The sequence below is a fragment of the Zalophus californianus genome, chromosome 16, assembly GCF_009762305.2.
Source record: "Zalophus californianus isolate mZalCal1 chromosome 16, mZalCal1.pri.v2, whole genome shotgun sequence".
NCBI classification, from domain to species: domain Eukaryota; kingdom Metazoa; phylum Chordata; class Mammalia; order Carnivora; family Otariidae; genus Zalophus; species Zalophus californianus.
Genome location: NC_045610.1, coordinates 22375940 through 22445422, shown reverse-complemented (window position 1 = coordinate 22445422; position 69483 = coordinate 22375940). Strand labels below are relative to the sequence as shown.

General features: G+C 57.3%; 1 protein-coding gene and 1 long non-coding RNA gene across 2 annotated transcripts; one reads left to right on the top strand and one right to left on the bottom strand.

Annotated features, from left to right (window-relative positions):
* Positions 1-13508: 13508 nt before the first annotated feature.
* Positions 13509-67225, bottom strand: TMEM132E (transmembrane protein 132E). Its single transcript, XM_027624624.2, has 10 exons — positions 67148-67225; positions 66703-67039; positions 25350-26280; positions 23781-23927; positions 23320-23512; positions 22290-22433; positions 19778-19983; positions 17636-17924; positions 16498-16689; positions 13509-15636 (listed from the first exon to the last, which is right to left on the bottom strand). The coding sequence occupies exons 1-10, from the start codon at positions 67223-67225 to the stop codon at positions 14581-14583; spliced, it is 3573 nt and encodes a 1190-aa protein (XP_027480425.2). The 3' UTR covers positions 13509-14580.
* On the top strand, positions 27243-28066 carry LOC113939034. The gene is made up of 3 exons (XR_003525108.1): positions 27243-27359; positions 27453-27529; positions 27793-28066. It is a non-coding gene; the product is annotated as an uncharacterized LOC113939034 (long non-coding RNA).
* Positions 67226-69483: the final 2258 nt, after the last annotated feature.

Sequence of the window (69483 nt, the reverse complement as noted above, 5' to 3'; positions counted from 1 at the left end):
TCGAATGAGAAGGGCCTGTTTGAGCTTAGAACTCAGGACCCCTCGCTCTGCCCCTCCCTTCACCTCTATCCCACCCACCCTGAGCTTTCCAGCCCTTCCTCCTTTGTAAGGGATTTCTCCTCTGGGGCTGAGTCACACCACCCAGCTGGGCTCCTGAGCTACGGGGTAGAGGCTCATGCTTCGGCCCCTCTTCTCTCCCTCCTCGGCCCACCCATGCCTGCCATCTGTGGAGCCCTGGGCAACAGTGCAAAGGGAGGCCCACATACCACACGTCTAAATACCTAAATGTCATCGAGACAGCCATCCAACTGGCAAACATACCTTCGTAATGACAAAACTGCAAAGAATGTATGAGGCTACGGTGGTAAAATATCAAACAATTTAATGATGACTATGCATGTCCCGGAGTCCTGTTGGTGGGTTGCTGTCTGGATGAGTAATAAAATAAAAACATATAGAAGAAGCTGGACACCAAAAAGTAGATGATACAGGATTCTGTTCATGTGAGGTTCAAGAACAGTCAGAATGCATCTGTGGTGACGGAAATCAGAACATCAATTGCTTCTGGGAGGCGGGTTTCAGGGAGAAGGAATATGAGAGACCTGTCTGGGGTCTGGGGTTGTCTTCTATCTAGATGCGGGCGTTGGGAGAATGGGAATATACACCGACCCAAACTCATCCAACTGGACACTTAAAATGAGGGCGTGGCACCATAGGTCAATTATACCTCAAACACAGTAACAAAACCCAGTAACATCAGACTCATGAGAAAGTTAGAACAACTCAGGATTAAAAATCACACAAAAATAGCTGTGCACAATGCTTAAACTGTCACATAGTTACTCCACAAAATTTATTTCTCCTGCCATCATGTCAGCAAATCACCAATTTTGCAATCAGGATTTTTATATAATTTGTGTTCTGTTTACAGGAATGGTCTAAGGCAACCTTTTCTGGTAGAAATAACATGAGTCAAAGATGCGAGTCACATTTATAATTTTCTAGCAGCCACATTTTAAAAAAAGAAAATAAACTGGTGAAATTCATTTTAATAATGTATGTTATTCAATCCAAGGAATCCAAAATGTTTATTTCAACAAGTAATCGATATAAAAACTTATTGACATAGTTTGTGTTCTTCTTTTTCTTACTGGTCTCTCTCTGGAATTTGGTGTGTATTTTACACTTAAAGTACATCTCAATTCAAACTGGTCACAGTTTAGGGGTGCCCGGGAGGCTCAGTGGGTTAAGTATCTGCCTTCCAGTCAGATTGTGATCTCCCAACCCTAGGACGCTCAGCAGGGAAGCTTCCCTCTCTCCCTCTGCCCCTCCCCACCACTCATTCTCTTGCTCTCAAATAAATAAATAAAATCTTAAAAAAAAAAAACTGGCCACATTTCAAGTGTTCAGTTATTATATATGGAGTGGCTACTGTCTAGGACAGCTCAGCTAAAGGATGAAAAAAATAGCAATCTTACTCCAATCTTACTCAAATGTACAAAATTCGAATATATTTTCGTTAAACTCTTAAGTTCAACTGATAGAAAAAAATTCAAAAATTAAATTTTTTCATGTTTTTTAAAAAGCATGCAAAATGATTGATTAAAACCAAAAGATGTAATTACCTATTGTAACTATATATTACAATTAATGAATATCAAAAATTTAAATAAAAATTACATAATAAGGAAATTTTATTTTAATTTTTTGGAAAAGATATTTATCATTCAATATTTTTGTAAAAAATTTTATAAGAAAATAGCATTAACTGTTCACTTTTTTGTTATTGTAATGAATCAGTATCATGCTTTTTACATCTCGACCTGCCTATAGACCGTATGATTAATGTGAATTGCTCAGCGTAACAAACTGTTCCTTAGTTGCTGTTGAACTGTAGCAAATACTACACGTAACAACTGTAGCAAATACTACAGGTAATAACTTGGTAATTGTGAGTACTTCCAGAACCATTGATTGGAGCAGTCAGATATAGCTAGAAAAGGACACTTGGCGTTACTTGGAAGCGATATTTGTTTTTCAAGAATCTATTGCATTCATGCCATCTAAGAGCAAGGATATTTGAAAAGCTAATGAATTCTTCTTCTTGGTTTCCTAAGGGCTTCCACGGCTCTATGCTTTTCCACGTTCCCCATTCCATCAAGTGGAGCATGATGTCAGCGGCAGCAGGTCCCAGAAAGCTTCTCAGATATCTGACTGTTGTTGTTCATTTTGCAAACCTGGAGCAAACGATGTGGGTGGGGAGATGCATGTTCCTGGGGCCCTCACTGGGCAATCACGAGGGCGGGTTTTAGGATTATGGGCCATCTGATGCCGGCACTGAGCATAAAGTTCCTGAGTGACAAAAGGTGCCCTTGTGTTCTTTATGGGGGTGTGTATGTAGTGAGTTCCAGCAGCTAGCGGCCTGGTTTTATAAATAAAATTGTACCACAGTCACCCCAATTTGCTCAGGGATTGTCTGGGGCCGCTTTCTAGCTATAAGGGAGAGACCACACTGTGTGGCTTGCAGCCCTGAAATAGTTGCTATCTGGGGCTTTAAGATAATTTGTTGACCCAGGGCACGGTCTTGCCTGGGTCTGAGTGGTTCTTCTCCTTGGGGTTTCTTGAGCTGAGACCTCACATGCAGTCCAGATTCATACCAGCCTTCCGCTGTGATTGTGAGCCTCTTAAAGGAGGCGATCTAGGGGACCAGGGAGGTCACCCAAAGCAGGTCCTCCAAATTCAATTCTGAGGGCCTCAGGTCTTTTCTACAGTGAATTTGCTCCCTGCATGGCATTTGGGATCATATTCTCTCCTTAGTGAGGCCAAAGTAAGCAAGGGGTTGGGGCTGACCAAGATAATGGTTCTTTTCCTTCCCCGCTTCTGTCAGCCCCTCTCCATCCCTTATAAGAAGGGCCGTGATGGAATTTCCCACAATTCACTCTCCTCTGAATGAGCCGAGCTGATACTAAGCTCTGTCTCCTGGCCCCAGTGTCCTGGACAAGGGATGCTGGTGAGCTGCGCCCTTGCCTGCCTGGGGAAGCCCGATTCAGCTCCAGAGGATGTGCCAGTGTGGCCAGAGATGCGGGGTGAGTAGATAAATGGCAAAGTGTTGGAGTGGGGGCTGCTCACCCCTATTGCAGCAATGGTCACAGTAGCATTTTGTTTGATTCCATACCCATCTCCTCTAGTAGATGCATCGTTCTTGGTCAGCCCCGTTGGGCCCACACAGCACCCGGCACGTGGCAGGTCCCCAATCAGTGCCCGCGGTCAGCCATCTTGGCATGTTGTTCAACGCCAGGCTTATAGGTATGGGTTACAAAGATGAATCCAATGGGGTTGTGCCCTCAAGTAGCTCACTGTCCAGTGGGGGAGACAGAGAGACTAGCAGCTTGGGTCCTCAGTTTGAGGGCAGAAGCCTCAAGGAAGAACTCGCTCTGAGAGCTCCAAGTAGGACGCCATAATTCAGCTTGCAGGGATGGGAAGCCTTGGGCAAAAGGTGACAAATTAGATGACTTTTTGAATGAATGCGTGAGCAAATGAGAGATGAGGGCCTAATGCTGGGTCTGTGAACTTCAAAAACGTGGGAGGGGATTGTTTCTGAAGTTTTTTAAATTGAATCCGTTTAAAATGTTCCTGGGCTGAAAGAGGGGAAGGGAGGCGAGGCCTGGAGGGAGGGGCTGAACTGGGAGTGGCTGCCGGGAGCAGGACGACCAAGGCCAAGGGGATGGGCTCCTGGGCCTCCTGCCCAGACTCACCGGGCAATCCCCACAGAGCCGCCAGCCCAGGAAAGTTGTCGCTGCGGGTCGGGGAGAGAGATGAGCTGTCGCAGCGGCTGGAGAACAAATCTCTTTTAATTTTGTTCTTTGGAAGTAGGGGTGGGGTAAGGCCAGTGTCGGAGTGAGAGATTGGCTGCGTGAGTAATGGCCATGCCATCTCCACTAACACCCCTGCTGAGGGATGAGGAGAGAGAGAGGCCCCCTCCCCTCGCCTTTCCCAGGGCTTTCCACCAGGGCACAGGGAGGGACTTCTGTCCCCCTGGCCTCCACCTGGGCAGGCAGAGGCCGGCCATCTCAGAGAGCTGAAACTGGAAAGGTCCTTAGGAACCATTTTCCAAGAGCTTCTGAAGTGGCCTCCGTGGAGTTTTAAGGAGGAGTCCATGGGAGCGTCCTCTGGGGTCCTCCACTCCCACTGAGAAGCAGGTGAAATTTTGTATGTGTAGGAATTTGTTTTAGAAAAGTGGTGGGGGTACATTCGTAGTTTTCCTTGGCTTCTCTGAAGTGTTCATACTTCTCACCCCAAGTTAAGATTCTGCCCTCTTGCTTAGCAGATGGGGAAGGAGAGCGGCTTGTTCCGTGTCCCACGGCAGATGTGTGGATCCTGGGGGCTGGGGCTGTATTCATCTTCATCTCCCCATGATCTCTGCTAAAGGGAGGTACCGAATGAGAGAATCCCGGTCTCCCCATCTTCCCTTCACGGCCTTTCTCCTTGTGAACCACGGGGTGGAAGGGCTGGGGGCGGTGAGAGGCAGGGGTGAGACCAGGGGGTGCTAGCAAAGCCTGTTAATGTGTGGTGTGTGCATGAGCTGCCCCACCTGCTTCCGCAGAGGTTAAGAGGGGTGGCGAGGGGGCTTTGGTGCTCCAGGAGGCAGACTGAAAGCACCTGCAAGGACCCCTCAGCTGGGGCAGCCTATCTCTGTACCCCCCCAAAAGACACCTGTGTGGGGCAGGGGGAGGGGCGTAGGGCAGCCTCACTGAGGGGTGAGGCGACCACAGGTTGCGGTGGAGGCCAGGTAGGAGGATGTTGTAGAGGTCCTGGTGAGAAGTAGGAGGAGGGAGGACAGAGAGAAAGAGCAATGGAGTGGTCGCCGTCCCCGGTGGTGACAGAGGGGGGTAGGGGCGACTTCATGCTGGTGCTGGGAAATTTGAAAATGTGGAAAGGGATTGCTCCTGAGGGTTCAGACTATATCTAGCCCTAGTCCCTGCTTTGGCTTCTTGTCACTCTAGGCAAGACTGGTCTATGGGTTGGCCTCAGTTTTCTCGTCTGTCAAATGGGAAATAACCATAGTAGCCTCCCTTCTGAGCAAACAGGGCCAGAAGGCAGGCGGCGGGGCATGAAAGCACTTTGAGGCCTACGGAGAACAGATGTGGGGTTGTTGACAAGCCTTCCAGAAAGGCTGCGTGGGAAGAAGCGATAGGGCTGGGGGGGACGGGTCGGGGCCGGGCGGGCCAGAGGAGGAAGCACCCAGCTCCGCGCACGGTGTCTACTCTACCTGCCTTGCCCAGAGCACAGGCTACTTGACAAGAGCATCTGGCAGAGCCTGACAAGAGGCGGCCTTCGACCGGGGAGGGAAATGGTGAACTCTGATTTTCTGCATGTTCTAGCCCAGTCCCCGACTGCCCTGGAATACAGATAACTCACCACAGGGGAAGATGGGAGGAACGAAGTCCAGAAATAATAACGGCTGCGGGAAGCAGAAGCGGGATAAGAATTATTCCAATGTTGAAAGCCAAATTGCTCGTTAAGATCCATACTCAGAGCAGTGGGAGAAAGGGAAATAAAGCTGGGAGGATCTGGGAAGGCTCCCCGGAGGAAGTGGCTTGTGTGCTAGCTCTAGGTAGGATCCCGGGAGGGACAAGGGCAGAGGCACAGCCCAATGCAGGGGACCACACAGGCAAAAGCAGGGCATCAGGAACAAGGGGGCGGGGGCCCAGCCGTTTTTTTTTTTTTTTTTTTCCTGGATCCATCTCGGAGGCGAGAGAGGTCACGAGGTGGGCTCATGGTCCAGCTGACTTCCTAACTTTTGCTTCTTGAGGGTGCGTGTGACTCCACCGAGGGTCCCACCCCGTGGGCGCCCACAACTGGGAAACGCGTCCCAGTGCTTTCTGTCAGCCTACCAGCCCCTGCGGGAGGCCCGCTGAGCTGGGCTCCGCTCCAGGCTGTTCTCCGAGAAGCTCGCCTGTTTACCACTTCGCTGCAGAGCAGATGGATGACGTGGAGGCCACATTTTTCTCCCCGAGCAGCGGGGAAAATGAATCTCACCAAGTGCTGCCGACACCATCCTACCAGGTTCCACATCCATCTCGGACCGGGGCCGCTGACAGAGCACCGGCCTGTCCCCCAGCCGTGTTCTGGGGCCCAGGAGAGAGAGTAAGACAGAGGAACATTCCTCCCTGTGGCTCCTTCTCTCCCCACACTGGGCCTCCGACCTGGATGGCCCTTGGAAGCAGACGCGGCTCCAGGACAGAGGGAAGACGGGCTGTGGTCGGGGGAGAGGAGATGGAAGGCTTTGCATTCAGGCCTGATAGCCTTACACAGTCTTAAAGCGTGACGCAGGGCTGTCAGTTCACTGAAACCCCAAAGGTTAAGGCCTCCGGGGATGAGGCAGCTGGCTAGATGGGACAGTGGTCTGCAGACCCCGATCTGAATCCCGGCCCCTTCCGTGAAGTTCTGGGACTTGGGGCAAACCACTCTACTGCTCTGGGTCTCGTTTTCTTCCCAGATTGGAAGGGATTCCTCCCAATGTTTGTGAGTGATGACGCACTGGGGATTGAAAGATATGATACGGATTGTCCTACCATTTATCGAGCACTTACTGTGTGCTTTAGACTCTATGGAAAAAGAGGGCTGATCTTCACAGGAACCTTGGGTCGAGGCCAACTTCAGCCCCATTTTACACTTGGTGTAACTGAGATGCTGATTCGAAGTGACTTTCGAGAAGGAAACGGCAGCCCCAAGACTCAAACCCAGCCCTGTCATCTCTACAGTCTTTTCTTCTTACTCGATGTTGTGCCCATCCCAGGGCGCAGGGACTCTTGGGGGCCTGGAACTTGGGGAATCTCACGGAGAAATACATAATTGAAAGGAGGGATTTGAGAGTCTTGAGAGAGCCCTTGGGGAAAGCATTCCCATTCCGGGACTCAGGTAGCACCTCGCGTAGCTCTCTCTCTCAGTGGGCCCCAGGCCCCCGCCGCCCTCTTTCCAAGAGCTGATCTTCTGGGGCCACTCTCTCAGTCCCCATGGGTGCACACTGGCCCCAGGAGAGAGCCCACACTCCTAGTTCGGCCCCGCCTGCCTCCCCAGTTTGCCTGCTGAGTTCCGGGGTGGGGAGAAGCCTTATGCCGTCTCCCCAATCCCCGGGCCCTTCTCTTACTTCTCTGTCTCTCTGGAGTCGGGGTTTCCTTCCTTATGCTGTTTCTAGAAGAAAGTTTTGACCTTCCTGGGGCCTTTTCTATTTGGCCATTGGACTTTGTTCGACCTCCTTCCCTAGCCCTCGGGAAACCCTCCAGGCAAAAAGGTAGAGCCTATTTTTACAGGAGACTGAGGCACAGGCAGGGGTGAGCCTGAGCACTCGAGGGTAAGGCTTCTTCCAGTCTGGTCTTTGAGCGCAGCTCCGGCCATGCCTGCCTAGGGCCTATGGGTTGTGGGTGGGCCAGGGAAGGCAGGCACCGCCCACCGTGTCACTGGGGACCGGCTGGGGCAGCCTCTCTGCCTGTGGGCCCTGGTGGGTGAGAAACAAGGTCGATGCACATTCATTGCCTTCCAGCAGAGGGGCCTGGAGGACAGAGTAGCCCAAATAGAATCACACACCCTATCCCGGTGCACAGTCTCATGGGGGGACTGAGCTTCAGGCCTCGGAAGGGGAGGGGAATGGGGAATGGAGTGGGGAGCCCTGGCGGCAGGCCCCCCAGCCTGTGAGCACAGTCCAGAGAAAGGCCAGTGTGAGATAAGCTCCCTGCCGTTAGGCTGGGCCTTATCTCCAACCTGCAGATCTCTATCTCTGCCCGGCTGCATGCTTATGGCCCACAGTGGTCCTCTGAGCCCTGTACCAGGTTGAGGAGTGGGAGCAGGGTCTGTGTGGCCTGGCAGGCTGCTCCCTGGCCTGCCTTAGCTGAGGGCCTGCTTCTCCGAGCTGAGTGTCCCTGGCCTTGGTTCCAGGGGCCCGCTCTCTCCAAGCATTCCTATCCCTTATGATGTCACCTGGACCAAGATTAAGTCACTCCACCCCTCTCCTCCTTGCACACACAAAAGAGTCAGTTCAGACCTCCTAGTTTTAGAATAGCTCCAAGGAATATCAGTAAAGGGTCTGTCCTGAAGATGATTTTAAATGTAGGTATTATGACACCAGCCTGTATTCAGATCTCTTTTGGGTTGTCAGACCAATTGATTGAACCCTTCCTGCCCCCAGATTAGCAAAACATCAATATCTTTCTTTTAGGGACTCCAAGCTTCTCCTCCAAATTGTTGAAATACCCCAGAGAGGTGGCTCAGTCTAAGAGGGAAGTCCCACATCTAAACACCAAGCTGAAAAAAAAATGGGAGTATCATATGGAGAGTCAGATCATGTGTCATATCACTTTAGAAAATTCATCTTTCCCTGGAAAATGATAAAATAATAGCTAGCATTTACTAAGGTGAACCGCGGGCCGGACACTTTCTGTTCTTCACATGCAAGAACTCATTTCATCTTCTCCAGAACCCTGTGAGGTGAGTGCTGTCTTGTCCCCATTTCACAGACAGGGAACTGAGCTCAGGGAGGAATCGATTTTGCTGCTTTCCATGGCAAAGCCAGATTGGCTGGGGTAACCCCCAAGTCACTTGGGGTCCCTTCCTGTCCAGCCAGCCTCAGCGGGACTCCTTCCATCCACAGGAGAGGTCTTAATCTCTCCAAATCTCTGTCCCCTTTTCCCACAGGAGTCTTCATGACTTCTGTGCAAAGAATATCAGCCCAGAGAACGAGGGAGCACCCCACCCCCCATGAGGCTTCTGGTCCTAGGTTCTACCTCACTAGGCACCAGTCCAAAATAAATCATTTCATTAGAGTTAATAACATAGTCCCTTTAACTGCAAAGTGTTTCCAAATAGAGGGCCCTCCAGTCTGCTTTAATGAACAGATAAGAATCTTTGTAATTAACTCAGTGATGGCTTGCGTGTAAATGGGAATGCTTCTGAGTGCCAGGAGACTATTTACTCATTGTTTTAAGTATGGGGTAAATATGGCAGGGCAAAATATGCTCCTGACCAGCCCTCCCTCCAACAACAAAATATGCTCCTGACCAGCCCTCCCTCCAACAAAATATGCTCCTGACCAGCCCTCCCTCCAACAACTGACTATGCAGTCAACCAACACCACCTCCACCTCCCCACCCCCCCGCCAAGGTTATTTCTGCGGATGGGCAGCAACGCCTCTTTGCAGAGACCCCCTGGGTACACGAGAGCCCAGAGTGCTGCCTGTCTTCATTCCAGCCCCTCTTCATTAGGCCCACCGTCCTTCCCTCTGCAACTCTGGGCCTCCTTTTCCTCCCTGAGGGGCAGAAAGGGTTGGGGCCTCTCCCACGCCTGGACAGCGGCGCTTTCCCCAGCAGCCTGGGGCTTCTCCAGGGTCACCTGAGGGAGGGTCACTTCCTCCCCTCCTCACACCCGTTCCTCTTCGTTGGGTTCCCGTAGAGCTCCCTCCGTTCAGCCAGGAGAAATCCATCCCACCTCCCAAGCCCCTGAGCGCTGGGTCCTGACTTCCCAGCCATCTGGTAGAAACTACCTCATGCCTCCCCTCAGAGCCACCGACAACCCTGCTCCAGGCTGCCTCTCTGGATTCGTGCCTGCCTTCCACGTGTACTTCATTCCCTCTGCTCTGTGGGCTAAGTGCATGCATCAAGTACTTTGGGCTTACTTGCACCTGTTTGTATGTCTCTCTGAATACACGATGTCTTTTCTTCAGGGTGTGACCAGTCTCCCTCATCAGACGGGGTGTTTGTCAAGGGCAGGTGGCTTGTTCTCCCCCTCAGATTGGGAGCTGCTGTAGGACAGGGCGTGTTCCTCTTCTCTAAGACTGGGAGCTCCCATGGAACAGAATCTGGTCTCTCCCCTCAGACTGGGAGCTCCCTGAGGGCAGGGGACAATTCAAGCTCTGTCCTAGCCCCGCGACTCACTGCCCCTCTGGCACGCGCAGGATAGTCACCATTCCCACCCCCGCTTTGCTCCTCCACTATGCTCTTCCCACCCCAACACGGCAAATGCAAACCCATAGTGGCATCAGGTAGAGGATGGCAGAGCTGACAAAGCTTTGAGGATAGCCGAAGACCACGGAAGCCTGTGACCCTCCCTCCTTCCCCACAGTAGCTCTATCTCTATGGAGGGGGAGGTGTGACGTGGCAGGGCTGGGTGGTGCCCAGGGCTTCACACCTAAAGACACACAAACCATCAAGATTGAAGGCACTCGAGGGGCCATCTGGCCCCTGGATTTTAGCTGAGGGTCCTGGCTTATTCCACACATGGGGCTCAGTCCGTGGCTGAGGGAGAACCCGCACCAAACCCCTGGGCTCCCAGCCCGGTGTTCTTACGTCTGCATCGGAACGATCCTCTGAACTCCAGGTCCCCGAGAGGTGGGCATTGTGGGGCAGTGGGAAGATCTGGAACTTGGAGCCATGTAATCCGGGTTTGAATCCTGCCTGACGCTGTCTGCTATTTATGTGTTCGGTGCCATGAGACAGGTCGTATAATGCTCTCGGTAGGGGAGGGACTATTGTCCCGCTAACAGTGACAGCGAGGCCATGGTGCTCACAATGTTCTGTCTGTCCCCCCACACTACCCATGATCTATGCCTTCAGCAGTGGCCTCACAGGCTGCCCCCATCACTGAGCACATCGAATCTTTAGAGACCCCTCCTTAAACCCCTCCCAACCTCCAAAGCTCTGCAACCTCATTCCCCTCCAACTGCCAATGTTGCCTAAAGATGTAGCAGAAAGAGCGTAGATTTGTGGGTGCCCGCCAGGTCACTTCTGAGCTGGAGGCCATCGGAAAGTCACTCGCCCCCTCTGTGTTCCTATCTCTTTAACATGGCAGTTATAATTCCTATCTATCTGGACTCTTGTTGGCGATACAGGTGTTGAAACAGTGGGGCCTCGTGAGGGAGGTCACTGGACACTGCCTAGCGGTGGTGATTTCCATGTTTGTCCAGTTGGGGAAACGAGGGCCCAGAGCTGGCGACAGACTGGCTGAAGGTCACACAGCAAATGTGCTGTCAGACTCCGGGAGTCCTTGCCGACTTGTCGTAGGAAGTATCCTCCCTTCGAGTGAGGGTTTCCTTTCTCTGGCCCATTTATTGCATTTTCAGCGTTCTCAGTTTGGCTCCAAGACCTCTCCCTCTCCTCCCGAAGCCTTCTCTTAAGGGGAGCATCGTGCCTGGCACTTAGTAGGTGCCTGTGAAGATTTGTTGAAGACAGACATGGAAGCACATGCAGGGCTGGGGTGGGCAGGGAGCTGGCAGGGGGGTGGGGGGTGGGCAGGGAGCTGAGCACTGGGGTGGGCACAGGCTGGAGGCCATTTTTCCATCCCTCCGGCTCTGCCTTTGCCGGGCCTGGCTGTCTGAGAAATCTCATTTTGCCAGCAAGCTGATTCATGGGCCTGGGGTCCCGGTGTTCCCTGAGCAGCTCTCTGTCAGTAACTATTCTTTACAAGGTCCCTCGATTCGTTTTTGGGGTTGCAGACAAATTTTTAAAGGGAAGTTCAGTGCCAGGGCCATTCCAGAGGGGCTGTTAACTTAATGTCCTGCCTTGTTCCCTCCAAGCCTGCTCCCTCTTGAACTACACGAGGGTCAAGACTTGCCATTTCTAGCAACTGCTTCTGAGTTCTCGCATTTGGACAGGGGGTGAGGAATGGAGAGGAAGGGGCACGGATTACAGGACAGGGAGGCAGGCAGGGCTCCGGCTCCATTATGAAGTTTGCTGGGTGACTCTGGGCCAACGGTCCCCTTCTGTGGGGTTCCCTGTGTGTGAAAGCGTGGGTGCTGACAAACACAATTACGGTAGCATCCACTTTGTCTCCTGGAGTGGCCTTGGTCTCCGAGGTTCATTTGGGCAGGAGGTCTCGGTGTCCAGCAGCGGCTCATATCCCCTCCCCCTGTTCCCCATGTGGGACAAGGCGGTGGGCAATTCCACAGCCGAATGCCACGGTGTCCACCCAGCTCTGTTCCCGCTGCCCTGGTTCTTGTCCCTTCTGCGGCAGCATCCTCCGAACTGGTTCCCCTGCCCCCCCAAATCTTCCTTCCATCACCAGGTCAGAGGGAAACAGTCTGAACCTCAAGTCTGAGCCTGACCCCCCAGTCCACGCTGAACCCACCACACTGCCTCTGGCCTCTGCAACTTTGCATGTGTGTTTCGTGTTTCTCCCACCACTGGGGACTCATATTCCAGAAATATGTGCATAGAGAAACAAAGGAAACATGCACAGAGATATGGCAGCAAAAAAAAAAAAAAAAAAAAAGCACGGGGCATGGGGTATGCGGCCTCCGGGCCTTCATGCCCACTGGCTTCCCCTCCTGGAATGCCCTTGGCTCCGTCCTCAGCAAACCCAGTATGAGAATGTCTCCTCCCTCCTTCTTTGTGTCCCACCAACCCACGGTGAAGCTATCACCCATGGCATCAATCATTCCAGATAACCGTGGCCAGCTGACACGTCCATCTTCCGAGCAGGGCTGGGGCTCCTAGGGGGGCAGACCCCTGGTTTTGCCTCCATGCTCCCCGGGAGGGCCCGGTGCACAGTAGGAGCTTAGTGTGCTGAGTAAACCAATGGATCCTGAACATTAAGGTCTGAGAAACTCCATTTGCTGAGAGCCTCTCTGAGCAGGGGCTGTGCTAGGAGCTTTGGTCCTCACAGCACTCCGAAGGCTGCCATGATCCGTTGAGCAGATGACTATGGACGGCAGGCTTCCTTCCATGGTGGGCAACAGCATGTTGGGGTGGGTGCCAATGCAGCCCTAGGCCTGTCCCTGGTCCCTTGTGGGACAGATGTTGGTGGCTGTAGCCCCCTGCCTGGGGCCCTGGAGGCTGGCCAGGCAGCCTGTCCCCACCTCCACTCCTCGGGCTACTGCCCGTTCTGGGGAGTGGCGACCCAGGGCCATGGGAGGCCCCATGCATACACACAGGCCAGATGTGCCCTGACAGGCTGTGGGCTAGCCCTTGGCCTGCTGAGAGGGAGAGGCCTACCCAACGGCCTTTGCTCTCTCTTGCCTGGCTCTCTGCCATAGAGAACCCCAGGCTTTCCTCCATGGAGACGGGAGGCCTCCCTGAGCAGTGACAGTGACAGTGAGCAGGAGGGACCTGCTCTGGAGGATGGGCTGAAGGTGGAGAAGGAGTCCAGCGTGAGCTCAGGTGTGCACACCAATCCCTTCCTGCCCCTCTCCTTATTCTTCTGTGCCCCTCACCCTGCCCAGCCTTTTCTCTGGAGGCCCTGAGCCTTGCCCCACCCTCCCAAGTCAATCAGGGCAACTCCTAGAGGAGTGCCTCTTTGTAAGGGCACTTTCTGGGTCAGTGAATCCTTCATCTCCTGAGGCAGGCAGCCCCTAAGCCCCAGAGGGTCCAAAGGGACGTGGATGTTGGAGGAGCAGAAGGACTGTAGCCCGGTTCCGCTGCGTTTGATCTCATGTCATTTAGCGTGTCCACCGTGTGCGGGTGCATGTGCGTGTGCACACACGCCCAAGGACGAGACACAGAGCCGGGCACTATGCACTTTCTGTTCTCCGGGAGCTATTGCTCCGGTCCAGTCTGGTCACCCCCATTTATTTAAGAAAATCCGACACAGTGGTGGGTAGAACCCAAGAGAGAAGTGGCGGTGGGCTGGGAGGGGTAGGGGAGATGCCCAGCTCCCTGCTGCCTTTGCCCGTCCCAAGGTCCTCCACAGCATCCCCTGGTACCCTCTCCCCCTCTCACCAGATTCCGCTTCCTGGGGGGATGGGTGGCTGCCCCTGCAGAGAGGAAGGAGTGGTCAGCAGAGCGGGAGGGGCAGGGCTAAGGCGCAGTGTTGACCTCGCTCTGGGCTCAGCAGGGGGACCCAGCCTCCCTGGGCCACCCAGACCACAGTGCTGGGGTGTGGCTTACTAGGGGCAGGCCCGGGGCTCCTGCCCATTTAGGACCCTGCCCACAGCCGGTGGGGACAGAGGAGGGAGTCCTGAGATCTCAGGAAGGTGCCCGGCTTGGCCCAAGACCCCTCTGTAGGGTGAGCTCCCAGGTCCTGGGAAGGGGCTGGGGAGCACCTGGAAGCCAACAGATGCTACAAGTGTCCCCCCATCCCCCCGATAGTTTGTCCACAGCAAGATCCTTGGCAGGGCAGGCAGCCGCCGCCTCCCCACCCTGCAGGACAGAAATCCCTGAATAGTGGTTTGAGAAAAGTCTTTGTGCAGCTTGTGACACAAGACCCCCCAAAGCCCCCCCGCACAGGGGGAAGACAGGGGACGTGGGGGGGCAGGGGCACAGTGTGGGCCCGCCTCACCCCAAGCTTGGCCTCCATGCCTCACTTTTGGGGCAGGGGGTTGTGTAAGATGGGAGGAGGTCTGGAAAGGGTAGAACGAGGGCTGGGATTGCTTTCCTCCTAGCAAGCTCCTGAGGAAGGAGCCCTCCACCTTCGGTGGCAGAATCGGGTACGGGGTGAGGTGGCGGGAAGGACCACGGGGGGTAGGCTGGCCACCCAGCACAGAGCAAAGCTGCAGGGGCAGGGAGTACAAAATCCACTTCAGCCGGCCTGCATCGGTGTGAGCAGGGCTCCCGGCCGTGGCCCACGCAGAGCGCACCCCCTGGGCGGACGGCGCCTCTATGCCACCTCTTTGATTCTGCGCATGTAATTGTGCAGGTCTGGGGGCGCGGTGGGCCGCGTGGCGCCCGCCACGTCTGGGCAGCCCCAACCCAGGTCCTCTTCGTCGTCCTCCTCCCCCTCGCCGGCGGGCACTGAGTTATAGCCGAGCTCCTCCGTGGGCAGTGCGGTGAAGGTGGTGAACTTGACCCGCTTGCGCTTGGAGGTGGGCGAGCTGGCAGCGTCCTCGGCCTGGTCCCGGGCCGAGCCGCCCGAGGAGCCGTCGCCCCGCCCGTGCCCCTGGCTCTGCACGCTGCTCTGCGAGCTGCCGCTGCTGGGGTGGTCGCCGTGGCAGCAGGCGGGCACGGTCTCCAGCGGGTTGCCCGCGGGCGGGGACAGCTCCCCCTGCCCCCGCAGCGGCTGCCCGTTGCCCAGGAACACCCAGTGGTGAGAGTGGTCCATGCTGGTCTGGCCCTCGGGCGGGATGCGCTTGTGCCGGTAACGCAGCACGAAGACGATGCAGTTGATGAGGAAGACGAGGATGGCGAGGCAGAAGACGCCCAGCAGCGCGTACATGCCGATCTCCAGGTCCGTCAGCCCGCGCGGCATCTGCAGGAAGCCGGTGGGCAGCGGCAGGAAGTCTTCCGTGGGCGGCACGGCGGGGCTGGCTGTGCCCGGGCCCGGGGCCTCGGCTGCCGGCACCGCCGTGCCGGGTGGGCCGGCTCCCCGGGCCTCGTCCCCGCCCCCACCGGGGCCCGGCTGGCTGGGCCCCGGGTAGTCGTAAGTGGGGTCCTCCTCGTCCCGCCCAAAGTGCACCCGCAGACCCACGGGGGTCGTGGCCAGCACACTCTTGCGCTTGGTTTTCTGGCAGCTCTCGGCGATGGTGAGCTCGGCCCGCAGCAGTTCCCCTGCCCCCTCGGCCTCCGCCACCACCAGCGGGAAGGCCCGGTCCTGGGTCACCGTGGCCACCCGCTCGTCCAGGCTGCTCACCAGCAGCCCGTAGTCCCGGGGGCTGTAGAGGGAGAGGGGGGCGGTGGTGCCATCACTGTAGGAGAGCCAGAGGCTCAGGAGGGCTTCCTGGAGGAAGAGGAGGAGGAGGAGAAGGGGGCAGGAGTCAGAGAGCTAGTCCTGGCTGGCTTCACCGCTAGGTGCTGAGCAGATGCCGAGCTCTGTGAGGACAGGGACCGCGGTACTCTGGCTCCCGGCTGTATTCCCGGCACTGCAACCGTGCCTGGCAAGTGGCAGGGGCTCAGGAACAATTGTGGGAGCAGGAAGTCCTCCTCTGGAGGTTGTGGGCAGGGTAAGGGGTATGTTGTGGCCTCATACCGCCCGAAGAATTTCCCTGTCCACTCATCCTTCTCCCCCTGATGAGCTGAACATATGTTCTGCCTTGGGTCTACCTCAAGTCCCTTTTGCTGCAGGAGGAACCCCGTATCTCCATGCCTGACCTTAGGATCATCCCCATTAGACATGTGGAGATTGACAACACATACCCCACCCCAGCCTTCTCCTCTGTTAAAACATCCTGAGAAATGCCTTCCCTACAGATGAGGAAGCAGGGCTCTCAGAGAAGGGATTGGCCTGTGGTCATGGAGCAAGTTAGGGGCAGGGAGACTCTTGGGTCAGTGCTCAACACCTGCCTTCTTGCTCCCTGTGCTCCTGCCTGTCACCTTTCCACCTCTGTCTTGTGCCCCCGGGTGTGGGGCTGCAGCTGGGGCTCCAGAGATGGGTGGGGGTAATTCCTAGGGGTGGAGGTGGCCAGACTCCCTGTGCAGATGGCAGGGGAATGGGGTGGGCCAGATGTGTTGGGCACCAAGGGTAGACAGACCTTCCATTAAAGCCTGAATTGGGGGGACTGATGGCACAAGGACAAACTGGAGTTTCCTTCTTCCTTCCGTACCCCAAGCCCCCAGGTTGGCAGGCTGGGCATCTGGTTACCTGCTTGAGGAAGCTGAGGGTCTGCTGGGCGGCCGTGGTGGCCAGGATGGTGTGGCTGCTCCCTGGGCTGGGCCGCAGGGAGAGGGCGAGGCTGGCCACCACCTGGGCCTGCAGCTGTGTGATGCTGACCTTCTCCTCCGTCACTGTTAGCAGCGTCTCCCCAAGCACAGACTCTGTCAGTGGGGACACCACCTGAGGCAGAGTGGGGCAGGGGTGAGCGAAGGCCAGGAAAGCAGCACCCCCAGGATTCCCAGCCACGGAGGAGTCCCAGCGCTGCTGGAAGAGAGGCCCGGAGCACAGGGTGGGGGGGTGGGGTGGCGGGGTGGCAGGGTGGGGGGGTGGCAGGCTGGGAGGCTGGACTCTTAGGCTCTGCCTTAGGGCTGCAGCTGGAAATCAGGGTCCAAGGGCTCACAGGAGCCAGGCAGGAACACAGATGAGAAGAGTTAGGCAGAATTTAAGGTAAACAATAGCCCCACACGGTGATGAATAGCAATTGGGGTTTGGCCTCAATGAGAGACAAAAGGGAGTGGTGGGGACTGTGGCAAATAGGAGGACTCGTGCTCATGTAGGGGGGGCACCAGTATTGACTCCAGCCAGTTACTGCCAGGTGGGAATGTAGGCCCAGGGTTGCCAGATTCATATTTTGTAAAACCGGAAGTCTAGATTTTTAAAAATGAGAGAGCTGCCAATTGTTTCAATGTTGGATCAGTTGCTTTACACATAAATACATCTGCAGGCAGATTCTAGCCAGTGGGTCACACTATTCACCATCTCTTAGAGGGATGATTTCTACCCAGGCACCCAGGTGTACAGGAGAAGGGTCAGCTTTGAGTTCCTAGGTCCCTGAATTCCCATTCCTGAGCCCCCCCCGCTTCACCCACACCTGCTCTCCGGGACCACACCGAGCCTTACAGGGTTGGTAAAGGTCGACAGGGCTTGCGGGGAGATCCTTTGCCAAGGGGAAGTGAAAGGAGCTTACCACTGATGGTGGGGTTTCAGGCAGGGGGGGTGGGGGCGGGCTGAGGGGCAGAGAGTGTGTTGTGGGGGCCTGCCGGGGTTGATCCCAGAGGCCGAGGCCCTAGAAACCCTGTCCCAGGGACATCTGTGTTCTCTGCCCACGCAGTGCCCCTGTGCCTACCTTGAAGGGGGTAGTGCCCGGCTCCAGGCCAGCCAGTGTGCTGCTGTCCACCATGCGTGCCACTCGGGGGTCCCCCACCCGCATGAAGTCGCTGACCAGGTCGGTGACCTCCACCAGCCAGTCTGGGCCCAGCATGGGGACCACCTGGTCGGCGCCCTCGGATGACGTCGTGTGGAACTGGGTGAAGACCTGCAGGGTGGCGTGCTGGTACTGCAGGGTGCAGCCTCGACTGGCGCTCTGCCGCCGCTCCTCCTCCTCCTCCTCCTCGTCCTCACTCTCCCGGGCTGACCTGGGGTGGGGAGGCCGGGGCTCAGGGCTCCTCCGCCTGCCTCCGACCTGCACAAGTCACCTCCCTCACCCGTGTGGGCTACGGGCTCCTCCCTGCCTCCCGTGGGTGGGCGCTGGGCACACGGCAAGCCTCCCCCCTCCCCCCAGTCCCATTCCTTCTGTCTCTGACCAGCTCGGAGCCAGGAGTCCCCAGCCTTTTCGCTCCTAGAAAGGTGCCTTCTTGCCCCCCACCCCCACCCCTTGGCCCTCTCGGCCTCTGCGGGGTTTCACCCATGCCTGACAATAGCCGGGGTTGGATCCTGACAAGCGCGGTCTCTTTTTCAGCGCTAAGCCGGCGCCTGGCCCTGTTCTCCACTCTAAACTGGAGCAAAGGCATTCCTCGTTCAGAGGGCCAGACCGCTTGGCTGGGGGGTGCCCTTACAGCTGGGGGCGAGCAGAACTTGGAAGCGATGCACTTGGATATTTGGCTGAGGCGATTTCCAGGCACCGCGTGGAATGTGTGGCCTGGTACCTCTTGCTGCTTATAGGAAAACCCAAGAGGAGAGAGGTAAACTGAGGAAAGCACCAGTAAGCAAAAGGGAGCCAGGACTGGATGATTCGGGAAATTCAGCCTATCCAGGTTGCCGAAGATGCTAAAACCAGGAGATCCACAGTCAGGAGAGCATGCTCTGGAGAGAGCGAGCCAAGGACACGGCTCATGGTTTGCTACTGCTGTGGATGAATCAAACAACCACAATACCCATTCACAGAGGGCTCTTTTACCTGGGTTAACCCATCCTCACAACCACGCTGAGGTAAGTGTCAACGTGCCCATTTGCAGATGAAGAAACGGGGCGCACGGAAAGGTTAAGTAGTCCAAGGTTGCCCAGCTAAGGAAACAGCAGTCAGGATTTAAACCCAGCCTGTCTCCCTTCAGAGTTCACCACGCCCTCATGACTCAAAGCTGGCCTGGGAGCTGGGCCCAGGGCAGAATCACAGGCCCCCTCCCAGACCCACGGGATCAGAAGGTGCATTTTAATAGGCTCCTCGGGAGCTCATGTGCACGTTCAAGTTTGAGAGGCTCTGATCCACACGGTCTGGCTTTTCCTCATCTCTGCAGAATTGAACTGAGCCCAGCTCTCCCTTGGCCACCGGCTTCTCCCCCAGCCCAGCCCCTCTCCTGTCAGTTGCCCGCCCCTCTTCCTTCCTCTGCCCTGCCGGCTCCCCTCTCCAGCAGCAGAGTGAGGGGCGAGTGGAGCGCATGCCCCAGAGATGTGCACTCAGGTGTGTGAGGTGCCCCCGCCAAGGGAGCCTGGTGTGAGTCGCTGTATGCCTGGGCTGAGGCACTCACGAGTGTGCCCCTGGTGTGCACAGGCTGAGGTACATGTATGTAGGTGTATGTGCTTCTGTGTTGCGCGTCTGCTCCATTTTGTCTGTGGCCTGGCTACTCTCTCACCCTGTCTTCCCAGCCAACTCCCTTCCACTCATTCTTTAAGACTTAGCCAAGAGTCACCTCTTCCAGGAAGCCTGCCTCGACTTGTTCTAGAGGAACAGGCGGTTCTCTCCTTTGTGTCACTTGATTCCCCACACAGAGGGCTTCCTGTGTCTACTGTGTCCTGTGGCACATACAGGACAGCCTCCCTGATAGACCCAGAGCTTCGCTGGATCAGGCACTGGCCACACTCACCCCATGTCTCAAGCACCCACCTGTGCCTGGCAACACAGTAGCTGCTCAATAAAAGTTTGTTGATTGCCTAACCGACCTGCAGCCTGTGTACACCTAGGGCCTTATACACATACGTGGATCAGACCCTGTGCCAGGGCTGTGTCCACCTGTGAGTCTGTCGAGTATCCACTGTGTGTGTAAGGCTGTACCTCCGGTCGGGGAGGATGGGTACCCTCCAGCCCTTCACTTGGCTGAGGCGTGCATCCGAGAGTTCAATGTGCAGGGGCAGCTTGGGGACCCAGACTGTCATTTCCAGGGGGGCATTGAGGATGTCATAGCGGAAGGTGACCCTGGCATTCATGGACCCGCGTGACTCCTTTCCACTCACAAACACGTAGTCGCAGCTGCTGGATACCTGGGGAAGGGAAAGGAGGTTGGTTGGCACGGCTTGCCCTACAGGGCCTCCTGTGGGCCGAAAGGGAGGACCGGGGGTGGGGGGAAGCACCAGATTTATTTCCCCTGGGAGGTGTCAGCTTCGGGTGTCCCTGCTCCCATTATTTCTTCACAGATCATCTCTCAGCGCTTCTATGGGAGGTGTTTCCTCCCTGGCAAGGAGCCAACATGCACCTGACTTTATAGGAGACTGTTTCTTATGGGGCAGACCACACCTCAGAGGAGCCTTCAGGCTGAGGGGCCCCTAGGCTGGTGCTCTGGCAGAGGTGTCTTTTGGTGGCATCCTCCACAGTACAGAGGGGCATGTCCTGAACCCATGATTCCTCCACGGCCCATGTGGCCCTGCGGCTGCAGGAAAATAAGCAGCTGGTTCATTTCAGGTGCGGGGACGGTTCTAGCCAGGGGTGGAGCTGGGGATGGGGAGAGGAAAAATTAGGACAGACAGGTGGATGGCTGCTACCAGCAGGTGCCGCTTTTACAAATGCATGGCCACCAGGACCGCAGCTCATATTCCTAGAGGTTCCTTGGATGAGCACGTGCCTGCTGAACACATCTCGGGGGACACCTGTGCCAGTACTCAGGACAGATGTAGGTGGGTTGTGTATATGTCAAGTGTGCCCAGTATGTACCTGGCACACTCTGGAGTGAATCTCACGTGCAGTGCATTGAGGTGTTCCTGCTGGTACACGCCCATGGGTGCACACCCTCGCATTTGGGGAGGGTCTAATCATGCGGCTGGTGGGGCTCGTGACATTCTGAAGGCTCTGGTGGGGGGCAGGGAGGGTGCTGGCACGGTGGCTCATCTCTGATGAGCCCCTGGCTATTCCCAAACTCCTGCTAGCTCCCTTAACCATCTCGGATGGGGGGTGGTAGGACGTGGGAGAGGAGCCCTGCCAGAAATGCTCATTTCCCACTTTAGAAGGCAGAGAATTCCATCTGAAGGCTGGTAAATTCCATTCCGAGTGTTTGCAAACTCCATAAAGAACCTGAGTGTATTTCACTGAGAGTGGAAACAAATTCCATTTAGAATCTTTGTGAATTCCCTTTGGTATCTAAGCAGTCAAGACTTTGTTCTGGTCCACTTTGTGGCCGGAGCAGGGGAGTGGGGGAGTCTGGGGGGCAGAAGCAGGTGCTGGATGAGGGCCTTTGAGAGCAGGTCCGTTGTTTTTTTTCCTGTCCCAGCCTGCCAGCCCTGGAAAGCCCCACGGGCCTGGGCAAGGCTTCTACTCTGCTCTGGCTCAATTGGGGGGCATTCTTCCTGGGTGGGGGAGGGATGAGGTGAGGCTCCAGCTCCCCAGACCTGAGGGATCTGGGGCGGAATGTGGAGAGAGAGAGTGCACACACCCCAGGCTAGCCCCAGTTAGCCTGAGGGAGAAGGACACCCACGGCCCACTCCTCCTGCTCTCCTTCAGACTGAGCTATTTACAGGCTCAGGGAACAGACTCCCTTGTCTGATCATCTGATTTGGGCACCTGCTGGAGGCTGGCCTGATAAACAGCTCACCCACCACACCGACACCAGGACTGCCACTCCCCTGCGTCACTGTCTGTCCCACTGCCTGAGATGGCTGTCTGAAGGGGCAAATCTGGAGGCCCTCCTGGGGAGGTGGCAAAGTAGGTCATTTGAGTCAGACGGCTGTCCCGTTTGTTGGGCCGTGGAGACCTGGGGCCCGGAGTGGGTCTCTGGGGAGGGAGCTCTGGGAGGGGCCCGCAGGAGTTGGGGGATTTGGGGTGTGTGTGCCCTGAGTGGGTTCTTCCTTACACAGCCTTCACTCCTGGCTTAACTTCTTATACAACCTTCACTCCATGCTTCCGGGGCTTCCACTCTGAGCTGAATCTCCTCCATTTGGGCACCAGCGCCTGGGTTCAGGGCGTCAGGGTGTGTCCTTGAGGCCCCCCCCTCCCCCGCCCCGGTTGCCTTGCCCCGTGTCTGTCCAGGCAGGGGCTCCATCATCACTTGCTATACTGGGTTGAGCTCGGGCTGTCAACACTGCCTTCTCCCCTCTGCCTGACAAACGGTCTCTTTCATATTCCTGCAGGAAGCCCTCCAGGACCAGTAGTACCCGGGGCTTTTCCTCACCCCCACCAGGCACGGATGCCTGAAGCTATTCCCACTGGCACCTTCCCCCCACCCCCACCCCCGCGTTTCTCCTCCTTTTGCCTGCAACAGGAAGCTGCCTGGGATGCCAGTTCCCCTCTGGCTTGGAGTTCCACTCCCCCTGAAGGTCTGAGGCCTTCTTCCCAGGGTCCCCACCTCCAGGAAGCCCACCTTGATGATGTCCTCATTGTCAGATTTGCATTCCACCAAGGCAGAGACATCTAGGACAAGGCCAGTCACCTCGATGGCGATGACCTTGACCGGGATGGCCACTGTCCTGCCAGTCAGGATAGCCGTGTTGATGATCTCGGTGTCCTGCAGGGAGGGTGGGGCTCTGCTGAGTGGGGACACTTGTGGTCCTCCGCTCTCCTAGGACACGCCAGCCAAGGCCCAGGCGCCTGGCTGCCCCAGTCCTCAGATGCACAGCCTTCCCCTGGGGACACCTGCACACGTGCGGAGAGGTGCAGCCGCTCAGTCTCACGAGTCTTCTCAGACACTCTGCTCACTTGGCCTCCTGCAGTAGCCTTCTGGTCTACCTCAGCCCGCTGCCAGGAAACAGTCCTTCCCCAGTCCCCCATCATCTTCTATTGACGCCTTACATGCTCCTCCACATTCATGGAGTCACATCCAACACATCTGCCCAGCCATTCCAGGCACCCCTGGGCTGTTTGCAGACGATTCCTCCAGCCTTACCACCCCATGGCACCCTTCCCCAACCACCGCGCCTTAGAACAAACTACTCACATTCCCATCACCACACCTTTGTCCGCGTGATCCCTTGCCTAGAGCACCCTCCTCACCGTCTCTGGTTGTATGAGCCCTTCCTTCCACGTGTCCTTCAAAGCTCAACTGCACGGCCACCTCCTCCAGGAAGCCTCCCCTGAATGGCCTCTCCACGGGTGACTTCTTCCACCTCTGTCCCCCCGAGCATCTGCTGTCCTACTCCAGCACGAGGCACAGAGCACTGCCTGCCTCCAGTGAGTGTGTGTGCACACACACACACACACACACACACACACACACACACACACCCCTATACTCATAGGCACACCTGGGTGCAGGAGGCAGTCACACACTCAGGCACAGGCCCACACGTACACACGCATTGATCCACACGTATGCTCAGCGGGGCACATGCTGGTCGTGCACATGCACCCGCAACAGACGCACGCATCCACTGGCCAGTCACCACCCTGCTCACCATGGCTAGGGGCAGGATTGCTTGGACATCCCGCTGGATGACTGTCAACTCAGTGACTGCCCGCTCCAGGTCAGGCCGGGCGCTGGGGCCGCGGTAGTCGATGTGCCACATGATCCTCCGCTTGACCGACTGGCTGGTGAAGTTCTCCATCTCAAAGTCCAGCTGTAGGATCTCCAGAGGCCCCTGGCCTTCCCTGCAGGGTCGGGGCAGGAAGCAGAGCCCAGGAGGAAGGGCTGGGAGCAGCCCAGGATCTCTGAAATCCCTGGTGGGGCCCCCAGCCCTCCTCGGCAGCCTGCCTGCTGGGGACTTCTGAGCCTTCTCCAGCCACCCGAGGTGCCCCAGCCTGGACCTCAGAGTCCCCACCACCTGAGCGCCTGCCCTTCTGCCAGCCTGGCTTCCTCCATCAAGAATGCCCCCACCCCTTCCAGGTGCTGTCCTGCAGAGAGGACAGAGGTGCTTACCAGGGGGGCAGTGGGGTGCCCTGGGCCCAGGCCACATCCACGGTGGCTGTTGAGTGCTTTGCCCCAGTCAGCAGCTCCGAGGTCACGTGCCACTGACCACTCCGTGACTTGGTGCCCAGAAGGGTTACACCCTTCTTGGCCTTCACCCTGGGACAAAGAGGGAAGAAAGAGAGGGAGACGGTCAGCCTAGGGCCCAGTGGCTGCCCACCTGGCCACTCCCCCCGCCCCCGGCTGGGTGAGTAAATTACCCCAGTAAATTATCTTGGACTCAACACTGGAGATGAACCTGGGGAGTCTGGTATCATGTAGCTGAAACCTCTGACCCTCCGTGGAGGCTACAGTTGCTTCTACCATATCTCTCTGCCAAGTTCTTACCAAATCTCTACTTGCATACCTCAGTGACAGAGTAGTCACTGCTGCACACATCTAATTCCATTCTCAGAAAGCCGCTAAGGACTAGAAATCCCTTTCCTATATTTAGCTGAAGTCTAACAGTCATGGGTTCTGCTGGGGCAAGAGAGAACAACTCTCCTTCATCTCAACTGGAACAGTTCTTTGGACAGCAAGAGGGAAGCAAGTGTTCCCTGAGTCTTCTTTTCTCCAGGCCTAAAATCTCTAGTTCCTCCAATTACTGCTTTCTGCCATAGTTTCAAGTCAATCTTTGCAACTAGGGTTCAACCCTTGCAACCCTCTTCTGGACACTGAACACACAGGCGTTGAGGCCTATACTAAATACAACACTTCAGCTGTGCTCTGATTAATACTGACTAAAGCAGAACGGTGACCACCTCCTTGATTCTACATGCTCTACTCCTATTAATGCAGCCCAAAATCTGTGATGAGTGATTTAAGTCATATTCACATTCAGGTATTAATCATTGAATCAGGTCTATCCCTCCAGGAATATCTGAACTTTAAGGTGGTACACTCAGGAAAGAGGGCGATACGTCACTCAAAGAAGCTGGAGGTTAATGGTGATGTTTTGGGTCCTAAGCATAATGTCTGGGGTGGGGGGAATATTTTGGTGGGGCCTTGATATGACTTAAGGTATTTCTGAATTCGTAAACTGTAATCCCGTTCAGGGTGTAGAAAAGGCTGGGACTCCTGAAATGTTTTCTCCCATCTCCAGGATTGGGCAAATGGCCTGACACATGGACAGACTCCTGCTCATCTTCTGGCTCCCAGCCAATGGGCTGCTCTCTGGTCTCCATTTCTTCTCTTTGGCCTGGGTCTCCTCATCTGTAAAATGGGAGAGTTGCACCAGCTAACATCTAAGGGCCCTTCCAACTCCATTCTATCATTTTTGATACCTATGCTTGTGGGAACTGACATTTCTCCTCGACTATTTCTGTGAGCTACAGAGGTCGGGCAGAAATTTTTGTTGTCATCAAGCTGATGAGAATACAGGCTTAAGTAAATAAGGTGTCTTCCTGAGGTTTCTCAAGCGATAAATGGAAGAGGTAGGATTAGGGTGCTGGCCAGGCAGGCGTGGGCACACCCCTAAAGGGGGCGAGCTATGCATTTGACCTCGGAAGGGAAGGTAGACCCCTCTACCCACAAGCCCCCTACCTGAGTGTGAAATGCTCCACACTGGGGCTGGAGGGAGAGGAGGAGTTGGGGGCGAGGTAGAGGAGGATGCTGAGCACCTCCCCAGGCTTGAGGGGCCGATCCGGCAGGCGGATCATCAGGTTGCTGTCCAGCCTGTGCTCCTGCAGGGTCCTCCTGGGGGGCGGGCGGAACAGGCTGATGCTCCCGATGCGCAGCAGTGGGTGCTGGGTGGGGCTCTCGGCGCGGGCGCTCGGCCCCGGCCCCGCCCCCCGACGGGCGCCCCCGCAGCCCCCCGACGCGTCCGGGGGGTGGAGGGTGTAGTAGAGCTCAGCCTGCTGACTCTCCCCCGCGGCCTCGGGGTCCAGCCCGTCCGGAGACTTGCGGCGGGCGGCGGGCGGCGCGGCGGGGGCCGGGGGCCCGAACCAGGCCAAGGGCAGCTCGGCCCGCACCAGGCAGGTGGCCAGGCCCCCGCTGAGGCGGCAGGAGCTCTTGACCTCCCGGGCGTCCCGGAAGGCGTGCAGGCGGACACAGGGCAGCCGCTCGGTGACGCCGAAGTCGTCCCAGTCGCGGCCGGCCACGTAGAACAGCACCTGGGCCACGGGCTGCGAGGCGGGCACGCGGGCGCGGACGATGAAGGCCCGCACCTTCCAGTTGACGGTCAGGCGCTCGGGGATGTCCAGGGTGCTGGACGGCTGCAGCAGCTCCCGGGCCACCACCTGGCTGGTGCTGAAGGGCCCCAGGGAGACGTTGAGGACGGGCAGCTCCTTGGTCTGGAACACGACGAAGGGCTCGGAGCGCTGCAGGGAGCCGTTGGCGAACGCAGGAGGTGGGGGCCGCGCGTCCCGCAGGAAGAAGGCCAGCCGCGTCCGCGACAGGCGGTAGCTGACCGGCAGCACTGGGCTGGCCTGCGGCCCCGGGGGGCTGGGGCTGGCCGGGTGGGAGCGGCCGGAGGCTGGGGACAGACAGAGGCAAGAGCCCGGAGGGGTCAGCAGAGGCTGTGCTGGGGCCGCAGGGCACCCCAGCCTCCCACCCCGCAGAGGGCGTCAGCTCCGAGCCCGCCCTGCCTGTGCTGGCAGGACAACTGTCCCCTCGCCATTGCCTCTTTTGCCCCAGCGTGGGGGTGGACCTAATACCAGTGCAAAACACTGTGAGGCTTTAGAGAGGTTTTATTCCCCGGGCATCCTCGTCTGAAAAATGAAGATAAAATGGGTTTCTGCCTCGAAGTGCGGTTGTGAAGATTTACCAAGTAGTGTGCAGAAAGGGCGGAGGGCAGAGTGTGGCGTTGGGAAAGCGGGGACTCTTGCCGTTACAGCCTGCTCAGCGCTCTGCAGGCATTAGTTTGCTTGATCCTCAGATGGATCCTCCCAGCTAGGTATTCTACCATCTCCCTGGATTCAATCCGTTTTCTATCAATAATTTCTCTTTTTTGAGAGCCTATTCTTGTATCTTATAGGTCAAGGTGAAGAGTGCTTAAGTAACTTACCCAAGTCACGTGAGGGACAGGGGCCAGAACTAAGATTCGAACCCCGGGGCCACCTGACTCTCAAAGCCAAGCCCGTTCCTGTACCAGCTGCCTCAGATGGTGCAGGGCCCCCGGAGATCCCTTATTTTCCCCTACTCCCTCCCCCCACGCCGTTATACATGCAGGGAACTTAACCCCAGTCTCCCAAACCCAACATGGGCCTTGGATCTGATGTCTCTGGTCCCCTCCCCACATCCGTGCAGGACCCTGCCACATTCTAGCAATTCCACCTGTTGACTCTTGTAGTGTGTCCCGAGCTACCCCCGTCCTCCATCCCCAGAACCCTGCTCCGGTTCTGGCCTGGATCCTGTTGCTCTGACAACGTAACATGGCACGACTGGGTCTCCCTTCTCCCCCTAACTCCCTCCTTGGCATCTCCTCCCCTCCACAGCAGCAGAGTGATGTGTTTGTCCTGGACACAAATGGGACCTTGCTGGCTCCTCACTGCCTGCTCAACTCCTGTTGGACACTGTCAAGGAATAGGAAGGAACAAGATGTGGGGGTTCGAGGTTTGAGAAGCAGTTCTGGATCTTTCCATGGACCCCTGAGTCACTTTCCTCACCTTTAAAAATCAGGGTAATAATAATGTGCTGATCTTGCAGGATGTGGTGCTGTCATTGTTCTGTTTTCGAGAATCAAGTAAGAAAGCACTCAATTGTGCAACACAATGCCAACGTCTGTAAGTATTATGAAAGAATCGCTCCCTTCTGCTTACAAAACAAAATCCAAACTCACCTTGAGCCTGAGTGTGGCCCTCAGGGTCCTCTACAGTGGGGTTTCAGGCTCCCCTTTCCCCAGGACTGCTCCCTCCAAGTCCCCGCTGCCAGCATAACTGGATAACTTTTGGATTTAGCACTCGCCGATGCCACCTTATCTCCCCTCCTTTGCTCATGCTGTGCCCTCTGAGTCAAATCCTCTTCTTTCCTAACTGTACACATCCAGGTGGGAATCTTTCTCCGAGGGCCAGCTCCAATGCCACCTCCTCCACGAAGCCCTCCAGGATATGACCTCAATTCCTGCGATTTTCCTTCTTGGAGGGAACCTCTCATCCTGTCTTGTACGGAAGCTAGTTATCTGTGCGTCTGTGCACTGAGCAAGCTTTCAACAAATCATGGCTGATTTACGCTGAGTGATTTGTGGGGACCTGTGTCCCAAGGAGGAGACTCCTAATCAACGCTATAGTGGTTACTTGCAGTTGATGCACATTTATCATTTTATCACCATCAATGAAACCTTGACAGTTCTACAAACCTTCACAGCCAATTCCTCATAAAGGCAATGAACTAAAAATTCCCAGCTCTGGAGACTCTGGTGGCTCTGGTGTCTATGTCCTTTTTTTTTTTTTTTAAACCTGTGGTTTAATTTCCTCATTCAAAGAGGTATTTGGCTTGGGGCAGGGCATTGGCCCTTTGGGTCAGGTGATCTAAGAGGAGTGGCACCTGGTCTCATGTACCTACTTAGGGCTCTCTCTGAGCGGCCCTTAGGACCAGCTGGGGAGACCACCCATGGGGGCGCAGGCCATGCTCTGACCCCCAGACTGCTTCTTCCATTCCCGGGAGAACTCTGTTCCTGGGCCACCTTCCCCCCCTGGATGCTCTGCACCCTGCAAGGTACACCGGCTGCCAGTGGTGGCGTACAGGAGGGCAGCCAAGTTCAAGAGGAGGACAGGAAGATGTCTGGAGAGATGGGGAGAGCCTTCCAGGCTGGAATCCCCACCCCACAGTTACCCCAGGAGTCTCCGAGGTATCCCCTGCCATCGGGGTGGGGGGGAAGGCTGGCCCGAGTCACACATGTTGGGGTCCAGGGTAACAATCTGAGCCAGGGCACAAGGAGCCAGCCAACTGCTTTGGAAGCAGCAGGAAGCAGGCAAAGATTTCAAGACTCAAGTTCAAGGTTCTCCCTGTGACACTCGCTGGCAAGTTACTTCCCACGTTGGGCCTTGGTTCCCACATCAGAAACTGAGATGGTGACACTGGCCCCCTCACAGGGATGTTGGCTAAGAGGCCAAGGGGGAGGAGGGGGGCACTGGTCTGTGTGGGGGGATGGCCAGGGCTGAGATGGGGAGGGCCACCGTGCGTGTCCCGCTGGGCCTGGAGAAGGGCAGCTGCTGCAGCTGGAAGTGTTCACCACCCCCCAGGCTGGGGTGTGCAGGATGGGGCTGCCCAAATCATAACCACTGGCCCTGCCTTGCCTACCGTCCCCAGGACATCCCAGAGGCTGCTGAGTGGCGCTTAGTCCCCTCGGACTCTCTCGGTGGGCCAACCCCACGGTGGGCCATCTGGACCCCTGGGAGGCCCAGTGGGGGCAGGAACCACCAGGCGGGCAGCAGATCGGGGCACGGAGGAAGGGACTGGACACCACGTTGGCATGCACCCCTCTGCCCTCAGTAGATTTTTGTGGAATGAGTGGGGCTCTCGGAATGAGCTGCCCACCACTGACTGGGGTGCCGTGTGGGGTAGGAGTGCCTCCTCCTACAGCAGAGGCGATTGAGTGGCCGCTCAGGGGGAGGGGTCCTGGCGCAGGGTCGGTAGCCTCGCAGATAAGGAGTCTGAGTTTCTGAAAGGGGGAGCTACTTGTGTTAAGAAAACAGCTTGCTTTCAGAAAGGGGAGCCAGAAAAGACAGTATTGGGGTGCTACGGTTTTTGTATTTATGTCGTCGTGACACACGACACCCCCTCCAGTCACCACCATGAGTCATTCTCTCCTCCGGGGCCCTGAGGCCTCCTCTGTGGGGGAGGCGAGTGTTTCTGAGATTGCAGCACTAAAGCCCTGTTCTCCTGTGCTCACTTACTCTGGAGCCTGAGTAAGGAGTTGCTTGATCTCTCTGGGCCTCGGTTTCCCCAGGGACGTGGGAGAGGACCTGGAAGTGTTCTGGGGTGGTGGGGGCTGGAGGGGAGGAAGGTGAGACCTGCGGAGCTGTCGACAGACGGGTCAGGTTTTCAGGGACGCTCTGTGGGAAGGTGTGTGCACGCTTGTGTGTGTGTGCAAACGTGCACACTAGCCTGCACCTTGGCATGGAGCAGGGCCCGGCCCGGGGAAGGAAGGACCACAGATGGGGGAGGGGAAGATCTACACAGATCCGAGGTTGGGCAGGTCCAGGGGTGGGGGAGAGGTGCTGTAGGGGTGTGACGTGGGGACGTGGTAGCCCGGACCCCCAACAGAGGGAGAGCTGCTAACCCGGGCTGGGGCACACCTGCCCCTCAGGCCGCACACCAGGCGGCCCACACGCAGCGGGTCTTCAGGCTTGGCTCTGAACCCCGGCCACGCTTGGGCCCTCACCCTGCTCCCCTTGTTCCGCAGCGCACTTGCCCTCCAGGCCCCCACCTCCCGCTCTCGTGTCCTGGGCCCCGCTCGCCCTGCACACCGGGCTTGGCACTGTGTTCCTGTCAGCGGCCTCGGCTCCCCCCCCACCCCCCGGAGCGGCTCCTCACAGAGGAGCAGCCAGGCTCCCCTCTGTGTACACAGCCTTGGGCCTCCTGAGGCGTTTGAGCCCAGCCCTGGGATCCTCTCCTTCTAGAAACGGCTTCTCTGCATCCTCTCGGGTGCGTGAGGGGTGTTACGAGTTGATTTGTGACCCCCACGCTGACTCATTCATGCAAGGCCTGACCCCCAGGACCTTGGAATGCGGCTGTGTTTGGAGACAGGGCCTGCAAAGAGGTGATTAGAGTAAAACGAGGTCCCTAGGGTGGGCCCCAATCCAATACGACTGGTGTCCTTGCAAGTAGAGGGGATCAAGACACGGACGCGCAGCGGGAAGGCCATGGGAAGACGCAGGGAGAAGGCGGCCATCTGCAGGGCAAGGAGAGAGGCCCAGAGCAACCCGGCCCGCTGACCCTCTCGCCTCGGACTTCCAGCCTCAGTGCTTCTAGCACTGAGAAGCAAGTGTCTCTTGTTTTAGCCCTCCAGCCTGTGGTGCTTTGGGAGGGCCGCCCAAGCAGACTCACGCAGGGGGTTGGCTATGTGTGCCCCCTCGCAGCCTCAGTTTCCCCAATGAGAGGAGACACCGTACCAGGGGAAAAAGATGGGCTGGGGTCGCGCGGGTCTTGCACACAGGGATAATGATGGTGGCCGAGGCACTCCCGGCCCCTTCCTGACACCATACCTCGCACGGGACCCTTCCCAGCTGATCCGAGCAAGTTCCTTCCCACAACCCCGGAAGGCACACCCAGCTCTTTACATGGTGGTAACCGAGAATGGGGTGTCTGTGCACTCCACAGGGTGGGAGGATGCACTCCTGTCCTCCTGGAATCCACCCCCCACGACCGCCCTGGGCCTGAATCTGCCCAGCCCCTTGGGGAGCACCAACCCAGGGCCGCTCCGGGGTTATGCTCAGCTGAGAGGCGGCAGCCTTCGTTCTCTCTTGTTCCAGAAAGAGATGGTGGCGTGAATAGAGGCTTCACTGGCCCTGTGTACAAGGGCATTGGACTGGACCCACGAGCACCCAAGAGAAGAAGACAGGAGATGGGGTGTGGGGTCCCCTCATCCTTCCATGCCTGGTCCTGGCACTGCCTCCCCCCACAGCCACCTGGGTGGTACTTTGCTACTCCTTGGCTCTGTCCAGCCCCGGCCCCGACTGACCTGGAGCGTGGCCCTGGTGTGAGTGTGACCTGCAAATGACCATCTAACTGTTTCCTCCGTCACTTCTGTGAATGCCCCCTGCAGGCAGGATGCCGGCCCACGCACCCCTTCCCCTGTGCAGAGACCTCTCAGGCCACCCCCAACACCAGAAGGCACCTACTTACTTACGCTTTTGCCTTTCCAGCTGGACTGGGATATGGGCAGACACTGGGTTCACGAATCTCCCTTCTACCCTCTTATAAGGCCTGGGGCACCTGTGCAGGGCAGAGGCCCTCCCTTCTCGTCTCAGGCCGGCTGTTGGTGTCTGGGAGCACAGCAGGGACCTCTGGCCACCCCCACAAAACCTTCCCACTTTCTCTCCAGGCACACAGGCCAGCCCCCGCACCCGCCCCCCAAACCAATTGAAAATATAAATTAATCTACATGGAGGCTAGAGCCAGGCAGCCTGGGAATGGGGGTGCCTCTGGCCATCCCCCTGCTTCTAATCAAGATCAGATACCTCCTGCTTCTACCTCTAATTGTCCCCAAATTAAAACTAATCGCTGGCAAATCAGAAAAAAAAAGATTGTCATTAGCTTTGGTGAGTTTGAGGCTGAGGGACACGGCAGGGTGTGCTAGTAGGTAGGGCCTGAGGGCGCTGGGCTGTGCTGGGAGCGGGCTTGGTTACTCCTGTGTGTGTGTGTGTGTGTGTGTGTGTGTGTGTGTGTGTGTGTGCGCGCGCGCGCGCGCACGAGCAAGAGCCACACCAGATGTCAGTGTCGGGGGACCCTTCAGCTGAACTTGCCTGAATGTAAGATTCAGCAGGAGCAAACAAAACAAGAGCAAACTGACTCTAGGGCTGGACCCAGGCTTAACACAATCCGAATTGCCAGAGGAGAGAGCTGACCGTCTGTATGTTTATCAAGCATCCCAGGCCTTGTTATCACAGGCTTTGGAAAACAACAGTGCTAAGCAGGAAGGGTTGGGAGACACTGAAGATTGTGACTTGTATGGCATAATTTGGTGCTGCTGACAGTGGATGATGAAGGACCCAGAGTCTAGAACAGTGCCTGGCATATACAAGCGCCAACTCTATGAATGGATGAAGGAATGAATGAGAGGCCTCAAGAGACATGGTTGCTGCAGGTGGCAAGGATCCTGGGGTCCATTTGTCCACTGTCAAGAGGTCAGGAATGGCCTTTGTGCAGTGACCCCCACCCCCCACCCCCAGCTCAAACCTCTAGGCCCACAGCAGGGGTGGGACTTCGGGGAAAACATCTCTGGCCCAGGAGAGCTTCAGGGAAGAAAGCTCCCCCTTGAGGGTGCCTAGAAGAGGGCTCTGGCCAGGAGGAGAGGTGCCTGGATTCCAGTCCTGCTCTTCCTTGGCTAATGGGTTAGATCTCACCAGGGCAAGCATGCCATTTCTGAGGCCCCATTTCCCCATCAGCAAAACGGGGAATCATCAACCAATATACCAGGTACACGGAGCCTGGTGCCAAAGTTGGAAAAACCTGTCTTGAGGGAGGTTTTTTGTTTTTGTGTTTTAAATTAGTGATATCAGTATTAGCAACGGTTTTAAGGAATGGGACATCCGCACACCCTACTTACTGTCAGAGGGTACACTAGACAATTTTCCAGACAGCACTTTCAAAATATGCTTTAAAGGCCTTGACACTGTTCATGCTCCTTGTCCCAGGGACTCCCCTTTGGGAATCCGTGCGTAGACATCAGTTCAAAGATTTATGTAAAAAGATATTCACTGTGATGTTACATTTATTAGTAAAAAATTAGAAACACCTAAATGACCAAAAGCAGGGTATGGTTAAGTAAAAGCAAATGCTTAAGAATGGATGTGTGCAGCCATTATAGGTCTAGTTTTCAAAAAAAATCATTGACTCCAATGGGAAAATGCTCACAAAATAGTTTGAACTAAACAAAGAAGGGTGTAAAACTGGCTAAACGGTGTGATACCAATTTTACATAAAAAGATGTAGACACTGGGAGGAAAGACATCAAAATGCTAATGGTGGTTATATCTGGGGGGGTGGGGATTATGGATGATTGTTATTTTTTACTTTGGGCTTTGATGTATTTTTCAGTTGTCTGCAATGAACGTGTATTGCTTGTAAAATTAGAAAGGAAACAATAAATGTCATTAAAAATGAAGGAAAGTGTTTGAAGTTATTCCAAGATTTTTTTTTTTAAAGCAAATTGGGAGAAAAAAAAAAGAAAAGAAAGAAAGAACCTGTGTGGTTGGGGGGGCACACAAACCCCTGCTCAGATCCCAGCTTTGACACTTCCTCGCTGTGTGAATTTAGGTAAGTTACTTAACCTCTCTGGGCCTCAATTTCCACACCTGTAAAATGAGGATCCTAGAACCTATTTCATAATGTTGTCATGATTAAATAAGCAAACTGCTGGTACAGAGTCAGTGCTCGGTGTTCATTCGTTTATTCATTCAACACTTATTGGTTATTTCATTCTGAGGAGAGAAGTGCTGACCTGCTTTTCTCTAGCACTTGATGCATTGTTTAGCTCACAGCAGGTCTTCTGTCAGTGTCTGTTAAGTTAAAAAGGAGAAGTACGGAGATCATAGGTGCGTGGAGCAGAGCGTCCCAGGGAGCTCAAAAGTGGCACAAGGCTGGAAGGAGGACTAATTTTGGGGGGCCCTGAAATACAGCTCCGGCAAATCTGCTGTGTGACCTCAGGCGGTGTCCTCCCTTCTCTGGGCCTCACCGGGGAGAGGCGGATAGTCCCTGCCCTGCCTGCTGCATGGGTGACCTAGGTGTGGACAGGTGCCATGTGTGCAGGGAGTCTGGTGGGTTCCAGACCAAGCCGGGGTCAGCTGGATAAAGGGGAGCTGACAGCTGGGCCCGGTGGGCCCCGAACACTGCCCTCCCCTATCTGCTAGGACAGGGCTTCCACATCCTGGGAAATAGTTTGGGTCTTGCACAAAGATGCTGGGCCCAGGGAGCCAGCAGGGGATTAAACCCAGCCCCAGGCTCTGCTCATCAAGCCCAGCACCTAGTGCAGAAATGCTTCTGTCTTTCTCCGAGTTGACAAAGATGCCGTATAGGCTGGTCCATACAGGTATGTCCCCACCCAAGGCTGGGGCTGCCCTAAACCGCCTCTGTGAGGAGGAGCCCAGCACAGGCATGGGGGCTTCCCTGAGGTCTGGGGCCTGAGCTGGGCACCCTCCCCCTGAGTCCCACTGTCCCTCCCTCCCCCACTTTGCTATGCCCCTTCCCAAGGCAGCTCTGTCAGGGTGGGGCTGTCTCCCTCTCAACTCCCACACTGAGGCCCCGTGTGCCTGGAGCCCTGGCTGGGCTGGGAGCACCCGGTGTGTGTAAGGACTAACCGCTCCCGTCGTGGGTCGTGGAGGGCGGGCTGGAAGCAATCGAAGCTTCCAGAAGCCGATAGCCCCCAGGTGGCACTTGCTCTCTTCCTTGGAGGCTGTAAATGCTGGGGCGGCGGCTTCCCTGTACTGTCACACCCCCTGCGACACCTGGCTGGAAGAAGCTTGGGGAGGGGCCAGTGGGAGGCGCACCCGTCCCCCACTCTGCCTCAATTCCCCGCGGCCTGCTCACTGCAGGCGCACCGGTGATGGGCCACCAGGTCACCTCCTGCGTCTACCCGGGAACTCCCTGTCTCTTAGCTGCAGGGACAGCAGCGTCCCTACCCCAAAACGGAGGGTCAGGAAGGCTCTCCTCAGTTGGGCTCTGCCACTTATCAGCTGTGTAAACTTGGGCGAGCAGCAGCTGAGCATGCCTCTTCCTCAGTTTCCTAAACTGTCCCAGGGGGTGAAAAGGAAACGCACGTGTTGTAAGATGACCCATAAAGCCCTTCAGCCAGGCCTGGCACACAGTCAGCCTTTTTAAATGTCAGCTTTTGTTTGGGAGTTACTGTCCGCGTCACGGAACGGAACCCACACAGCCTCCTGAGTCAGGGCCCAGGGATCCCCCGAAACCCAGCGACCGGCTCCCCTCCTCGCTGTGTCCGAGCCTTCTGCTGCTTTGACTGGGGGTGACCGGCCTGCTGTGAGGTGGCTTCTTTTATCTCCGGCCCCCAGCACAGAGCCATGAACCAATGAATGACCGGGGGGGGGGGTGGTGGTCCCGGGAGGTCGTGCCTACTGGTCCACGTGTGCGCGCACACGCGCGCGCGCGCACGCACACGCACACAGGATCCGTACCCGTCTTTCTCTTGCAGGCACCCCGCCCTACCCCTATCCTGGGAGGGCTGTCCCAACCGGGACACTCCTGTTGCTCCCTCAGCCCAAAATCCTTCCCTCCACCAGCTGTGACCCATCATCTTTGAGAATAAGGAAGGAAATCAGAGAGACGCAGGAGGAAGAAGGGAGGGGAGGAGGACCCACTGGTGGAGGAGAGAAAGAACCAAGCTCCGCTAAGCCAGGGGCTAGGAGCTCAGGTAAGTCGGGGGCTTCCCAGGGGCCCAAAGGAGGGCCAGGGCCCCAGGGGTTCAGGCGGCCACCACCCCCAAGGAGCTGCCGCTGGGAGGGCCCTCCTTGCTGGCCCTGACCACCTGGTCCTTCTCCAGGGTACCTGAAGCCCGGAAGGAAAGAGCTGCTCAGTCGGAGACCCCCTGGAGCCAGGGCTCTTGTGTCCTGGCTCCCTGCTGGCCCCAGGGCCACCTTCCTGCCAGCCCCGGAGCCTCGGAGCCAGAAGGAAGCGACTAATGGTTTCCTGGTCCTGAGAGCCTGGCTGGGCCCGCTCCCTCCCTCCCCCTTCAACCTCTGCTCTCTCTGTGGGATGCCATAAGCTACACCGGGGAGGCCAGAGGGTATGGAGTCTCTGGGCCCATGAAGAGAGGGAGGGGGAGAAAGGAAAGTCCAGGAGGGGGCAAGACAGACCTCCTGGGGGAGTCAGGATGGTGACCCTGGGGCTGGAGGAACCTGAGCGCAGAGGCAGCATTCCTGGGCTGGGTGAGTCCAGGAGAGGAGGGGTTATCAGCTTCAGAGACAGAAGCTCGGTCCCTTCCAGAATGCGCAGTGGCCCTGGCCCCCGTCCGAGTGCCTGCTCTGGGGGCCTGCCCTTCGGAGCTGTGAGTGTGTGTCTGTCAGTCTGTCTGCATCTGTGAACTCAGGACGGGGACCAGAGGCTCAGACAGGCTGGTGAAGACAAGGAGGCTTTGTATTTCCAGGAAAGCATCCCTCACCCCCGGGGAACAGCTCTTTTATTGATTTCTGAAGATCCGGAGGGGACGCCATCCTCACCTCTGCCCCCTGCCACAACTCAGGTCGAGGGCAAACCTCAGTCTGCCCAGCTGTAATGGGCCTGATGAGAGGTCCCCTTTGTGGGAGAAAGGGCTGGGAGGGGGGCTCCGGGGTGGAGGAAGAGGGGTGGGGGGATCACATGTGGTCAGGTCTGGAGATTCCTAGTGGCCGTGGGGCTCAGAACAAAAGGCAACTGCTGAAGTAGCCCCTGGTACGCGGCTGCCCTGTCCACCTCGGGCCGTGTGAGATGGAGGAGCTCCCCACCTACGCCACCCAGAACCCCAACTCGCTCCAAACACCCCTGTTTCTGGGATTTCAGGAAGACCACAGGTGCATGGGGGAATAGGGCAATGGAGTCCCACTGCTGTGCTCATGGGAGGGGGCTTTTCCCGACAGAGCCCTGCTCTGCCAGTCCGGTCCTCGGGCCTCGAGCAGGGAGGGGAGGGCCGCTAGAAGCAGGGTGCCCTCCAGGGAAGCAGGCCTGAGGGAGGCGGCCCCCCACGAGGTCACACCCTACACTAGAACTGCCCCTGCCCAGGGCCTGGAAACCCACGCTTGACCTCCTTCGCTGGCCAATCTGCCCAGACCTCTGGTTCTGGCTCCCAGGAGGGCTGGGGAGGGGGACAGCGGAAATGAGGCAAGGGTGAGGAAGCCCTGGCGGGGGGGGGGGGGGGGGGGGGGGGGGGGGGGAGTGGTTGGGAAAAGGAGAGAGAGAGCTAGAGTCAGGAGAAAAGAGGGGAGGTAGAGGAAGAAACCAGGAGAGGGAGAAGGGGCGGAGGAGGGAGGCACACCTCAGCCTGGCGGGTGCTGGGGGGGGTGGAATGGAAGGATGGGGCAGGGGGGTGGGCAGGGGGCAGGGGTGGGGTACACGGGGCCGCCCGGCCTGGGAGCTGCAGCAGGAGCTGCGGGGGAGGGGCTGCTCTCTGAGTTACACTAAATGACTAATGTGCATTATCCTAATTATAGCGGAGCAAGCTGAGCCTTCCCACTGGCGCAACCGCCCGCATCTCCTAATAAACAATTAGCCGCAAACAACAGAAAAAGAAAGTGTGTGTGTGTGTGTGTGTGTGTGTGTGTGTGTGTGTGTGTGTGTGTGTGTGTGTGTGTGTGTGTGTGTGTGTGTGTGTGTGTGTGTGTGTGTGTGTGTGTGTGTGTGTGTGTGTGTGTGTGTGTGTGTGTGTGTGTGTGTGTGTGTGTGTGTGTGGCTCCAGCACGTGTCTCCCTGCCCTGGGTGGGGGGTAGTTTGGAGCTGGGCCTTGGGAGGGGGGAGGCTCAGGGACAGCTGGGGAACTTCATCACCCCCGCAGCCCACTCCATCCCAGTCTGGGGGTCACGGCTGCAGAGCACAGAAGGGCCACAAAGGGCAGGGCAAGCTCCTGGGGGGCCCCGGCCCATCCTTAGAGGCTGCCTATGGAGTGCAAGCACGGGGCTAAGTGTGTCACTCTTGTCCCCACAATAAATCCAGGAAATAATAGCTCTCTTTCTGCCAATGAAGGAACCACAGCTCAGAGAGGCTCAGAGGCTTGCCCCAGGCCCCCATCAGGCCTCCTGATTCCCCTGGCCCCGGCCTCACTTCCTGGGAGCACTGGGACCTGGAAGTTGAGGACCCGGCGTATGGACTGACTGAGCTGTGTTTCCAGAGCCGCTCTGGTGGCAGGTGCTATTATGAACGCAGGACTTGCGGCTCGTCCGCAGCGCATGTGTACGAGAACCATTTCTGATGTTCTGACAACAGTCCCGAGAGGTAGACTTTCCTCTGATCCCGTTTTCAGGGACGCCTAGTGACAGGAAGGTAATCTGTTCACAGGCCCAGAGATTTCATGGCAGAACAGGGGTCAGAAGTCAGACTCCAGGGTGGGGCGTCTGTTGGGGCAGCATGGCTGGGCCCTGGGAGCCAAAGTCCAGAGTTTCCAACTGGGGAGGAGAGAGCCACCCACAGAGGGGCAGAGCACATTCCAAGCCAGTCTGGGCATCCGGACCTGGAGGAGGAGCCCAAGATGGTCCTAAGGCTGAGCCTTGGCTGGGTTTCCCCGACTCAGTTACAGACTGTCTAGGGCCTTCCCTAGGGAGCCTTCGGTGGCCCCCAACTTGGGGCCTTGGGAACTGGGAGGTTGGGGAGGGAGGCCCCTTCTTGAGCTGGCCCCTGGGCTGGAATATATGTGTGTACTGGATGTGGGGCAAATTTGGGGACCAGGGCATTTGCCACCTGCAAGGAGTGACTTGGGCCTCAGTTTACCACCTGCAGATGAGTAGTCTGGCCCATCTGTCTTGGTTTGCTTGGTGTCATGGGTTTCATACGGACAGTCCCTCAGTCCTGGGCAAACTGACAGAGCTGGTCACCTTAAGAACTCCTTCTAACCCTCTAACCTTCTAACCATCTAACCATCCCTTCCTGCTCTGCCCCATAGGGTGCTGATAGGGCCGAGACAGAAGAACGACAAAGTGTGCAGGGTGACTGCGGGGCCTGGGCCAGTTTCCCATGGGTGGGTGGGGTGGAAGGTGGGAGCCTTGGGTGACCGGATCTGCCTGCCAGTTGGGGGGAGATCAAGCCACTTAATCTTTGGGCCTCAAATCCCTCACCCACGAAATGGGGCCAACAAAACCCACCTATATACGGGTGTGGTGAAGAGTAGATATGGGAATCCATACTGAGTGTTCTCACGGACCCCAGCTCTCAGGTGCCCCCCATCACCCCTGTGGAGCCCTCCTGATCTGCTCTGCCCCACCCTAACTGCCCCTCAAAGCCTAGGCCCTCTTGTACCTGGTTTCTCTTGGCGCCACACTGACTGACTGATGGGCAGTCATCTAGCTGAGGCTCCATGGGCATTTCTAATCCAGGGCAAGTCGGGGGTCTTCAAGACTCTCTGATTGGAACCACCCACTTTACAGGTGAGAAGACTGAGGTTCAGAGAAGACAAAAACCCTGCCCCAGGTCTCAGGGCTCCCGCCTCCCCCAGGGACCACGCAGCCTCATTGCAGCCCATTCCTCCTCCTTCTGGGTGGGATGCTTTCTATCTTGCTCCCCGGGCCGACATCCCCAGGAGTGTTTCATTCCCACAGTCCCCTGCGTTGTGCGTCTCTACGTGCTCTTGAATCATCTCCCACTCCCCACCTCATACACTTGGGTCTGGGCCACTCCAGCCATGCTCTCTGCCTCTGTGCCTTTGCAATTCTGTTCCCCCTGCCTGCGATGCTGTTCCCCACACACTCTGCTTGGTAGGTGTCGCTTGCCCTTTGACTTCTCCCTAGTGTCACCTCCTCTATGATGCCCTCCTTGACCACCCCCAAGGGAGGGGGCTGGGAGACGAACCCCAAGGCTGGGTTAGGCACTTCTGAGCTGCTTGCCTCCAACATTCTGCGTTTTTCTTTGTATGGCGACTGTCATTTTCCAGGTTTTGCCTTCTCTCAGACCGAAGCCTCGCGGAGGGCAGGGCCTTTCACCTTGAAACCTGACTGCCCAATACAAAAAGAGTACTCAGAGATACTCAACACGTAAATATTTACTCAGCCCCTTCTCTGCTCAAGACCCTGCTGGGAATTGCCAGGGAGACAGAGATAAAGAAGATAGTTTCTGCCTGTAAGGAATTTACCAGCTCACAGGGAGGCCAGACAGGTATATAAATAACCATGCTAAAAGGTACGAAGTGCTGTGAGGCTCAGGGGGAACCAGATGCCCTGGGGGGAGGAGGAGGGACAGAGTGGCAGGGCGTCCTAGAAGAATGGGAGAAATGGATCAACTAAGGAGTGTGATGGGATCCAGCAGGGTGGGGGGCTTCCAGGCAGAGCGAGCAGGGTGGCAAATGGGGCCAGGGATCAAGGTAGCTCTGGGCTGGGTGGTATGAAACAGGGAGCTGGGGAGGATGGCAGGGTGACAGTGGCAGGGGGTGGGGCAGGGAAGGGGAAGGGCTTTGGGCGCCAGATGGAGGAATCTGGGGATTTTATCCCAGGGGTTTTCTAGCTGTATTCCCTGGAGCCCTGGGGCACTGCAGATGGTCTGAGGCCCTACAAGGCCCAGGGTGGCCCAAGGAGGGGGTTGCTACAGGGGTCCTCAGTGGCTTTTGTAGTCAGGGATTTTCACAGAGGCTTTCACAGGCGTCATAGCTTTTAAGAAGTTCACCCATCATGCCGAGGGTGATGGGGAGACACTAGGGTTCTGGAGCAGGGCAAGTGATGCCATGAGGTGGTGCCTGGCCTTATCTCCCAGCCCCCTCCCATACACCCTGCCCCCAACATAGGCTCAGGACAGCAGGGCAAAAGCAGGGGACCTGGATGAAGCTGCCGCTCTGAGGGGCTGATACATGGCATGAGAAGCAAGCCGCTGCAGTTGTAAAGAATTTCCGGAGCTTATGTTATTGCAACAACCTTTTAGGTGAGCCTGAGCTCCAGGCATCCTCAGGCAAAGGGTCCAGACTCCTGGCAGGCACCTGCCCTGGCCCCCAGCTCACCCAACAGCCCCCCGCTGCTCCCAATGGCCTTTTTCTTCCTCCTCTCCCGCCCCGTCCCTGTCCCCAGTCTACTCGACACCAGCCCTGCCTGCTCTGTCTCTTGAGCCCCTGATGGGAGGGCAGGAGGACTGAGCACAGGGCCTTCCCCATCCACACCTGGAACGTGCTCTCCCCTCGACTCCGTCAGGAAGTCTGCGTGGGCTGCTGTAAAGCAAGACTGGTTGAGGGATTCCTATTGCTCATGCGGAAGAGCCCGAGTTGAGGGTGCCTGTGAATCTGAGTCGTAAGAAGAGAGCCGTAAATGCTGAACTATGTCTGCTGTGAGGGCAGGATGGGGACACAGTGGCCCCTGCATCCGTCTTTAGTGTCCTGACCCTCCCGACTCCAAGCACTGAGATGGGGTATTCAATGAGACATTTTGAGCTTCCCTACAACCCTCAGATTCCAGAAGAGGCCACACAAGAGTAGATGACATCTCTTCCGTGCGAAGGCCACCTGCTCCCCGATCTCTGTGGAAGAGATGCGCTCTAAGGCCTCTACGGTCCTAATGCTGCAGGTGGTTCTCCGGGCGCAGCGACTCCGGTCCTCCTTTCCGAGAGGAAGCCACAAGAAGGCAGATAACAGACTCCCACTCTCAAAAGTCCTTTGCTCACTCCAACTTGGGGGCGACTGTGAAGTCCCGCTCTGAAGGTCAAAGTTTGAACTTGCTGAGTGCAGATGTGCTAACCGCTGACTCCATCTCGGGGTGTGGGATTAACAACAATGGCAACAGTGCCGTTCACGGACCCCTTCTGTGTGCCAAGAGCTTTAGGCACTCTTCCTTCCATTCTCCCACGGGGGCATGCGTCCATTATCCCAGGGTTATACAGGAGGACACTACAGCCTAGCCATGTCCAAGTTCATGGCTAATAGATGATGAGTCCGGAATTCAAACCCAGGTCTGACTAGCACCAGAGCATCCCAAGATGTCCTGGGGAAGAGATCTGTCTGTTGCCCCAGGAGGCAGGAAGGTTAGGACACCTCCCAGGAACAACTATGATTCCCTGACCCAAACACCTGTCACCTCGTGCCCCTGTCTGCCTCCCCTGTGGTCGGCGGTCCCTTGGGCGTGAGGACAGACTCTCATCTCATCTCTGTATCCCCAGGCTCCAGTGGACATGTAAGTGTTCCTAAATATTGGACTAAGATTAATGAGTGGAATTTTGGGGCAGGCAGACTTGGAACTAAAAATGAGTTGCTAATTTCTTGGGGTCTGAGCTGCCTAGCAACAGAAGGAACGGCCTTGTGGGGGAAGTGAGCTCCCCATTCCTGGAAGGATCCCGGCCACCTGAGGCTGACGATCTCCCACAGGGGCTTCTGTGCAGGCAGAGGGTTGGCCTGGAGGACCTCCCAACCATGAGATTTTGTGAGGCTACTGTTCTTAGGAACTGCGTCTACTGTGCAGAGCTGGAGGAAGAGAGGAAGGAGTAAGGGAAAGGAGGAGAGAGGGAAGGGCTGACTGGGAGAGGCAGAGTGGGGAGCTGTCCTTCAGGCAGGGCAGGTACAGCCAGGCAGGGCAGCTGGGAGGGCAGCTGGAGAAATTCAAGCAGTCATGTCTCTGCTCTTTAGGGGAGGTCATGGGATTGGGGTGGCACACTGCCCCCAACCCCAGGTGGTCCAGTCCCTCCCTCTCTCCAGGGAACACAAGCACAAATGCAGAGTATGAGCCTGGGTCCCATGCCTCCCTGGGCACGGCCTGTCCCGTCCCTGGGCCCCAGTTTCTATGCCTGTGATCTCTGGGGCCCTTTCCGGCTCTGAGCCCAGCTCACTTTCTCCCTGGGTGGCAGACGGAACGGTTGGTCTCGGTTCTTCACTGCCCTGTACCCAGCCATGGCCTTGTGTAGGTGGGGTCGACTTCCCCACCTTCTGATTTGGAGTTTGGTCATGGCACTTGCTTTGGCTAGTGAGATTCTAGCTAATGAAACACACACGGAGGCTTGAAACGTGCTTGCATTGTTGGGTCTTTTCACCACGAGAAGAATATGCCTCAAGTAGCACCTGGTCCAAAGAGGATGCGAGAAACGTGGAGGGACCAGAGCCCAAACAGCAGCTTGGGAGTCCAGGCGGCCAAGCCCAGTGCAGAACAGCCAAACCCCAGATACCCCGGCAGACTCACGAGAAAGAGGCACCCCTCAACACAGAGGCCTGTGTGCGGCCTGATTGTGGCTGGAGCTGACTGATAATCGTCCCTAGCTGCATGGAGTCCTGGTGCTGACAAGGAGCTTTGAAAGGTCGTCTCAGCCCTTCTTCTGCCAGTTGACAAGCCCACAGCTTACCGGAGGCACAGGGCAGTCCCCTATCTGTCTGCAGCCTGGGTGGAACAGCAGGATGGGGTCAGGCTGCCCTGAGGCTAGGGGTGTATTTGGGGGAGGCTGGCACCTCATCCAGGCTGGCTCTGGAGGACAAGGGAAGGGCCTCCATAGGAGCCTGCCTGGAAGGGGCAACCCCTCCTGTCCCATGTGACCATTGAGCTGGGGCTGCCGAGCTCACCTGACCCCCTTATTCTAAAAAGAGATACCTTCGCTGGGCCCAGCGGTGAAGAGCCATGTAGTTCTGACGCTGGGCTGAACCTCACTCATCATATGGTTCATGCTCAGAGGGCCCCAATTGCCCGTGTGACAGTCAGGAAAGAGGGACCTGAGTCTGCTCACTTAGGACTTCGTGGCTGATTACATACAGAAATGCAAGCAGCTCGTCAGGCAGCGAGGACAGGCACATCCCTCTCAGCGCTGCCCATGCATGCACGACCCCTCCAGCCTCGCCCCACTTTTCTGGGCAGTTCTGGGCAGCGGGGTTGCCAACAGTGGGGGTCTGCAGCTCAAGTTTGGAAGAAACCTGGCTTTGAATCCCAGCCCCGCTTTTCTCCAGCTGTGTGACCTCAAGCAAGCTGCTCAACCTCGCTGAGCCTCAGCCACCTGTCCGTTAAAGGGCCGACAATAGTAATGGATGCTTCACGGGGCTGCCGTGAAGATAGGAGGGTACGATGCCGGCTCTGTGCGCGCCCGGCAGATACGTGCTCAGTAATAAATGCTAGCAATTGCTATTAATAATAAATCACTCTCGTCAGACTTAGGACTTTATCTTCCCGAAAATGCATTTGTTCCTTTATTCAGTCCTTCAAAGGCTTTCCGCGTGCCAGGTGGGGGAGAGAGAGGTCACCATTGGACTCTGAGGGGGACAGACCCACAGGTAGCTAACTTGGCTGCTAAGGGTATATAGGGCAGGGAATCACGGGGTCTGCCTGGGAGGCTCAGCAGGCCCCTCTGCTGGGGCGCGTGAGCAGGATTTTGCCCGGAAGAGCCTTGGCTGGGTGGGTGAGCACGGTGACATGGGGCACTTGGGATGTGGTGAGTTCAGGCACCAACAGCCATCTGGGTGGGGGGAGCACCCCGAGAGCATGTGTTTAGCAGGAGAGGGCAGAGGGCAGAGCGGTGGGTAAAGGCACAGGAGAATGGGCGAGGCCAGATCAGGGCTCCGGATGCCACCGTGAGGAGCTTGGAGGATTCCATCCTATACCTGGGCAACGGGAGAAGGAGGCTGGTAAAGGCAGGAGCGCGGTGGTGACATGGGCAGATTTTCATGTTGAAAACAGACCCCCTGGACACAGGATGCAGTTGTGGTGGCCCGGGGAAGAGACGTGGGACCCGAGTGGGGTGGTGACAGTGAGGAAGCAGAGGACCCTTCCTGAGAAGCCACTGTGAAGCCCAGACTCATGGGCCCATCTGTCGGAGCCTGGCCCCAGCTTCACAGCCCAGCTGCTGTGTGGCCTTGGGCAAATTACCACCCTCTCTGGGCCTGCTTCCTTGTCGGCAAAGTGGAGACAGTACTGGTACCCACCAGGGTTGTTGGGAGGATTCAATGAGTTAATATGTGCAAACCCCTTAGAAAAAAATGCCAGGTCATGAGTAAGCACCAGCAGGTGACAACTGTCTCTCTGTCACTTTATAGCAGCATTGCCAACCAGACCCCAGGCCGGGTGAGGGAGGAAGGAGGCAGGAGAGGGAGAGGTCTAGATGGTGGGCACTTTGCCCATTTTGGCCTCCGGGTGGAAGGAGGGCAGCTCCACTGAGGGAGGCAAGGCTCAGGGGGGTGACCGGGCCCGGTGGGTGACCGGAGTGAGGAAGCCGTGCCATATCCCGAGCAGACGTGGCTGGGTGGCTGGGTCTGGCGCCCAGGGCTCCGAGCATGGCTGAGACGGCCAAGGGGGAGGACGGCCCCCCAGGCATACGGCTGAGAAGGCAGGGTTGGGGGGGGGCGGTGCATGGGGACGTCCAGGGGAGAGAGCTGGCCAGAAGAGCACAAGGCCACAGATCACACCCAGGGAAGGAATGGCCCCTGCGGGCTCCCTCCAAGGTCGGGGCCAAAGTCCACTCAGCATCACCACCCACCTCGCCCTGTGTCCCCCATCCAACGGATGCCTATGCAGGAGCAGGCACGGCACACACCCTCCCTGCCCATGGCACCTCCCACAGCGTGGCAGTTTAGTTAATATGACCAGGAAGGCACCACTTGGCTAAGCCTGGGAGTCCTCAGCTGGCTTCCATGGAGCACATGTGCATGGTGTGCTGGCCACTGAGCCGTCTCCTCCTTTGTGACCTCTCTGGGCCTCGGTCTCTCTCCCAGGAGTGATAGCAAGGGGCTAAGCTGGCCCCTCCCCGGGCCCCTTCCAGCCCTGACAACCTCTGCCCCAAGGCCACAGGTGGTCTGTGGGTCTGTCACTCCAGCTGCCTGCCCTGGGGGCCCCCGAGACCCACAGACTGGACAATCTGAGGTCCCTCACATCCGAGAGGCCACCCTGGCTTATCATCGAAGGGAGTGTCCCAGGAGAGGACACCTGGGAGGTGAGGGTCTCCTGCATTCGTCACTGTCCTGCACCCTGACCCTCACCCACCCTACTTCCTGTCAGCCAAGATGCAGCCCCAAAGAGCACTTCACGGAAGAGCTTAGCACCAAGAAACTACCTCTGGGCCCCGCAGAGGCCAGCTGGTCTACCTCCATCCTTGGTAAGCCAGGCCTAGGCTAGGGGACAGGTCTCACAGGAAGACCTCCTCCGGAGGCCATGTCCCCACGTGGCCTTGCACAGCTGCCTCTGGTGGTCTGCACCAGCACTTCTGGGGACGTGTCCCGAGAGGTGATTCTCTTCTCTCTGCAGATGGTTCACTTACTTCAGCCCACTTGGACCTGCTTCCCCATCTTCTGCCCTTGGCATAAGTGATTCTGGTCATGAGGTGGGTGAAGAAAGCCATGTGGTAGGGTCTCCAAGGGAAGCTCAACTCATTCCATGGTGGACACTGACCCTGTGTGTGGCCTGCTTCCAGATTCTCTTCTCCTGCCCACCTCCCCCAGAAACCAGTGCCCTGGGCGATGCCCTCCCTCTGCCCTGAGTGTTAGGCCCAGATTGAGTCCAGGGGGAGGAAATCTGAGCCGTAGTGGCTTTCAGGAGATATGTGAAGGCATGGAAGAGAGAAGGGCTCCTTCCCCTCCACCCCCCCACCCCTTCTAGGATGACTTGTCAAATATTTGTGAGAGCTGTAGGGCCCTAGCCCAACTTCCTCTCCAGGTCCGGAGTTGGGTAAACTGAGGCCCAGAGGAGTGAAGGGGCCTGTCTCAGCTCCCACAACTCATGGTAGATGGAGCTACGTGTTGGTCTAGGGACCTGGCCTCCGACCCTGTGCTCGCCTCAAGTGCTGCTACCCCCACTCCTCTTGTGGGCGAGGCCAAGCCCGGGTACTCACAGGGCCCAGCTTCCGGGCAGCACTGTTGTCCCTTCCAGAAGATGGCTGTTCTCTCCGTGACTGGGCGGCGAAGCAGAGGCAGCTGGCTTTTCTCTAGAGACACTGATTTTTGTCTCCACCTCCCTTTTCTGGTGGAAGGTGGAGCCTGATAGAGTGGTGAAGTGGTTTCCAAACTGTGTTCCTTGGCACCTCTTAGGGGCACAGACCGAGTGCCTTAGGGAAACTGTAGGGTCCAAATGGTGTGGGGAGAGGGGCACAGGACCAGGCTCCGAATGCCAGGCGCAGGTCCTTCTATGCCGCTAACTTGGAGCCATCTCCTCCCTGGAGGACCCCTAATTGCTCACCTGTGGAGCAGGGATTAACCCTGCCTGACCTACCTTATGGGGCAATTGCAGGGGTGACAGCTGTGGAGGCCCTCGGGAAACGCACTGGGAGGGGTCACAAAGTTCAGGACTGTCCCTGAGCCTGGGGCTTTGGGATGGGGGTAGGAGAAAGAGGCCAGGGCCCTGCGTCCTCCTTCCCTCTGCACTGCTTCCTCCCTTGGAAGCCCCAGAGGGACCACAGCCAGTACAGAGAAGGGACTTCAAGTCGACAAAGACAAATTGGCTTAATTGACCCAAATTAGCAGCAGGGAGGGCCCTGATGGCCCAGCTGCTGGTACATTAAATCACTGTCACCCTGTGTGGTCAGGGACGGGCCCCCTCCCCCAAGGCCATCAGGGTCACCTTCCCTGTGAATGGCCGCTTCTCTGGAGTCCTCTGGCAGCAGGAAGTAGGGCTGGGACTTTGGGAACAAAGACAGCCTTCGGCCAGAGGTCGGAACACCCTGCAGAGCTGAGCCCGGCACGCAGGAGAGACACCCTGGTCTGGGATGGGGCCGCCTCAGGAGCTGAGTTCTGTGGCTGCCCTTTGCGGCTGACTGGCCCACAGACGGACCATCATCCCTCCCCTGAGATGCTGCCCCGCTCCTGCACCCTAGAGGCTCAGCGGAGGGAGGGCGCTGGCCAGGCCTCTGGACCGGCCTCTTCCTCTCTGTCAGTTGTCCCCCTCATTCCTTCATGACTCTGGGATGATGATCAAGTCGGGGTCTCCTGCAAACCTCCAGAAGGTTGTGAGCCAGAGCCCTTCTTGGTGTCTGGTGACACCCTTCCCAGGACTCTGGTCAGCTGTTACCGCCCACATCCTGTCTCCTGAGAAGGCAGTAAGGACACTCCTCCCCACCCCAGCCCCCTTCTGGTTTCTGCCTGCTCCCTGGTGGGGACCGTCCCCTCTCTCTTCCCACAGCAAACACTGTTAGACACCCACCGTGAGCTGGGCCTGGGCTGGGCCTCCAGGTCAGGGGCCTCCCGTGACCCCACGGCCTCCCTCTCCCAGCTCCCCAGCTCCAGCTGCACCTTTTTTTCTGCTTGGGATCTCCAATCTGCCAGAGCTGTCCTTGCATGCCCTGTGGAGGCCGTGTGTGCAAAGGACCCTGACGTCTGTGTCCTTCACAGCTGCGTCCCGGGCCCCAGCTCTGCCCTGGCCACTCTAACCCCTGGCTCTCTGCCTGCCCCGGACACCTCAGCCCTTCTCTGGCTTCTCTCCTCAACCACCACTCAGCCCCCCTCCCTCTGACTCCTCTCTGCCATCTCCACAGACGCCCCACGGAGTTCAATCCGGGTACTCAGGTTCCATCTCAGCACAGGCCCCAAGGGTGGGGCCCGTGCTAGGCTCACTGGGAGCGGAACATTCTCCCCCCCGCCCCCTCTCTCTCACACACACACACACACACTCCAACTGATAGACGGGCTGCTTATCAAAAGTTCCCTGAAAATTGGGTATTAGGACCTGGAAGCACATTTCAACGCCTTCCTCCACAGAGCCAGTGTTATCAACAGCAGTTCTGTTCCCAGGCTAGCCCACCAAACGGAGGTTGCCTATAATGTGTCCAAAAAATATTTATTGGGCACCTACTAGGTGTCTCATGAAACTGAACAGTGGTTCTAACAGTGTCCCCTTGAGTTCTGCACCCTGAAACAGAGGACTACATGAGAGAAGGAGGAGACAAAAAACAAAACCAAGTCTCTCTCTTCAAATCACTTAAAAATAGGAGATGCCTGTCCTTCCTATCACCTTCTCTCTCCCCTTCCTCCTTCCCAGGGCCCCCAGCCTCTGGACCCCAGGGCCTCCAAGCCCCCTCTGCACAGGACCCGGCATGGCAGCAGCCCCCCCACCCCGGGCTCATCCCGGTTCTAGAAGCTTTATAAGATGCAGGTTCCTGGGCCCCCTCCCCAGCCACACAGGTCAGCAGTTCTGGGCGGGTCCTGGAAGGGGACACCTGCCTACTGCCAGCCCTCCCGTCTTGGTCTAGTACTGCGTCTCAGGGATCACCTGGGAGCCCATGCTGCACCCCAGACCAGTGGCTTCAGAATCACGAGGGCTGGGACCCAAGGCACAAGCAGTTTTTTTTTTTTTTTAAAACTCCTGAATGTGTGGCCAAGATTCAGAAGTGCTGTCTGAATTGTTCTATTTCTCTTTGTCTCTCCTTTCCCTACACCTGAACCGCCAGACACCATAACTCACACCTGCCCCCTCCCCATTCTCACTCCCACGTCTTCTGGGGACCCACGTCCCTGCCTTGATGATGACACCTAATTCCATACACCTGGAGTCAGACCAAGCAAGTGTCTGCGGGACCTGGGACGAGGAGTCCACATCTTGGGTCAATCAAGTTTGGCTGAATGGGATCCCGGAGGCTGGAGGCCAAAGGCTGTGTTCGGGCCTGGACAGGATTGCCCTGCATCTCTCCCAGCTGGGGGGCCCGGGGTCCTGTGGGTTACCACTTCCCCAGCCCCGGAAACCCTGCACTGCTGGGCCAGCGCCGGGGGCCCCAGCCTGGGTCCCACGAGCTCATGCCGAGTGCAGGCTCACAAACCCAAACCGTTGGAAGGTGATTTCACATTTGTAACAATTACTCACTTAATTGGGTTCCAATTAAATTGGAGAGGAAGCTAAGGGTGGTGTCTGTGCTTACTCCCCTCCTCCCTCCTTCTGTGCATCAACGAGAGCGCAGGACGGTGACAAACGGGCTTTATTCCATCTGGAACAATCCGCCTCCTGTCAGGGGCGGGCAGGGCTGTCCTGGGGCCCCACCTGCCGCCTTCTGAGCAGCTCTCATGCCTGCATTTCTAATCAGAAGCTGGACCCATTCAGGGGTCCTAGGGGGGGCTGGGTGCCCAGGCGGGAGCCAAGTCTTCTCATGGGCTTCACCCACACCAGGGAGGCTGAATGTGGACCCAGGGGATCAGGGGCAGGGAGGTGGAGGGACTGCCCCCAGTTGAGCAGCACCCATCCAGGCAGAGTGGATGGGGCCGCAGGGATGGATTAAGGAGACCCCGGGCTTGCCAGTTGGGCTCACTAGGGTGTCTCCAGGGCCATCCCCGGGTGACAGGGGAAGGTGGGGCAGATGAGCCCTCAGGGAGACACCCTACTCTCCATTTAACCCATGGCTCTTTGACCTACATCATCTATTAACTGTATTATATATGATTTATGTAATATATATTATATATTATGTATTTCCCTGGCCAGAAAAGAAAATTACTGATTGAGTCCAATTCTGTCACATCTGAGAAAGGGAAACTGAGGCCCAGAAGGGGAAAGAGACTTGTTCAAGTCCGTGCCACCATTTTAGGGCCTAGTTTGTTAGGATCAAGGTCTTCTGGTCCTGATCTCAGCCCTCTGTGGCCAAGAGATGGTCAGGGCAGTGGGTGGGGGGCGGGGGGGGGGACCTTGCAGAGAGGTTGTGGAGTGAAGGATGGGCCAGGCCAGCGTCTCCGTGGAAGCACCTCCCTCCTGCCTCTGACCTCTGCTCCCCAAGAGGGCCCCCTCTCTGGTCCACACTGCAAAGAGGCCAGGAGGTCATGATGGTGACCAGGGGCTGAGGCTGGGCTCATGTCCCCAGGGGATGCTAGCTCATCCCCTCTGGCTGGATACCCTACCCCCAGGAGAACCAGGCTTGTGCCTGGGGGCCCTGGTCACAGGAGTACCTCAAAGGGGCCAAATCTGTGGAAATACACCCACCTCGTCAGTGTCTGGTGCACAGGAGATATTTAGGAAAGCTTTGTACAATGAATAAATGAATGAATGCTTGACTGAGTCATGGAAATGGAGCCCAGTCTAGGAATCAGGCAGGGCCTAAGCTCCTAATGTGGGGTGAAGGAAATGAGGCTCTACAAAGAAGTGGTTGCAGAACAAAGGAAGTTAGCCCTGCCCAGAGAGAAGCCCCTGCTTGATGGGGCAGGCACAGTCTCTCCTGGGAAAGCCTCTCATCTGATGAGAGAGGCACTGTCTTCTCTGGAGGAGCCCCAGACTGATGAGGGAGGCACAACTTCACCCTGGGAGAGTCCCCAGCCTGGTGGAGGAAGGAAGAATGTGTCTGTCCTGGGGAGCTCACTGTCTGATGGGGGATGCATCTGACTTGGGCGGCCTCCTGCCTGAGGGAGGAGGCAAAGCCTGGTCTACGAGGCCGTGCTCCCCCTTCCTGGGTTAAGGGGCAGAGAGAGGGCTCTGTGTCTGGGTGCCGGGCAGGAAGGAGCTGGGAGCGGGGACCAGGCAGGAGGAGAGCCATCCACATTCTGGTCAGGCAGCCACTCGCTGAGTTATTATTATTTCTTTTTTTTTTTTTTTTTTTTTTGAGCTACTTAGAGCAATTTACAGAAATCATTTAGGGGCCGTTTAGGGAGAAGAGAAAAGATGAAGACTTTTAAAGGCAGGGCTCGGGGATGGTTTTATGCAGATCAGCTTTGCAGGGCTGCCAAGGAGAATCTGGATTCTGAGGGGTGTGGAGAAAGGGGAGGGGGCCTGCAGGGTTTCTGCTCTGACAAATCTCCTGCTGGGGTCCCAAGGCAGCAGCCCGGGACCGAGGAAAGGGATGGGTGGGGAGCATATGTTGGGCAGATGGCTGAGACACATGAGGATAGAGGCCAGCACCAGTGGATGAACCAGTCACTTTGTGCCTTGGTTTCCCCTTTGGTAACTGGGACATCTGCATGGGTGAGTTGACGGCCCTGGGACCATGCTGAACGGGGTTGACACTTCCTCTATGATATCGGGGCGATATCATAGGGGGCCCTTGGACCTGGAGCTGCAGACTCAGGAGCTAGGGCCCAGCAGGAGTGGAAGGCACAGTGTCCAGAGAAGAGGCAAACTTCCCCATCTGTGACCTGGGCCCGTCACTTCTCCCTTCTGATCCCCTCCTCATCCGTGTAGTGCGGATCAGGATCACCCATGTCACAGGCTGGGCTTACGTGTGATAAGGTGATAGAGTGTGTGCTAGCCGTTTTTGAGCTGCCCAGGGCACCACGCTCCTTGGTCTTGGTGGGGAACAGTGGCGAACATCAGGGGTGAGAGCCTGACCTTCGAATACCCCCTCCTCCTGCCCACCCTCCAGACAGGAGAAATTGTTCTTTGAGGGCTGAACAGGGACCTAAGTGACCTACGCTGGGCTGGGACCAAAGGCCTGAACCCGATGCCTGGGGGATGCAGGTCACTTGCGTGTGTATCCACGTGTGGGCGTGTGATGTGGCAACAAGAGAAGGGGGGAGGGCGGATGGAAGGAAAATAAGAAAACAGGTCGCACATTTAGCACAGCCTTCCCCACAGTTCACATTTCACGCTGTTTGTGATGTGATTATTGGAGATGAAATCTGGTTACTCTGTGTAAACCCTGTGCCTGCTGGGACAGATCCCCCAGATACAGCCGCTGGGGAAGCTGGACGTGGCAGGGGTACCCAGATCCGTGACCAACTGGCTTCCTCCAGTGATGGTTGGCCTTGCTGCCTACCCGCCCCCCGCCCCCCCACCTCCAACACCCTCATGCAAGACCTCTGAAGACATATGACAAGCCCACTGGGCCGGGCATCAGGAACCTGGGTCTTAGGTGTGGCTTTGCCCCATCGCTGCGTGATCTGTCCCTTTCTGGACCTTCGTGTTCTTATCTTTCAAAATAGGGATGGCTCAAGGATGAGAGGGGGGCCTGAAGCTCCCATCTAGCTCCCCTGACCCAAGGCGCTCTGACTTTAAGTATCTCGCTGCACTGAGCGGCCCCTGTGTGCCACGGTGCAGGAAGGATTTTAGACAGCACCAGCCTTCAGTACGCTCATCAAGCACGGATGGAGCGCCAGTGGCAGGTAGGGCGCTATGCACGGGGGTCCCCACTGTCTGCCTTCCCTCCGGCCAGAACTTCAGTAGCGAGGGTAATAATCTATCTAGTATGTCTTGTCTGCCCGGCATCCAGACAGAGCCGGGGCTGTCATGCACCAGATCCTAGAACCCCCGTGACCTCAGGTGTAGGTGCTGTTTGCAAGGAGGTTCCCTCGCCGCTCAGCTGGACTCTCTCCAGCACTCGGCAGGAGCCGGGTGGGCGCGGCTTGGGGCAGAATGGCCACCCCTGCTGCCACTGGGGCTCAGCTCACCAGTTCACAGAGACTTGGCCACTGATTGTTGCAAAATGACAGGACACTGCAGCCGCCCCTCTGCCACCCTGGCATGGATCCTACTGCACGACAAGTGTTTGTATCCTTGTCCCACATCCGTCGGTGACCGTGTGGTCACTGCTGCATGACCACTGTTCGTCACAGCACTTGGCGCGGAGTAGGTATTCAAAACCATGTGCTGAACAAAAGTATCGTTACCGTTTCCTGAGCATTTAACTACCATCCAGGCGCTGCTCCAAGCACATTATGCGCATTTATTGATTCATTGCAACAACCCTATGAGCCAGGTACTCTTGGTCTCCCATTTTATAGATGTGGAAACTGAACCACAGAGCAGTGACGTAATTTTCCCAAGACCACAAAGTTAGGATACGGCAGATGAGTGTGGGAAGGAAGGAAGGAAGGAAAGAAGGAAGGAAGGAAGGAAGGAAGGAAGGAAGGAAGGAAGGAAGGAAGGAAAGAAGGAAGGAAGGAAGGAAGGAAGGAAGGAAGGAAGGAAAGAAGGAAGGAAAGAAGGAAGGAAAGAAGGAAGGAAGGAAGGAAGGAAGGAAAGAAGGAAGGAAAGAAGGAAGGAAGGAAGGAAAGAAGGAAGGAAGGAAGGAAGGAAGGGAAGAAATTATTTCTCTCTGGCCTCTGTCACCCATTTAACTCCCAGATCTCTTGTCCCAGTGGCTCTCTGGGGAGAAAGGCGAGAGGAGGGGAAGGAGCAATGTTTTTATTCTTTCATTCCACACATGTGTACTGAGCATCTCTTGTGTGCCGGGCACGGATCCAGGCTCTGGGAATGAATATAGCAGCGAACAAGACAGCCAGGGTCCCAGCTCTCAGGAGCTTCCATCCCAAAGGGGGTGTCAGTCCCTGATCCGGGAGACACATAAGTACATACCATGTCAGGTGAAGGGAGACAGTGGGGGGCAGAGTGAGGTGTGGGCAGGGCTAGCGTGGATAGGGGATGGCCAGGGAGGGCCACTCTGGGACATGCATTTGAGGGGAGGCCTGAAGAGGGTGGAGGCATGAGTCACGCTTATTGGGGGGAAGAGGCCAGATGAGGGGCAACAAGAGACAAGTCGCTAAGGCTCGGTGCCTGGCGTGTGTGAGGACAGCGAAGGACAGAGCTGGGGGGCCCAAGCAGTAGAGAAGGAAGATCCGGCCAGGAAAAGGGACAGATCATGCCAGCCTTGTCACCCACCGTGAAGACTCTGGCTTTCCCTCTTAGTGAGGTAGAGGGTTCTGAGCAGGAGAGTGACTTGATCTGATGCATGGTTTACAGGATCTCAGGGCAGAGACGGAAGGAAGGTGGCCTCTGGGAGGCGGCTGGCAGCCCCTGCATGGATGGGTCACCGCGGCCAGCATGAGTCACGCCAGGGCTGGGGAGGAGCTGAGTAGGCTCGCGTGGGCAGGGAATCTCCAAGGACTGCATTTGAAAGGCCAGTGGCCCAGCTCACCAATCCCAGGGCCCCTGAAGGAAGCTCCCGGGGAGACTGTGGTAGCGTCCTTGGGGCGCACCTGGCCCTGCCCTGTCCAGGACTGCAGCTACCCTCTCGACCTTGCTACTGAGCAACTGAAATGGGGCTAGCTGGAATTGCGATGTGCTTCTATAGGAGTTAACCACAAGAGACTTCGAAGATTTAATACAGAATTAAAAAAGAAACAATGTAAAATAGCTCCTTACTAATTTTTATGCTGATTACATGTTGAAATGATAACCTTTTGTATATATTGGTTAAAATATATTAAAATTCATTTCACCTGTTTCTTTTTACTTCTTCTCTGTGATAACTAGGAAAATGTAACTTATATAGGTGGCTCCAGGTCTATCTCCATTGGATTTCAGAGACCCAGAGACCCACCTCCAGCAGGAGGAAGGCTCTGTCTGAGGCAGGTGGCTGGCGGAGCCCAGAGGAAGGACACGGTGGGAGGCTGGGGAGACAGGGGCTCTGTGGGTGGGTCGGGTCATTTGACGTGACTCCTAGGGGCTCACAATGAATAAGAAATGGTTACAGTGACCTGTACCAAATTGTGACTCCCCAGCAGGGTGAATGACCTCGGTTACCCTGCCCCCAACTGCCCTACAGGACGGGTTTGCTTTTTTCCCTCCTATCTGCAGATGAAGAATCTGAGACCCAAGAGGGAGACGAGGCAGCTCTGGGACCAGGATCTGCACGGGCTTTGGGCTGCAGGATGCATCAGAGCAAGTGTTTCAGGAGCACCCCGGACTCCGCATCTATAACCCCAGACCTATTTTTGGCAACGGTGCAGAACTACCGTGCAGGCAATGCAAATATCCACAAGCCAAAGCCTCACCAGCCCGGTATGACCCAGGCATTGCGGTGGGGCCAGATGTGGGACCCAGGAATGCCTCCCCCCCCAGGACGGGAAGAGGAATGGAGGGAGGGAGAGGGGCTGGCTACTGGCCACTGCTGTGTTTAAAACAGGCAGCTTGTTGCTAGGAGGCATCAAGGGTAAGAAAAATAAGACCCCAAACAAAACAAAACAGAAAAACCCAACCACCAGAAAAGTGATCTCCGGAAAGTCTTTGGCACCGTCTTAACCGTGCTTCCCAGCAGTGAGGCCTGGCTCCAGGCAAGAAAGGAAGGACACAAACCGAGCCTACCATGTTTACGGAGCCCTCCAGCAGGCCCACAGCTTTTGTTCTGGGCACTTCCATCCTTGCACCCTTGCAGCAGCCCCGCCCCAGAGAGGTGACGCCATTACTCCCATTCTGCAGATGGGGAAGCCAAGGCTCAGGGAGACAGGCAGGCAAATGCTTCTGGGTCACCCAGCTGCACTGCAGCGGGGCTGAGATTCAAACCCACATTTGTGTGACTCGAAAAACCTACACCATTCTCTGAGCTGAAATGGCTTCTTCTGAGGCTTTCCTGGGGTCCAAGCGCTGGCTGTGACCCCTGGGGATCTGACCCCTTGGCTTCTGGCTGCCAGTTGGGCTGGGGAACGAGGAGAGAGGCTGGGCATTTGTTGAAAAAACTGAGGGCGATCTCGTCTCTCTCACTTCTGCTACCAGGCCACGTTCCCCAGGACTCCTGACACTCATGGACCCCCAGGGGGTCAGAAATGGCTGTGGGCCTTAGGTGAGTCCCTTTGGCTCTCTGGGCCTTAGCTGCTGGGATAATCAAGACAGCTCCAAACAATGAGCCTTAGACTGCAGGCTCTGGACCTCACATCTGCCGTCAGATCTCAACAGAGGCGGGAACCAAGGAGTAGAAAGAAGTCAGGCCATGGGCAAGCGGCCTAAGTCAGCACTCAGATCTGTCTCTCTGGTTCTAAGGGTGGGCTCTTTGCCATATGGTGGTACCTCTTATGACAGCTAGTGGTCACTTCCCATCCCCAGAGTCCTCACTCAACAGCGTCCTTCAGCATTGCTCCAATCTGCAAATTGTCCCCAACCAAGTCATTGCAGAGAACCCGGCTTTGATCACATCACTCCCTCACTCCAGAACACTCAGTAGCTCCCCAGCACTCCAACGGAACATAGGGTCAAAGTTATGAGGGGTCTCAAAAGAGCATCCAGGTAAAGAATTACCAACCATATACCCTGCATTTAGCCCCCTGTGCTGCTACTCCTTCCTAGGCAGCCGTGGTTCTCCCTTGTTGGACTGAATTTGTAGGCCAAGAGCCATTTTTGTCCTGTGTTTCTGTCCCCCCCAGGGTATCAGACACACAGTAGATGCTGACTGATTAGTCTTCGGAGGCAGAGCTCTCAAACCTTGTTAAGGCCTCCTGAAGTGGTACCTCCTCTGGGAAGCCTCCCCTGATCTCTGGACTAGTTATGAGATTTCTCCCTCCATGGCCCTCTTCATCCCTCCCGACACACCTATGACTGCCTTGTACCACAGTCTGTGCAGACACAGCTCATCTGCCTGGGGCAGCCCCCTTAGAAGCCCCTCCTGGGACGGGCACCGTATTTTCTTCATTTTTACATTTAACACAGTGCCTAGCATGCGCTAGCAATATTAATAACAACAACATTGACAGCCATCGTTTTGGGGCACTTAGTATGTGCCAGGCACTATCCTCAGTGTCTGACATGAAACACGGACTCATGTATGTAATCGTAACAATCCCGGAAGCTGGGTACTTTCATAATCATTTGTAGATGAGTAAACTGAGGCACAGAGTCACACAGTGACAAAGCCAGGCCGGTTGGTTTTCGAGTCCAGGGCAGGGAAAAAGTGAGGGTAGAGGAGGAGAGCTATGGGCATCAAGACTAAAACAAAATGGAACAAAGTCTACTCCTGGCCCCATGGGAAAGATGCCTGGGGCTCAGCACAGGGTGGGGCACATAGTAGGTGCTCAGTTAACTGAAGTGATGACTGAGGTAATCAGATAATGCAACAGATGCTCTGACACAGGCTTGTGGTCAGTGGGGGCTAGGCTGGAGGAGGGCTGCAGGGCCTGAGTGCGGAGCCCAGCCCCCTGCACGATGCAAGTCCCCCCACTGCTCACTCCACCACCTCCCCCAGCTCCAGCCTCCCTTCTCCAGCATTTCAGACCTCTCATGCATGGGGCAGGCGGCTGGCAGTTTTTCTCCTGCCGAGAACAGCCACAGAAAATTGAGATCATTTCTCTGCTGTGTTGGCAGCTGAGAAATGGTAATTTTTCCTATTTTCAATCCGAGAGTTCCTTCCTATTGGACAAAGGCCCCATACCACCTCGCTCTCCCCAGGAGGGACAGGGCTGGGGAGGGTGTGGTTCACCACCCGCCCCCGCCTCCCCTCCCCCCGCCACCCCGGGACAGGTCACCTCCCGGCCTAACGGGCGTGGGCTGCAGTGGTCCGGCAGTGGCAGGGGCTGGTGGTGGAAGGAGGGGCCCCCAACCGAGCACTTGCAGACATAAAACAGGGACAGGTAGAGAGGTCAAAGCAACAGGTAATCCCGAGTCTCTGCAGGCCACTCAGGGATCCAGGGAAATGGGGTTTTGCTTTCCCTGCACACAGAGCCTGCACACATCCTGGCTGTCATCCTTCCCAAATCAGAGTGGTGTAAGATCGCCATCCAAACAAGTGCTTATAATCCCCCTTGCCTTTGGAGTGAATTTTTTGCAAAAGGAGACAATTAGTTAAAAAATCAGAATCTGTGAAACAAACTGAGGCTAGCTCAGCCTCCCAAATGTCCCAGCTGAGATGAAGGCGCTGGGGTCTGGCTTCTGCCACGGAGGCGACAGTGGGGGTTTGAGCAAGAAGAGGCCGGGGAAGCACCCAGTGCTGCAACCCCATTTTAAAGACAAGCGGTCCAAGCCCGTCGGAAGAGGCCAGGATAGCCACACAGTTCCTTCGGCCGGGCAGGGCTGGACATCAGCTTGGCCACTCCTTGGATGGTCTCTGCTGCAGCCGGTCCCCGGCACACCCTGCTCCTGCCCCCCTAGCATGGGGTGGTGGTGGAGCAGCAGAGAAGGCTGCCACAGCCAGGATTGTGAAGGTCAGTGGGCTAAAGGGAGTAGACAGAGGTCCCCTCCCTGCGGCACTGAGTGTGTGGGGGGCAGTCCCTGACCCTGTAGTTTCTGGAGCTCTGCAAGCCTGCAGCTGTGGGTCAGCTCAGGTCGCCCCTGCCCTAAACTCTGCTATGGCTCCCCCTTTCACTGAGCCTACAAGTCAATGTTCTTACAAGAGCCTCCCTCGCCCCGACCCATTCCCCGCCCCCATCCTCTCGCAGTGTCCAGACCCTCTGGCCTCCACCCCTCGGGCCTCCTTGCTGTATCTGAATGGTTAAGCCCACTCCTGCCCGAGGGCTGCCATCTGCAATATTCGCATACTCAGTGTGCTTCCTCACCTCCTGCAAGTGTGCTTAATGACAGTCTATTAGACAAGCATTCATTCTAAACTGCACAACCCCTCCCAACACATACACGCATCCCCAATGCCCTTACCCTATCTTTTGTACTTTCCTTAGCCCCCTTTTGCCTTCTAACAGATGCTATAATCCACTTATTTAACATATGTATTACTTGCTGTCTGCCTTTCTCCCTGCCTTCCACAAGGATACAGGCCCCAATGAATACAGAGATTTGTGCTATACTCCCTGATCGCGACAAGTGCCTAGAACAGTGCCTGGCCCACAGGAAGCACCAACTGAATACTCACTGAGGGACAGGGAAGATGTCTGTCTATGTGTGCAAGTATGTGCACAAGGGTACATTCATTGACTCATCTGACAAATCATTAAATGCCTATTTTATTCCAGACATCCCAGTAGACCCCAGGAATACAGCGGCAGGGAAGAAGCCACACACCGTCCAGGTCCACTCAGGCTACGGCCAGCAGGGAGGCCATGCAGTACGGGTATACACAGGGCAAATCGGCAATGAGTTGCAGAAAGCAGTGGGTCTTTGTCCATCTGAGAATCAGGGTGGGCTTCCAAGAGGAGGTGTGGTTACATTCTGACCTGAAGGCCGAGTAGGAGACAGGTATGGGAAAATGTTCTGGTCAGAGGCCACAGCACGTACAGAGGCTCTGACATGGAAAGGAGCACCATTCATTCAAGGCACTGAAAGAAGCCTAGAGAGCAAAGGGGGAAGAGGGGCGTGAGATGAGGGGGACCCACTGGGGTGTATGGGTCCACATGTCTGTCTGTCCATGTCTGTGCTTCTTCCCTGTATGTGTGAGATGGGGAGGTACGGCAAGAAGACTTCCGTATTCAGGGTCAGAACGTGGGACCTCAAGAGCTGCTGTGGCGAGGACTCTGTGGAGCCTCAGTTTTGTTCTCTGTAAAATGGGGATCTACTGTGGAGATCCAATGAGAGGGTGGATCTGAACTCCAAGGAGCTGTTCGAGCTCTCAAGTGTGTCCGGGTGTGCCCATGACTGAGTGGGCGTGCATACGAGCGTGCGCCTGTGCCTCGAGCTCCCAGCGACACTGTTCTCCTGCCGTGACAAGTCTGCTGTATCATCTGTACCAAGCCACCAAAAATATACTTGCTCCTGGCCCAGAGCCATGCTCTCCAAGAGCCCCCGGGGGCAGAGGAGAGTGGAGGAGGAGGCCTGCAAGGTGGAGCCCTACACTTCTGGGCAGAGGTGACCCTCTTGTCTCTCACCGACAGGCCGTCACCAAGCAAGAGGACAGAGGCTACCTCTGAGGGCTGGGGCTGTGCCTCCTCCATCAGACTGGGGCCTCTCTGGCATGAGACTGTGTCTCCCTTGTCATACTGGGCACTCCTGGGGGGCAGAAACCATTTTCCCTTCTCTCCGTTTCTCCCTCAGAAAAATAGAGAGGCTGTCACTCAGTGTAGCTGTGGCTCATTCTGTGTGAGGGTTGGCCACCTCTGGGGCTGTGTCCCTGGGCAGGGCTTCAGGGTTCAGGGTGTCCTGGCTGCCAGGGGGCCTGCCCTGTAAGGTCCGACGCCGTTCAGAACTGGATTCTTGGGTGGAGATGCCTCTGAAAACCTCGACTATCATGAGTGTCATCCCGATTATCTAGGTGACCCTGGGCATATCACTCTCCCAGCTCTGAGGGCCCCAAGGTATGGGCCTAGGACGTGGAGACAAGCTGCAGAATCCACCAGCACACGTGCACCCTGCGCCCTGTGTCCAGTGTGGACAGAAAAGGAAGAGTCCCTCAAGAGAAGCAAGCAACCAGTTGTCCATCCTCACAAGCCAAAAAGGTGTGGGCAAGAATGCAGGAAAGGAATGCACGAGGGATTCAAGGTTGATAAAAAGCAGAACTTTCCAAAGGCAGATAATCCTCTAGACAATTTAGGCAAAAGGGATTTTATTCAATTACCTTTTTCACCTTTTTCTGCACTGAGTTATTTGTTCTCGCATTCATTCCCTCCTGCAACAAGCCTTGAGTACCGGGCAATCGCTTCCATCATCTACTTCATCCTGTTGGGCTGTGTGCCAGACCACAGGGGTGGATGTGTGGGCAGGGGGGGGGGGGGAGGGGGGCTGGGGAAGGAGGGGCCGAAAGGGGCAAACACGACAGAAGAAAGGAGAAAATGACTTCTGGCCTCTCCCGCCTGTGTCCCCAGAGGGGCTTGCCCCTCTCTGTTACTGCACTGGCCTCACCTGGCTCGGTGTTTCCCCCCCCGGGGCGGGCTGTTTGTCCAGCAGTAGCCAGCCGAGCGCTGGTGCTCCCTGATACACTGCCCCATCCTTGGGCACAGCTGGAGTATGGCAGAGCTGGCCGAATTGATGGTCAGGAGGCCCACTTTTCATGTCAAAAGACAGAAAAGGAAAAGAGAAAAAGAAATTCATTTTCTTAAAAAAAACAAACAACGCACCACAACTGGTTCGTTAATCTCTTATTAGAATTCTGTGCTGAGTACTGGCAAAGAAGAAGTAAGGAGGACCCTGGGGAGGGAATGGGGAGAAAGAAAGTGATCCCCTTGTTAGCATCTGCTGGGGCCATCAGTGGAGGGAGGCCCCTCGGGGGGCGGAGAAACATAAGGGACGAAACAGCAGGCTTGTCCATCACAAGAAGAGACGCGGAAGGGGGCGTGCCGGGCACTGTCCCCTCCTTGGCACAGGAGGAAAAAACTCAGAGAGGGAGATGGCTTTACTGTGGTTGCACAGCAAGTGGATGACAAAGTCAGGTTTTGAATCCTTGTTTCCTGTCTCCTGGGGACTCTGATTTCAAACTGCCTTGAATCTCAGAATCTGGCCCCTTTACTAGTCTCCTCAACTGGACTTCGAGCTCATGAAAGAGAGCTGAAGATCAAGTTCCGGAACCCCTCCAAGCTCCCCTGTAGTGCTCGCCGAGGCCTATTACCACCATTGTGATTGGCTATCCTGACTGGTTGGGACTCCAGGCGGGCCTGAGGCCAGAAGTGTATCTTTGGACAAAAAGCCTCTGGGAGATGGGATAGCAGAGGTGGCAGGATCTCTGCAGAGTGGCCCGGAGCAGACCACCCAATCCAGGAACCCCCTTTAGGCTCTGGTGTTGGTTCTGATTCCAGAACACACCCGCAGGGTGACCTTGGCCAGGCCCCTTCCCTCTCTGAGCACCCAAGTCCTCATCTGCATGAAGGTGGGGGTGGTGGCTCTGTGTGGGTCTTTCAGTTCCAGGTTGTGGATGGACATCACCATGGGTAAGGGCAGCAAAGCCAGCCCTTCCACTATCCCCACCATGCAAGCCCCCTGCCCCGCCCCGTGCCCCCGGCGCCAGCTGGTCAGGCAGACCCTGGTGGTTGGAGTTGGTGCCTCTAAGGGTCTCGATTTCTGACTTCTGCAGCCTCACGAGCACTCACTGCCCATCTCAGGCCTGGGGGCCATCAGTTCCAGACAGGCCCCCAGCAAGGGTCTAGGAGATGCCCCAGGTCCTCCCCTCATGTTCCAACGTGGCCTTACCTCCTCCAGCCAAGCACTGAGTTATCCTCAGGATTCTAATAAAGCTCATTTCTGCCACCAAGTTTATAACACATCCCCACCTACTGGTCTTAAACATAACAAGGCTGCGTTGTGGTGTAGGGCTCCATGTGGCCAGGATGAAGATGGGTGTGCGTGCTTGCAGGGGGAGGGGGGGAGCACCACTCCCCACTCCCAGCAGTGACGGAGCATCCCAAAGGTCAGTGCTGACCCTGTTCTGTGGTCCCTCCTGCCTCTCCAAAGGAGCCCAGAGCTTGGGTCATCAGTGGGGTGAGGAGAGCGTGGACCCAACCCACCGGGGAAACTCGAGGTTGCCAGGTTGCATGTAAGGACACATGCATTTGAGGTCATGTAGTCAGAATGCCATGGGACACTACACTCATAACCTCTGGAGTGATGTTATAACATGTCACTTTAGATATGTGTACCCTTTATGTGCCTCTCAAGAGGGTGTCGTATGGCTCTACCCCATTCCTTTGCTCTCTTCCTGGTGTCTCTGCCTAGCCCCTCCTTGTCCCGGCTTCTGCCCCACGCCCCAGAGCTCCCTTTCCAATTGTCACTGGGCAATTGAAACAACTCTCCATACAGAGTTGTCTTCCCAGCCCATGCATTTCTTCTGAGCACCTACTATGTGTCAAACGCTGGAGAAAGGGGCAAAAATGAAGAATTTTAGAGCAGCACCTGCTCTAAATGCAAGGATGTGGAGACCAGGATGGGTGCACACATAGATATGCCCATGCCCCCCCCCCCACACACACGTGCACACACGCACGCACACTGTGGCCCCGGAGGAGTGCTGGGAAGGTGGCACGAAGAGCTGAGGCTGCACTGGAAAGAGCACTCGCCTCTGTTACAGGGTGGGGGCCGCTGGTGGGAAGCCAAGGGGGAAGTGAGGCAGCCTCCCTGGAGGAGATGAGGTTGGAATTGGGTTTCGATGTGTGGGTAAGGACTTCTGGAGGCTGGTATTCCAGAGGGAGGAGCTGCTGGGCACAAAAGCAGAGAGGCAGGGAGGTGAGTAGGGTGATACCTCCTAAGATGCATGGAGGATGCCGGGCAGGCAGTGCCTGCCCCCGAGGTGAAGATGCGGAACGAGACAAGATCATATAGGGCCTTTGATTCTGGGGGCCAAAGAGAGGGGATCCTTGATCCTATAGGCAGCAATGAAGGTTACTGAGTAGGAGGCTGACATTATCAGCTCTACCACAGACTTCACCAGCACCCTACCCCCCTAAACTCCCATTCAAACTAAAAATGGAGCAGAAAGCCTCCCCAAAGGCCAGATGCGGGAAAGTGGCCTTCTCAGATGTTCTCTGGCAGAAGCCTGGAGACCAAGAGCAGACTCTGGGCTGCCACCCCACAGGCTGAGCTGGGCCCTGAAAGATAGTGGGGCTCCGTTCACACATGGTATCTGCCCAGTGGTCCTGGCAGAAAGGGAGAAAGGAGAGGGAGGGGAGGCCACATTGCTTGTGGAAGATGGGGAACATGAGGGAGACAGCCCAAGGTCACCCTGCTCGATGGCGCCAGAGTCAGACAGCAACCCAGGCTATTTGGCTCCCAGTCTGGCTGTGTGGTCAGAAGTCTGTGGGCTCAGTAGCCTGCCAGGCACCAAAACCTGCAACTCCCCCCTCCCGAACCCCAGCATCTTTGAAGAGCCCAGAGATCCCAACCAAGAGCGAGCTTGAAGTGAGATGAAGTCCATGTACCCTTTTCTTGATAGAGGAACGGTTTGGGTGGGTGGGTGGGTGTCAGGCAGCCTTGAAGGAAGAAGGTCCAGGGAAGATGGGTTTTTTTGGGGGGTGGATCTTCTGTGATTCTGGCCTTATCTATCTTTGGGGGGTGTTTCTCTAAGATTTGAGCATCTGCTGGCACCCTTCCTCGAGGAAGGGGAGGTTGAGGCACGGGATGGGGACTCAGGGAAGGAGCTCAGAAAGGGAGCCAGATAATCAGGAAGGGAAAATGCCTGCTCAGTGGGGGGGACTCCCGCCCCACCTCTGCCAACAGCTTCTTTCAGCTCACCAGCCAGCCAGCCCTGGGTCCTGTGTGTACTGGCACCGGGCTAAGCACTGGTTGTGCAGAGGGACAGTGGAGAATAAGCCCACGGGTTGGCCTCCACCACTCCAGGACTAACAGGGCACAGGGAAGACAGGGACATCTAAGGAGAAAATGAAGCAGATTGCTAATGCTCCAGAGAAGCAGCACCAGGAGGGAAGGCCCTACTGGGGCTGGATCTTAGGAAGCAGGCAGGATTCTGGCACATGAGGAAAGAGAAGGGGTCTTTAATGCCAGGCTTGAGGGGTTGGGAAGCTGGGCAGTGAGAACCTAATAAGAGCGTCAGAGCTGCCCCCAGGTGGGGCCACGGCTGGGTTTTAGAAAGGGAACTCAGGCGACAAGACACAAGGCGCAGAGTGGGGCAGAACCATGCCTAGACCCAGGCCTGAGCTCAGTTTCCTCCTAGGCGCTCAGACCCCCTGCTCACCAGGGCCGGGTCCCCAGCGCAGCCCCTACAGCTCCAGCGCGCAGACCCGCAGAGCCCACCGCCCCACCCCCTCCCCGCCCTCAGTCTTGCACACCGAGCAGAGATTTCTGGTTCCCAGCTGCATTCCCCCTGCCCCCACCCCCTCCCGCTGCCCTGCCCATCCTTCTGATAAAGAACTGAGCTTGGCTGTGTCTGGTGAACTGAACTCCAAACAGCTCTCATCCCACGGTCACCCCCAGCCGGGAAGAACCAATCCACCCTGGAGGGAGGTCAGCCTGTTCCCCACCCCCTCCTAACCCCAGGACCCTAGATTCCTGGAGCCGATTCCTTTCCTTATTCTTCCAACCTTGAGAACGCGCCTTGGTCGGGATGAGAGGCAGCTAGTTAGAGGCCGTGGGCGCGCTCAAGGAGCTTGGGCAGGCTCCTCAGGACTGGGCAGATGCGGGCAAAAGCTGAGCACGACATAGCGAGGGTCTTGCATCAAAACGGAGAGCCTACTGGTCTCTCCATCTAAGTCCCTCTCCAGCCTGTCCAGGCTGGGTGCACCCCTCAGCAGGGGGCAACAAAGCCCCCCCACCCCCACCCCCGTTGGGGAAATGTGTCCCAGGTCTTCTGGCTTCACGTTGGGAGGGGGCAGAGGGCCTCTCTTTTCCATTCTCCTCCTCCTCCCCAGCTTTCTCCCTCCCCACTCGGTCAGCGCCCCTCGCCTCCTGGAGCGCCTCCAGCTTGCAGAAGGCCCGCTGCAGCCTCCCCCCGTCGGATCGGAGTTTCCACTCTGGGGGGCTGTTCAGAGACCCTCTGTCCCCTACCCGTACCCCTGCTGTCCCACTGCCAGAGCGCACCAACCCCGGCCCCTCCCTCTCTCATCCCCTTTACCGCGGAGCCCCGGGCGAGCCTAGGGAGCAGACGCAACAGATTGCAGAACGCGAGAGCGCGGAGCCCGCTCCCTCCGCGCGCCGCCCGCCGCCCCAGCCTTGCGCCCGTGGCCCAGACCCCCGCCCTCCGGGCTCGGCTAAGCCGGCCATTTAGATGCAGCTCACAGGACGGCGGGCGGCGAGGAGCCGCGGCTCCCCGGGCCCCCCGTCAGTCCACTTCCCTTCCCGAGGACCGCCGCAGGAAGCGAGGCGGCGGGCGGCGCGGCCCCGCACCGGCCTGCGCACCAGGGGCGAAGACACGATCCCCGCGGACCCAGCCGGCCCCCAGCCCCGCCGGCTGCGGGGGTGCGAGTGGAAGGAGGGGCGGCCCGGACACGATCTAGCGGATCCCTTGGATCCCCACAGATTTCCGTGGGCGGACACGCCCCCAGACTCTCGGGTTTGTGCCCTTTTTCTGGAGTGCCCCCCCCCCGCCCTTTTCTGGGGCCGGGTTCGGTCCCCAGGGCGGGGCTCGCAGCCTCCGCTCCCGCCAAAGGGCTGGGGAAGCTGGAGGTAACTCGAGCTGCAGCCCGAGATGCCCGGCTGGGAGCGGCGGCTGCGAGTCCGGGGGGGTGGGTGCTCGTCTTTCTCCAGTCTCCTCTGTGCCCCCTCCAGCGGCGCCCGCCGCATCTTCACTCCCGAGTCCGCGCCGCGACACTTACCGTGGGCGAGCAGCGCCGAGAGGCAGAGCAGGGCGGCGCCGCCGCGGCCCGACATCCTTGGGGCCATGGCCGAGGCGGGAGTGGGAAGGGGCCGAGGGGGCAACAGTCGTCGACGACTTGGCCCCAGGCTGGGCTCGGTCACATCCAACTCAGGGTGGCCGCGGCGCCCGAATGTCTCTGCGCCCGAATGTCTCTGGGGGCCAGGGAGTGCAATTCGGGGACACTTTGAGGGGAGGGGGCGTCCCAGGCGCGGCCGGCTACACCCTCGGAGCTGGTAGGGGCGCAGCTCCGGGCGGGAGGAGCCTCCACCTCCTGGGGCTGGTGCCCCCTGCAGGATCTGTGCGGCGAGGGGGGAGCCGCACGTGCGGTCCCGGAGCCCAGTGGCCACCGGCGTCTCGGGGACTGCCTAGAGCCAAGTGCTGGATCCCCCAGCCCCGAGGCCCACCTCGAATCCGAACTCGCTCGAGGGTGCAGATTTCCGACGCAAGCCCCAGTTTCTTCGGTTTCGGTAGTAACCCCACATAGATAGCGCGGCTTCCTTCCTCCAAGCGCCCTGCAGCAGCCCCAGCATAAAAATCCCAGGTTAGGTGCAAATGAATGATTTCTTTCGCAAAGAAAGAGAAAATCCAGGCAACTTTAATCCATCTGGAGCAGGAAAAGTTTCCGTGCAGTGCTGAGACCGGCGACGCGGGTCGCCACCACCCTAGGCGACGCCGGGACAAAATGCCCGAGGCGGGCGGCCAGCGGCTCGTCCCCTCGCAGAGCTCGCTGCTCGGCTCCAGCGCGCTCTCTCCAGTCTCGACCAGGGCCCGGGCTTCACGCAGGCTGGCTCAGCGCCGCCTGCCCGGGCAGCGGCTCCGCGGCTGGGGCGAGGATGGTGCGGCCGGAACGGGCTGCCCCATGGAGACCCGGCTTGAAGAAGCGGGGGAGCGGGACAGCCGGCTAATGCGCCGGACCCGCGCCCTCCCTGCCCGGGGCGCCGACTCCAGCCTCCCGGCCGTCAGCCGTAATACGATGGAGAGGGGCTCGGCCAGCCCGCGGCGGCTCCGGGCCGTCCCCCTCTCCTCCCAGGTCTCGCTGTTTCAGCAGACGGGCGCGCAGCTCCGCCTCGCTCGTCGCCTTCCCTGGGGGGACCTGCACAAACCTTGAACTTTTCCGGGGTTCAGGGTCTCCGACGTCTCCGTCTCCCCGCCGCCCCCGGCCTGTCCCCGGACGCCCGCTCGGCCGCTGTCTTGGTGCAGCTGGGCATCGGCTCCCTCTCTCTCCGAGTCAGTTTGGGCGAGCGGAGCGCCGCGCCAGCCCGGGCTGCGGGCGGCGAGACCCGGGCGCCACGCCAGGGGCCGGGGCACCCGGCGCCCGCGCAGCCCGCGGCCAGGAAGACGGCAGCTGGTATCTAGGGGGCCGAGCGGAGAGGAGGTGCCGGCAGGGGGGCCGGCTCCCCATGGACGTGTGTGTGTGGGGGGAGAAGAATCAAGGAGCAAAAAGCGAGAGGAGGTGGGGGGGGAGCCACAGTTGCACGAAGCCGGCGCCGCCGCCGCCGCCGCCGCTGCCTCCTCGGCGCTCGCGCCGGCTGCTCCGCCGTAAATGACTCGAGAGAGACACACACACTCGCGCCCGCCCGCCCTCCTCCCCCGTCCGGGATTCAGCGCCCACCCCGGCAGGAGCGGGCGCCGAGCCTGGCGCGCCCGCTCCCTCCCCCTCCCCTCCCAGATTCCCTGTGGTCACGTGGGCCCGAAGCGCGCGGCCCACGACTCGCGCGCCTCGGAGACCCCCCCCCCCCCCACACACACCGCTCCCCGCCTCCCCGGGTCCACGTGTCCATTCCGCATTCCCAGCCTGGGGGCGCGCGCGGCTCCTTAATGAGACTCGGGCCGCGGCAGACCTCGCGATTCCGTTCGCCTCTCTTTTATGTTTTATTTTTCCTCCCCACTGTAGGCTAGCGCTGGGGCCCGAGTGGGGCCGGCCGGCTGCGGTGGCTGCATTTCCCCCGGGGTAGACGCCACCGCAGCCACCGGTGTCCCTTTTGAAAGGAAGCACGCTCCTCGCCAGGCGCCCGCCGTGCTTTACAGCCGCTCTGCGGGAGGCGCGGGGAGGGGGCACCCTACCCCCAACCCCCAGAGTCTGTGCGGGGCTCTCGGGGCCACTGGGTGGGAACCGACCGAGCTGCCGCGCCCCAGCCCCTCCGCCGCGCGGGAGCTCGCCGGCTCAGCTCCGTTTGGGATGGAGCCGGGGCGCAGCTGGGGGAAAAACCCGTCCGCTGCTGGGGGTGGGGGGGCGGAGCGGAGGGGACGTGCCTTCCTACAGGTTGTTTTGCAAGCCTTTAAAGGGACCTGGGGTGGGGGTGGGGAACTGCCCCTCCTGCACACTCACCCAGGCACCTGGTGACGAGGGGGAGGGGAGGCTGGGGTGGCGTCTTTCCCGCCGTCAGGCCGGTTCCATTAGAGCGCAACCCAGATCAGACCCGACAAGTCAACCGTCAACCGTCAGCCTGGCGTTCGATCAATGGCAATGATTTTATAGCATCCTTGGGTATCGTGCCCCAACCCCCAGGGGCCGCATCTCAATCCCACTCAGCTAGGGACGGACAGGGTCTTCAATCCTATGGACATAGCTCTTATGGGCCGGGGTGGGGGGCAGCACGGTGGCTATGGATCTTGAGGGTCACTCCCTCATACTTCTGCTCTCAACCTGTCTGAGAGTGTGAGGTGAGGTAGGTCGGAGCAAGGCCAGCTGGGGTGCTCAGTCTCTGCCCCCCATGTACCTGACTCTGCCCCAGACGTC

Excerpts from the sequence above, each read along its gene's own strand:
- TMEM132E (XM_027624624.2), bottom strand. The coding sequence starts at position 67,225 with ATGTGGGGTTACTACCGAAACCGAAGAAACTGGGGCTTGCGTCGGAAA. Across the intron at positions 17,925-19,777 it reads CCCATCCTCCCCGACCGGAG|GTCAGCCCGGGAGAGTGAGG; the intron begins GTACAGCCTTAC and ends TCCCCACCCCAG. Across the intron at positions 16,690-17,635 it reads CGGGCACTACCCCCTTCAAG|GTGGTGTCCCCACTGACAGA; the intron begins GTAGGCACAGGG and ends ACTCTGCCTCAG.